Source organism: Callospermophilus lateralis, chromosome 9 (assembly GCF_048772815.1).
Source record: "Callospermophilus lateralis isolate mCalLat2 chromosome 9, mCalLat2.hap1, whole genome shotgun sequence".
NCBI classification, from domain to species: Eukaryota; Metazoa; Chordata; class Mammalia; order Rodentia; family Sciuridae; genus Callospermophilus; species Callospermophilus lateralis.
Genome location: NC_135313.1, coordinates 103124122 through 103196210, shown reverse-complemented (window position 1 = coordinate 103196210; position 72089 = coordinate 103124122). Strand labels below are relative to the sequence as shown.

General features: G+C 38.1%; 1 protein-coding gene across 7 annotated transcripts; it reads left to right on the top strand.

The window, feature by feature from the left end:
• Positions 1-18885: 18885 nt before the first annotated feature.
• Insig2 (insulin induced gene 2) lies at positions 18886-70768 on the top strand. 7 transcript variants are annotated; one of them, XR_013092303.1, is made up of 7 exons: positions 18886-18918; positions 25969-26339; positions 32567-32692; positions 35835-36000; positions 36171-36270; positions 38069-39720; positions 44274-44708. XR_013092303.1 is itself a non-coding variant. In XM_076865752.1 (7 exons), the coding sequence occupies exons 2-7, from the start codon at positions 26096-26098 to the stop codon at positions 70295-70297; spliced, it is 783 nt and encodes a 260-aa protein (XP_076721867.1). In that variant the 5' UTR covers positions 18886-18918; positions 25969-26095; the 3' UTR covers positions 70298-70768. The 7 variants fall into 7 exon arrangements, 6 of the variants coding, with proteins under 6 accessions (XP_076721867.1, XP_076721871.1, XP_076721872.1 ...); XM_076865752.1 differs by lacking the exons at positions 38069-39720; positions 44274-44708 and adding exons at positions 66230-66354; positions 70276-70768; XM_076865754.1 differs by lacking the exons at positions 18886-18918; positions 38069-39720; positions 44274-44708 and adding exons at positions 19013-19043; positions 66230-66354; positions 70276-70768.
• The last annotated feature ends 1321 nt before the right edge of the window (positions 70769-72089 follow it).

Below are 72089 nucleotides of genomic sequence, written 5' to 3'. Positions count from 1 at the left end.
AAGGTTGTTTGTTTTTTTTTTTTAAATTTGTTCTTTCTATATGTATATGATGGTAGAGTGTGTTTTTGACATATTTATACATACATGGAGTATAACTTCTTATTCTTGTGGTTGTACATGATGTGGAGTTACGCTGGTCATGTGTTTTTATATGAAAATACGAAAGTTATGTCCACATTCTATTGTATTTCCTGTTCCCATCCTCCCTCCATTCCCATCATTCATGAGGTTAAAGAAACTCCTTCTAGTGGGAAGGAGTTTATTTAACATCATAATCTAATAGGAAAATTATTAAAGATTATAGGTCAAGGACATATTGCCAGTTTCCTGTATATCTCACCCATCCCAGACACCAGCCAGGCAGAGCATATAGAACACCATTTCTGCCTCTGCACCTCTACCCTGCTCTACACATGGATAAGTGAACAGTGTATGTGGGCTCTGGGTTCAGAAAACCCACCACAGGCCCAGACAATGTCAGTGAACTCGCATGTACCTCTGAGAAGAGTGTTATGACTGACTGTCTTTGTACATCATCTGGTGAGTGTGTGATGAGGGAGTGGGTGGGGATAGTCAGGCCTTAATGAACTCCGAGTTTCAGAAAAGTGGGCTCAAATACTGGATCTCATTCTATAGAGATAGTGAGGAACCTAGAGGAACTTTCGTTCACAAGGTGGCGAGGAACTGCAGCCTCAATACTCTTGGTAGTTTCTTCAGCTGAAGTAGTAAGTGTAGGAGATGCTTTTTTCTTTTCCAGGGTTATATGAAAGATGGAAAGTGCCAAAGTTAACTGGATGTTATGGCATGATTATTGGCATGACTGAACTTGGTCTGGTTTTACCTCTCAAAGAGAAGAGGTTACATTGGTTAACAAGGAGCACAGATCACCGGGTGGCTTCATCCAGCAGAGTCTTCAGGACAACATCAGGAGTAGTACACACCTTCCCTCTATAGACAGTTACAAAAGAAAACCAGCTGAGTGAATTGGGATGCTGAATAACTGAACAACGCTCTGCATAATTATTTGAGCAGGAAAGAAGTGCCTATGTTGTTTGCATCATTTCTTGCTTCAAAAGAAGAGAAGCTAAAAAAAAAAAAACCATAAAGACACATGTAAAATCTCCATTTTAAGACTCCCAGTTGAGGCTGATAAATTCCTGCTTGAAAAAAAAAAAAGATGTTTCCAAAAAGTAAAATAAAATCTTACTGCAAAAATAGTAAAATTACAAAGGAGGGGAGAAAAGTAGCCTCAGATTTGTGAGAAATATCAATCTGCAAAGTCTATTATCCAAAGACCTTGTACATCAATACTAGATTTGAATTATGGAGCTGGGTTGCGCCTTCATTTACATGGTATTTCCCCAAGTAGCTAGATAATATCAATATCTTGCATTTATACGACGATCATCTTCCCAGATGGCTTCATTAAATTGTATGTTTTATGAGAACCACTTTCTGAAATGTGGTCATCTCTGAATGAGAATGACGCTCCTGGGTAACTCGGGGCAAGGGGAAAATCGTGTTTTGCATTTATGCTGTCTCTCTACCAGTGATCATAAAAATGTTCAGTTAGCAAGCATTTCCTGAGCATCTGCGTGGGCAGAGCCCGAGACAAGGCTCTCTACAGGAACATACGGAAGATTAAAAGGCGTGGTCCCAACCCTCCAATACCTCAGTCTCTATTAAGAACAATTTTTCTGTTTCACAAATGTGAAAACTTGTGCAACCAGACAAGTTTAGAGAATGGGCAAAGGTCATATAGTAAATTTGTTCCAGAGGTGGGAGTTCTCATTTCCAGGGTTGGGTTCAGAGTGGTTTTGAGATTAACATCTAAAAATGTTATGAATATTTCAAACATGTATTTAAGTGTTAAGGTTAAGACTTTGGTTTTTGTTAAGGAAGAAAAGACCAGCCTTCAAAAAAGGAAAATAAAGAAGGATCCATTACATTATCAGGATAGATTTGTAAATATTACTAAATATCTATAACTCTGTTAATTATGGCAGAGGAACAAAAGAAAGGAAAAGTTTGGCTGGTTTTATAAGAAAATTACTGCTCATATGTGGTGATTTCAGGGAAACAAGAAGCCTCCCTTATCCCTTAACTAGAGATTCAATTTGTTGTCTTCTTTCTTTATTTGGTAAAATTGCAAAGGCTTCTGGGAGAAATCACACACTAAGCAAATCTCAGCATACACAGTGTCTGGCACACAACAATCACTCCTTGAAGAATGTCGAGGAATCTACATTGTGTAGGTGAGTCTATCACAGCCTTTCCTGAATTTTACTGAGTTTGGGAGTGGGGTAGGGTGTGGTGGGAAGAGGAGAGTAGGGGTTGTGGGTGCAAAAGAAAGTGAAAGGAGTGAAAGGGAAGCAGAAAGAAGAGCCCAGATGAATGGGGAAAACATGTCTTTTAATCTCCCTAGGGTCTGTACTGACATGTAGGGAACTGCATATATGAAAATAGTGGATTAGAAGACTATTATGTTCAAAATATCTACAAACTCATATACCATGGTAGAATTCCCAACTCTAATTCTCATCTGCATGGGATTTGCCTTACTTACGGGGGCCATAGAATTCCATTGGCTAAAGGAGGGGATAGGTTGGATGATCTCCAAGACAAATTTCTATCATACTGGATTCTGTTGTTTTATCTAAATGAGAACATGGGACCGGTTACCATACCGGAGTCTATTCTGACGTTAGCTTAGCTTGGGGAAGAGAAGAGACAATATTGAAGTTCAAAGTTTGATGACCTCTGTTGATATAATTCTAGAACATTTTCAACACATTAGTTCACTCATCAGAATAGATTGGATTCTACACTGTCAACCTTAAAAGACTTCAGTCAACCTCAGACACATTTTGAATATTGAATAATTAATCTCTGTTCTAGATTTCTATGCTGTTTATTTTCTTTCCTACACCAGGATTTTCTTCAGACATATCTAACATTGTAACTCTTTCTGTAATGAAACTTAGGTTTTTACTTAAAAATGTAACCTTTATCTCTGAAACATTCTAAATTTCAAAACTATTTTCTGCAAAATAAATGTGCTAGATTATTTATGAAAATAACATGTGCTTAGGAAATCAAAGAAGAGAAAGACTGTCATGGTCATAGGTAATCAGGAAAATCTTCAAAGTAGAAATGGGGCTTTAAGTTGGGCCTCACCAAACTTTAAGATTGGAGAAAGAGCCTTTCTAGTTCTTAGGATATCTTAGAACAGAACTTCAAATGCAGGTCAAAAGACTATTCTAGCTCAGGATGACATTTTCACTGATTTCTGAGTACCAAGAAAAATAAAGAGCAAGTAATGTGTATATTCAAGGATCAAGTTAAACCAACATAAGGGCTGTCTTATCTTATGAGATAGTATCCTTCCTTGTTATTTTTTTTAATTAAAATATCCTATTATAAATTGATGGTGAGTGGTAGTGGATAATGTTCTTTATTTTGTGAAATAATGACATCAAACCAGCCTTCCATGATTCTTTCTCCACCTCCACCACCAAGTCCTTTGACATTTTCTGGCCAATGAAATGCAAAGATCTGGGTACCACCCATTAAGTGTACATTTTGATATGGTGCCTCTACTGTGGCCCTTGCCCATGTAGGCCAAGTAGGTCAAGTGGTTTTAGGACTTTATTTTCCTGTTCTAGTGATATTGTCATGGTCATAAATGCTGATAAGGCTTAGCTCATATTGACAGAGGTAAGCTTAATATGCTGAATGAGGAACATGCCCCAGATTTCAGCAATCCAGGTCTCAGTGTCCTAGAAAAACAACATCAGCTTTGTAGACTTTAACTTTGTAGACTTTTACTTTGAACTGCGTGCCACGTTGACAGCAGAACAGCTATTTACCAATGCCCTTGCTTTGTATTGATTAAATAAAGGAACTTCAGATTTTTACTTTGGTACAGGTATGTTGAGTTCTTTTCTCAGAAGCCAGACTTGGGTCTGTAATGTTCTGCTTGACTCCTGGACCAGGGGTGGTACCAATACTCTGAGCCACGATGTAAACCTTCACCTCCCTCAGGAGAAAACAGTGTGGGGACACAGTGTTTTAGCATAAAACTTCATAGCTTTCTTTTTCCAAACTCACTCTTGTAACTCCTGGCCCTTTACGAATAAGTGTAAGGAAAATTTGACCAGTGGTCAAATTTGCCAGTTAAAATATAGAAAGTTCATAATCTATAAAGATTATGAACTTTCTATATTTTAGCTGGCAAATTTTGTTTATGTTTGTGCATGACGATCTTTGAGTTGACAGGGAAAAATATTTTTGAATCACAAACTCTGATTTCATCTTTTTCAATCCCAAGATGAAGGAAACGAAGGCACAGACTGGTTAGTGACTGGCTCAAGGTCACCTGGCTGGTTAGCTCAAGTGCAAGCCCTTGAAGTTGATCTAGTGTTCTCTCTCCCACCTCCCTCCCACACCCCATTGGAATTGAAATCATTGCAATAGCCACTGCCAAGTACTTAACGATGGATATTTGATAGTGGTCCTTTAAGTCTGTACCAGGGTGGTTTTCAGTTTTTCACTTCATCAGCACAGGAAGGCAAGGACATCGCACGGACTAATATTTCATGCTTAGCTCTGGATTCCCTTGGTTTTATATTTCTGACTCTTCCCTCCGTTTCTTGTAGGGCTCTATGATTTAATTTAATTTCAGCTTATGGCTGGCTTTGGTACCCAGAAGAGTGGTAATTTGTCCTTTAAATTATTCACCCAGGGGAGTCGATGTTCTTAGAAAACGAGGAGGGAGAACCTGTAAGCTTCGTCCCAGCAGAGGGATACATGACACACGCTGATGCCTCACTCACTCCTTCTTTTTTTCACGATACCTTATCTCCCATGTTCAGCCCTGGTTCCTATAATACCTTGTATTTCTGCAGAGCTTTTCACATTAACAAATAAAGCAATTGACAGAGTATTTACACACTGACTAGCAACTAATTATACACCTGCAAGCACTGCAATCATTCTGGACAAGCAACATTCCTCTACATTAGCTTCTTTACAGGAAGGTGTTTTAGAGTTGTTTGCAAAGAGAAATCTGGGCAACAGTCATTCTTGGCTCTGACATTCAATTGTTTAATGTAAGTACACTGTATATTACCTAAGATGCATCTCTGGGCTTTCTTATCTGGCTAGGGAAAGAAAGTTTACAAAAGAAGAGAATGAATGAATGAATGTCTATGATGACTCTAGTAGTAGATCTTACTAAAATTGTTGATAAAACCAGGCAAAAGCATATGCAACAACTCCCAGGGAACACATGGTATTATAAAATCCACTTGTCAGGCTGTTGGTTATGTTTTATGCAGAACTGAAGTACAGAATGAGGAGGCTGTTGCAGTTTCCAGTTAAAAGGACAAGAGGTGAATAATTTTAAGGGCTACCATTTACTGTGTACTAAATTCTTTACATATATTCTTCACTTAATTCTGCTGTCATCCCCATTTATCACATAAAATTCAGTGACGTTCAAAGAAATAATATAATGTTCTCAAGATTACACAGATAGAGAGAGTAGGAACTAAAACTCTGGTTGATCTGACCTTTAAGCACACCACTATACCTTCCTCAAGAAAGGTGACAAGTAGGGCTGCGGGTGTTGCTCAGTGGAAGAGCACTTGCCTAGCAAGAGCAAGGCCTTGGTTCAATTCCCAGCACACACACACACACACACACACATGAATGAAAGAAGGAAAAAGAAAAAAGTGACATGCATTAAAATGTAAATATTATGTGTGTGTGTGTGTGTGTGTGTGTGTGTGTTATGCAGACAGAAGAAGAAAAGGATTGGTAGCATTCCACTTAGAGGGATATTAAGACAAGGAATTAACTATTTTCAAAGTTAATTTTTTTTTGACAAACAGCAGGATAGAAGCAATGGAGGACCCCCAATAAACCAAAATGGGTTCAAAGGATGTTACTTGATGAACTCCAACAGAAAATAGACAAGCAATTATGTTTAAAGATAAAAGAGAAACCAGGCCTGTTTGAATATTAGATACCAATGTTCAGAATAAAGTGAACTATAGGAAAAATGCAGAGTCAGCTAAAGGCAGTCTACACTGCTATGGAGCATGAAGAACAAGTAACTGACACCTTTACTGCATGGTGCCTGGGCTCTGCTAATCCTAGCATGGTGTTTTAAAAAACCTGTCTGCAAAATCTCTGACTCTCCTTTCATTGAGGGGTGGCATCAATATCCCCTCTCTGAAGCTGAGCCAATGTAGTAGGGTCAGGGAGGCTGTGTGACTTATGAGGTGATTCAGTGGCTATCTGGTTTGATACATGCATTAGATAACTGGAATACCTGGTGAGAATATCAGACTGAAGAATACGTACCCAAAGTGAAGAGCCTATTTGCTGAGTGGGGCAGTTACTCTGACACTCTTACAGTGTAAGAAGGATGAGGCCTAAGGGGTGAAAGAAGAGTGGTGGATGCAAGTCAGTCACAAATTATGACTGGAAACAGGTCAGTCTGTACAGTATCAGCATTCACAGCCACTCTTTGAATTGCAAATGCAAGTGACTCAGGACTGATGTGGTGAGTCACACAAGATACATTTTATTTGTGTGTGGTGCAGAAATGTTCTGAAGGTCAAGGGGCCTGAAAGTCCCAGGCACTTATAATGTTGAAAGATAAGAGGAGGTAAGTAGAACTACTTAACCATTTAGATTCCTATGTTCTCTCCAGATAAAGATGGTCAGGTAGAGAAAGGCACTGCCAACACTGATTTTTAAAAATAATGTAGGCGCCCTGCTTCCTGGTTATCAGGAAGGGAGAAGCTTTCCTCTGTCCTTCTGCCATGATGCTTCACCTCATCTCGGGCACAGAGCAATGGTGTCAGCTAACTATGGACTGAACCTCTCAATCCATGAGCCCCAAATAAACTTTTTCTCCTTTAAAAAGTAAGTAAAAATAAGATTGATAAAGAAGCTATAAGAAAGCACTGCTGTTCACAATGGAATACATGTTATAACCTAGATGAGGCATGTGTCTTAACTTCGAGATAAGATTTAAGAACTCCTGTCAATATTTTTTGAAGAATCCTGGGAACTTGCGAAGGCCAAAAACAAAAAAAATGGGCAAATATCTCATTCTCAAAACAGAGGTAAATGCTATGAGCTCTAGGTAGGCAGGCTTTCTATCTGGGGTGTCTTATAGAACAAAACACTAAAGAGATGATTTGCAAGACTTTGGAAAAGAAGCAGATGAAGATGAAGTGGTGAGACTGAATTTCTATATGAACTTTTCAATCTCTAATGACATCACTCTGAATGGGAACTGGACACATAGAATAGCTGTCAGTGAAAAGCTCCTTCTGGTGAATGGCTTTTTTGTCATCTGAAAGACAGGCCGCCAGAGTCCATCCAGTCCTCCCTGTAGTATCTGAAAAGTCTATTAGGGATTTGGAATAAGCACATGGGCATGTGGATGCAGACTGCAGGATTCACAAAGCTGACAGGGTTCATCAGCATGCTGAATGGTGGAATTCATACCACAAAGATCTTGAGAGGTAGTAACTGTGCACTTGTTTCAACAAGAAGAAATTCACCAGGGAAACTATCAACCCACTCTTGTTTGACACCCACCCTCCATCCCCGGTGGAGAAAAATTCCAAACACTCAAAAATGTTATCCCACCAATAAAATAAACAGGTGAAAGATGTGGTTTGTGCACATGGAAAGGATTTAAGGGCTGTCTAAATTTAACAGTTCAATACAACTTAACGGTGGGATATGGCTGCCCAAAAGGTTACTGCAAAGGGGCATTGGGTGAAAAGAGGTGTCCAGGAGAGGGTGTGATGAGGAAGCGCTGGCATTTGCTCTGGAAGTGATCCTGTTGGGGGGACATTGACAGACCAAAACATGGTAAGGGGATAGAGAAATCATCATATGGAAAATGATTTAAAAAAAGAAAACTTGGTATATTTAAATGGTACAAGAATCCATGGGGAGAGTGGAGCAGGAGGAATACTTAATGATTTAAGTTGTTGGATGGAATGGAGTGGGGACGAGTGGAAGCCATGAAGAAACTAAGGAAAATCTCTTATATCTGGAACTGCGTAAAGATGAAAACATGTTTCTCAAGAGGTGAGGAGTATCCATTCCTGAGAGCATTCAACAAAATAGGAAGGCCGTTTGTCAAGGGTAATATCAGACTGATTAAAAATAATACCCTGAAAACTATGACCTTTTATCATATTTATGGCTTAAAATAGGAAGCACTTCAATGATGAGGAAATGGAAGATCAGCGATGTCCAGTAACTTTCCCAAGATCACCCAGATGATAGTACAGAGCAGAGACCTGAACTTAGACCTGCCTGGTTCTAAATTACGCACATGCTCTTCCATGATCCCAGCCTTCTTCAGATAAAACTGGGCTCTTATTTCCAGGAAAGGACACTGTATCCTTCTTTAAAGTAATAGAGGGAGGAGCAAAGGGATATGTTATACCTAGAGTGTCTGATAAATCATCTGATATCAAGCATCACCATTAATCTCTAGGCCCTTGGTGAGCCACTGGTACCATTTCTCAGTCTGGAATGTTTTTTCTAATGATAGCTTTATCATAGTTCAATACTAAAACAAATTTTAGAAATCTAGGATATGCTTCTGGAAAGTTGAAATTCTTTTAATCTTTAATGATGCTAAAGCATCAGTTCCTAGACTTTAAAAAGGCAATGCTTTACTATAAGGCTGCAGCCACATCAGTATTTACAGCAGTACAGATCACAATAGATACAGAACCAGCCAAGGTGCCCGTCAACAGATGAGTGCACTAAGAAAATGTGGTAGATATGCACAATGTAGTTCTATTCATCCATAAAAAAGAATGAAATTATGTCATTGGCTGGTAAATGGATGGAACTGGAGAACACCATTCTAAAAAAAAAATAAGCCAGGCTCAGAAAATCAAGAGTTGAATATTTCTCTCATATGTGAAAGTTAGAACAAAAGAAAGGGAAAAAAGTGAGGGGTGAGTAGATATCGTAAAAATAGAAAATTAGTAGAACAGAAGAAAGAGATTGAGGGGCAGGGAGAAGAGAGAGGAGAGAGAAGAAAATGCAGGATGAATTTGACAAAATTATGCTATGTGCATATATAAATACACCACAGTGAATTCCACTTTCATGTGTATCTATAAATCTCCAGTTAAAAATAATAAATAAATAAATGAGTGGAAGGAATATCCATAAAGGAAGGAGAATAGGGGGAAGGAAGAGAGAAGGAAAAGGGGGCACTGGAGACTGAAATGGAGTAAATTATATTCCACACATGTATGATTATGTCAAAACAATTTGCGTGACTATAATGCACTAATAAAATTTTACAAAGCAATGCTCTTCAAATCCCAAGAGAATTAAATTCAAAATAATTTCATATAACTTTTCTGGTCAATTCTTTTGGTAGTTTCTGGTTTGGATAACTTTGAATCCAAGAATATATCTAAATTCAAGTCATTGAGTTTCTAGGATGTATTTTATGTCTATTACATTACCTGGCTTTATACATATTTGGGGGAAGTTTAACAATTGGATCATTTGTGCTGTCTGTCTGTTATTAAACAAAATCCTCTGCGCTTGTCAATCAATAGATATACAAATTCTTATAAAATTGGCAGGAAATTCTCTGTTACTTCCATCAGTCTCTTATTAAAACAAAGTATACTTTTAGACAACTATGCATTTGGCTTCTGTTCATTTACAGGTGAGAACACACACTCTGCCTTTTGGAGACTGAAAGCTATATAAACATCATGTGTGTGAATTTATTTGGAATGAAGGAGTGTCCCAGAGCCCAACAACAGCCTGGTAAAAGAGTAGCAGAGGAATCGCTCAGAGAACACCTTGCTATCCTTTTGACCTCTAGTTGTATGGACCCTTGTGATAATTAATAGCTTGTGTTGCTTCTCTTTTCTAGGTCTCTACCATTGCCTCTCTGACAAATAGTTTATAGTCTATAATCTTCCCTGTTGCCTTCTCACTCGGATGCTTTATACCCCGGTGACTATGTGAGAGTTGTGTTTTGCATTTGCTTGCTCATCCACGGTGACCTCGTTTGGGCTTTGTTTAGTTTATTTGTTGCCAGATAATACATACAAGCCTTACAGGGACCATTTGACTTTATTTATTGACTTCAGTTGTCATTTCTTCCTAACAGAACTGTCCAAAAATACCCCAAAGGGCTACATCACTAAAGACGAAATGCATTTCTCATTGCCCTTTTCTTTCTGAGCTTTGGAAGTTCAAAACCTCTCACCCCCGAACTCTTGCGCTTGGCTACATGATATTTTTTTTCCTGTAACCAGAATTCATCTTAATGCCAGTCTGAGGCAACACAACCATGAGAATTTTGTGTTTGCCTGATTGTGAACAGATCAATTTATAAGCAACTCTGTTCTGTAGTGGAGGACGGGGGCCCTTCCAACCCTGGTTTATTTGAATGTGATATACAGTTTGCCACCAATTAAAATAAGGCTAAGGTCAGTAATTGCAGAAAACATCTAATGTGTTTATAGGCTTATCCAAGAAGATAGGCATCCCTATGATGAAACCACCTCACATCTATAACTCCTGCAGAATAACAGATGACCTCTGTGTATTTTTACTATAGTTATGAAAGGAATAAATTTCACTTACATTGAATATAATGAGAAAATACATAGATGCTTTATCTACAAATTCACAAAAAACTATTTATTAGCTTCTCAGAATAGGTTAAAATAATGAAGTAGAAAAATTTTCTTTTATATAATTTAAAAGATTGTGGGTTGGGAGTATAGCTTAGTAGTAGAGTACTTGCCTAGCATGTGTGAGGTCTTAGGTTCAATTCCCAGCGCTACAAAAAACATAAGAAAATATTTAAAGCATGATCTTTAGATCAAGATGAAGTCTATTTTTTTAAAAGTTCTGAATTAGGAATCAGAATATCTGATATTTGTTTCAACCCAAGTAGCGATAAACCTTAAGTAAGTCCTTTCTCTCTCTGAGCCTTCCCCTGTCTACCTCACAGCACTGTTAGAGGATGTAATAAGCTTGTCTACTTAAAGTAAAAAGCCCAGGGGCTGGGGATATAGCTTAGTTGGTACAGTGCTTGCCTTGCAGGTACAAAGCCCTGGGTCCAATCCCTGGCATCACACACATACACACACAAAAAGCCTTCACCCTTCATTTCCTTACAGCATGAAGCACATACAATACCTGTGACTAGTTACTCCCTCCACTTCCACCCCTTGCAATTAAGTAGTGTGTTCATCAAGTCTGTCATGAATGTTGCCACGCATGTCACTGTAATTACAAAATTTGTAAATTGATGAAATGAAAATATGAAGAGAATAGTTTTTTGTTCCTATGACAAGTGAATTAAACACTGTAGGAATATGATGAAGGTGTTATTTTCAGATATATTAGATATGGGTTTAGATATTTGTAAAGGATTGGAAACAAACATTTAGAAAGGTCTAGTTTGCCAGCATTTTTGGACCCCATCAGTCTAATATCACTTGAAACAAGATTAAAGACATGAAGTTTTGGGATGTACTGAGGTAAAGTCAATTTGGGATGCAAATTTGCCTGTAGGCCAGCTTGTAGCTATATTTTTCCAGGTACTTATTTTCTATTTTTAAACTTCCTGGGTGGATAGGGCAAAGTTGTACTTCTGAGATTACCCTTATGCTGAAGGTGCTGTCCTTTGGGGTCCTACCTTTCAAGTCTGAGGCATCTGACTTCCAAATTAAGTAGGCTCTGAGGTTTCACATTTTTTCTCATCTGAAAAGTCTTTAGAAACAGAATCTCCATTTTCCCAAATCAGCACGTACTTTCAGTTCAATAGTAGCTTCCTTGCTGTGCTGACTTCTCTGGGGTAACACTTTCCTGTAGATTGGGACTCTTTATCTTTTCTGCTCTTTGATGCTGTTAAGACAATACTTAAAATACATTTCAACAAACACTTTTGTTTTCAGCGGGAGAGTTGGCACCACAGCCCGACCAATGTTATATGCTATAGCTTTTCTGGAGGCCACCTGCTCATGATTCTTGTTGAGAAACCAAATTGCCTTTTGAAATTGGTGTGTTCCTCTTGAAGGGGCTAGTACCAGTCTGAAAGCTTGAGATGGCATAACTCACTTTTTTCTAAATCTAAATCCATTGAGCCCTTTGACTGCATAATTCTATCTTCATCAGGCTAAAAAAAGCTTATCCATTTTAGGTTGACAAATAGCTGATAGGTAATGATTTTATATTGACTCTACTTTTGTATTGTTTTCTACCTTGTCAGTATTTTGAGAGGGCTAAATTTATGTAAATCACCTAATCCAGTGGAACTTTCTGTGATGACAAAAATGTTCTACAAACTGCCCACACGTGACTACTGCACTCCTAGTATATGGCTAGTGTAACTTAGAAATTGAATTTTTAACTTACTTTATGAGAAATCATTTAATAGTGGCTAGTCAGATGATGCACATTCTCAGATTAAGTTGCTTTATCATACTTTAGGATAACTATTCACTACATAAGAACCTATATTTCTTATATAACCAATAGTTACAACAATGCACTTGTTGGGTTGTAAAAGAAGACTACATACTCAGCAACTTAGTGAGGCCCTGATCAACTTAGTGAGATCCTGTCTTAAAATAAAAAGGGCTGTAAATGTGGCTCAGTGACTAAGCATCCCTGGGGTTCAATCCCTGGCACACACATGCACGAAAAAAAAAAAAAAAAAGAACGAATGAACGAACAAACTACATAAAAATAGTTTTGTGACTACAGTATTTTCTACAGAATCTGTATATAGATCATGAAACCAAAACAGAGAAACTACTATTAGCATAAAACAGATAAATAAATAAAACAAAATATTAATTCAACAAATATTTATTGAGGCCATATTCTGATCTGGGCACTATACAAGACTCTGAAAATAGTCTCATAATCCTGATGATTCTTTTACTCTCTATGCAGATGATGATTGGTGGATGAGAGATGATCCCATGAATGGCTTTCACTATAAAATGCAAATTCATTATTTCAACTTCTTCTAGATATATTTACTTGACAATATATAATCACAGTCAACTATTAGTCTTGTGGAATGTTTTGAAGTTGAGAAAAAGACAAATATTCCATGGGTGAAATGATGTACTGGCATCTTAAAGAATCTCAGAATTCCCATACGGAAAACATCTATTTAACATTTTTTAATCCATGCTCTCCAAAAATAGCACAGAATTCTATTTTTTATCCCACACAAAATACCTACTAACATTAATTCTATGGAAGATGTTTTGGAAATTAGAGATTTATCCTAAGGAATTTTAGTAGGCAAAGAAATCCAAAGACACTGGATTATCTAGAATACTGTTTCCCAAAGAGGCATTTGCAGATTGTTAGGCAGCATGAATATATTCTCAGTAGTCCACATTTCTTTAGAGAATTTTGAAGTGATGTGTTTCAAATTATATAACCTTAAGACATTAATAGAAGCACATTTTGAACCATGTTGAACACATTCTAACAGGATATTGCCACATGATTTCTCTTAAGATTGACCTGCAATTATCTTAGGTTGTTTTCTTTCTTTCTTTTTTTTAAAAACAAAACAGAAGTGAACTAAAATTATGTGCTCAAGATGAAGGCCAAGGGTTTAACAGAGAAAGGTTTAACAGAGAAATGTGGAAAGAGAATCCAGCCATTACATTACATAGAGTATTAAAATCATGTTTTATCTTGAAATAATTCTGTTCTGTAGCAATTGTTTCAATATTTATGTCATGCATCAATTTCAAGAAGATGTCTTTTACATTACCATAATTTTAAGCTAAACTATTTTATGCTTTTGTAAATGCATTGGTTTTATAGATGCATAGGAGTTTCAGCCTAAAAATTTTCTATATGGTTTTAAGTTTAGGACATTGTAACCATTGTAGGTAATATTGTGATCAAAATAATTAAGTCAAAACTAGAATAATAATAAAAATTACTTGTGTGGAAACACTGTTCTAAGATATTTCTATTACATTTCTGAATGCATCATATAACATTCTTCTTAAATATTTAGCCAATATTTAAAATTGGTTTGCATTCCATGGCTATGTATCATCTGTTACATTTGCTATGAGGCCAGGCAAAGTCTGGAAAGTATTAAAAATTCATCATGGATATGAATCATAAGTGGACTGTGTTCAATATCACTGCAGATAAATAATAGCTTTATTGACATATTCAAGTATGGCAATGTCAGAATTTTTTCCTTCCCCAATCTCTATTGTCTTTTCTAAAAAATGTCAGACATGGCATATTCAACTACCTCCTAAAACATTGTAATTCCAGTTGTTCATTTCTAGGTCCATTTGCTCACTTGACCTCCAGTTGCACACAGTCATTGCCTACTAGATATTTCTACCTGAATTTCAAAATATTTCAAACTCATTCAACCCCAAATTCAATTCTTGCATTCTTATTCTAGACCAATGGTGTCACGTGAACTTGATTTCTCAAACTCAAAACACTGAAGTCATCTCCATTTCTATCTTTTTATCACCCTCACATCAGTGGTCAGCAAGTCCTGCCAATTCTCTTTGTGACCTCTGCCATTGCCTCAGTTCAGGCTTGCAACATCTCGTAGCTGACAATTGCGATATCTGCCTACCTAGATTCCCTCCCATTAGGTACCTTCCAGACAAATCTAGCTTAAAACAGCGGAACATATATGATTTCATGAAACGTTTTCAGTGAACTTGTCTATTTACACGGGCTGGCTTGGTTTACTGAGACTTCTGCCTTATTAGTTTATGACTGTGAATACTGAAGGTAAGAGATCAATCTTGTTCATCTTTCTGTCTCAGTATTGAACAGTTTTTAGCATGAAAATGCTTTCTATATACTACTGAATGTGGACAGGGAACTAATGAGTGGCTAAGAACACAGGCTTCAGGATCAAACAGATCTAGGTTGAGTTTCTCTTTCTCTACCCTTAGTTGCTAAGTGACTGTGGACAAAGTAAAGTTAATCCAGCGATTCTCAACTCTCACTGCATTATGATTACTTTCAGATTACATTAGGATTGCACAATGAGTCTTAAAAGGCCCCCTCTTTAGCCCAATTTAATCAGAATGTAAGAGGGTGGTGTTCAGACACTAAAATTTTTAATAGATCTACAGATGATCCTAATATACAGCCAAGATTGTGAATAACAACTCTTAGCCTTAATTTCTCATCTACTATTTGGTATCTATTTCCAAAGAGTTTTGAGCATATGAGGTGAATTAGCACAGTGCCTGGCACATGATACACAATCGAGTTTTTAATCTTCTTCCTTCTCAATAGCTATACTCTTCCCCCCAGTGACTCTGCTTTCCTTTTGATTCCTGGAGTATACGCAGTTTTCACATTTGTGCCTTCACACTTGCTCTTCATCCTGCTCTTGGCATATCCCTCTTAATCTTCAAGTCACATTCCAGGCATTTCCTTAATGCACCACTGCAATATGGAGATGGTTCATCTTCATAGCACTTGTCTCATTTGTAAGTACATGTTAATTTAACATTGACTTACTAGACTATAAGCAAGATGCCTGACCTGTTTTGCTTTCCTCCTATGGTCCAGTGCCTGGTAACTGTGAGGCGCTCAGGTCACATGTGTTGACGGGATGAGTGGATTAATAAATGACCCATTTTATAATCTCAAAGAGGCAAAATTCCTTTTTGTGTGTGTGTCCCTCAGAAAAATGTATCTGTATTTGTCTGTTTTGTGTGTTATAATGAACTATTTGAGGCTGAATACTTTTTACAGAAAAGAGGTTTACTTAGCTTACAGTTTGGGGGCTGAAAGTTCAATATCAAGGAGTCTTATTGGTTCAGCCTCTAGTGGGGGCCTTCTGCTTACATGTGAACATGGTAGGAGCATCATGGTGGAGGCATTGTAAGAAGGAAAGATCACATGACAAGACAAGGACTTAGAGACCAGGGAGGGGCCAGGATCACTCTTTTTATAACAATCTGATTTCTGGAAAATTAATCCCTTTCTACTAGATCTCAACCACTCTGACCAGCAACAGCATCCCTTCATGAGGAGAAAGCTCCCAGGACCTAATTATTTTCCAACAGGCCTCATCTTGTATAAGTTTCTACCAACTCAACATCACCATACTGAGGCCAACCTTCCAGAACATGAACCTTTGTGGGATAAACCACATTTAAACCTCAGCAGTATTCCTTATCAAAACACCAGAAAGAAAGAAGAAATCAACCAACCAAACAACAACAACAAAAAACCAGAGTGGTCTCTAGTATTTTGAATTTCAGCTATTGAGCAGGAAAACTGCCTGCATTTTTTTTTCCTGAATTTTTGAATGTTTTTAATTTAGATAAGGTTTCCAAGTCCAAAGTTCTGAGAAGCTTACTGTAAAGCATAGTCAGTCATAAACCCTTAGGCAATAATTAATGTTAGTCTAACAATATCTCATTCCAATAAGGCAAATAAATTTTATGGGTGTTTGTTTTAGCTAACGAAGGAGTTTTTTGTTTTTTTTCCTAACTTATCTTTTGATCTTTTGGTTAGGAGACCAAACAACATGTAAGGCTAGTGGAAAAAAAAACTTTTCTCTGAAGCTGCAGCATTTTCAAATCATTGATAATTCTACCAGTAAAAAGGACCTTAGAAATCATCTAAACCAATCCTTCATTTTACAGTTAAGACCATGAAAGCCTCGAAAAATGAGATTTACCAGACATGACTACACACGTTTTTATAACACCAACACAATCTGGGTTTCAAGAATCCCTCACCTGCATTCCACTGATATTACATCAATTTCAAAGTAATCCAAGGTTCTTAATTAATATTCTGACATCAACTAATTTAGGATTTTAACATATCCATGATAACAAAAATTTAACCCAATTTCATGAGTTTTACATCAAGATCTCATGTTTCAGCACACATTCTTCCATGTGCTTGGCTCTCTAATCCACTTTATGTTTTTCCAACTCTGAGCTCCCACAGCTTTACATATCTGCATATTTATCTTCAGTGTCCACTTAAAGACCACATCTTTCATGAAAACCATGCTCAAATCTAATAAATGACAAAAACAGCCCTTTGTATTCCTCTTAAGGATTTTTTAAAAATTCAGCCTTGTACCGCAAAGAAATTACTGGAATGGATGTCAGACTCATAGAAATTGGTGCCACACCAGTTTCTTGAGTTTTAGATCCTGTCCCTCCTTGCAATTTATAAATATTTAAACTAAAATAAATGCCTTACTAGGCTAAAATTTTCCATTAGAATATTCTTGAAGGCAGTTTCTAAGTATTTAAAAGAGCTGGGTTGGGGTAGGAATGAATTGTACATATAGGATTCATGGTGTTTTAATGAGAACCATGGTGAGGCAGGACAATTTGAACTTATTGTCTCTTTTCTGGATGCTTTTTACCTTTTAAAATTCCTCTTCCATTTAGTATAATTAGCCCATATTTTCTTTTATTGGTAATGTAAAAACCCACAGGAACTATATTTAAGAGTTAGGGAAAACAGAAAGCAAGTAGTGTTGTATAAATTCTCAGATACTTCTGTTGCAAATTTAGTTGTCTCTTTAACTTTTCGGAAATAGATGTGTTATATTATAAAAGGATTGGAAACATTAAAAAGCCATCTTACTGAGCTGGGAATATAAGTCAGTGGTACAGCACATACCAAGCATGAGCAAGGCAGAGCATTTGATCCCTAGCACTGAAAAAAGCAAAGCAAAACAAAACAACGACAAACATCTTATTCTTTACCAGTACATCAACAAATACCTTATCCTTTACCAATTCAAAATAAAAGAAAACGAAGGAGTTAACCAACTGACATCCTTTGTCAAACTGTTATGCAATTATTCTAGGCCCACATTTCATCTGAAACTTTCCTTAAGGTCACTGTTATAAGATCATATCCATAGTGTAGTTTGTGTTAAGACACCCAAAAAAAGTGTTATACAGATTAGCCTAGTAGTAATACAGTCAAGAGAGATTTTGATTTTTTCCTTTTAAAAATTATTAAGGCCTTCTGGCATTTGTATATGGTTTGCTTATATACTGATGGCACCACTGGCATTCAAAACAAAAGTTCATGTTTACAATCTCCAAAGTTCTGTTTAGGCTGGTTAATGTTCTAAAAGTAAGGTTTTAGATTCATTGGGTATAATACTAATGACAATGAGGGGTTTTAAGGTCTGTGGTCTCTCTACTTTGGTGTAAATTTCTAAAGCCCTTCCTATGAAAACGACTGCCCTTAAACCACATTACCTGGTCGTCCTTGAGGAACGATTAGGAATGAAAAGTGCTACAGGATGGAGATGAGAGAGAAATATCAAATATTTTCTTTCAAAATAAATTATGGCTTGACAGGGACGAGCAAGGAGTAAAGTTTGGCAAAAGCACTATAGAGTGAGAGCTGGCGCCTTATACTGAAGAACTTGGCCGCGGATCCTCTACAGCCCGCGACTCTCCCAGCTCGCAGATGAGGAACATGCAGAGGACTGCGTCTCACTTGTCTGTGTGCGTGTGTCACTGCACGACTCTTTTACTCCGCCCACAGGATCGGGGAACCCGTCACAACCCACAACCGTCTACTTAGCAAACAGCTGATCCCGCAGCCTCCCACCACCTACAGGGTCCACGCCTCCCCCAGCCTCTAATTTCCTGCAGCCCGGAAGCCCTGCTGCCCCGACTTTCTAGCCCCTCCGCCAGCTCCAGCGGAAACCGGAAGCTCTTCTGCCCCGATCGCCAGCGCGCGGCGTGGCGGCTGCACAGGCGTAGTGGAGCTCCGGCGGAGTTGTGGGAGGGGAGGAGGAAGAGGCGGAGGGGGGACGGGGGCAGGTCCCAGAAGATGGCGGAGGCGGGGGTGAGTTGGGGTCTCCCACAAGAGCGCAGGTGACGTGTTGCTGAGGGAAGCGGCCTGAGGAAAGGCGTAGCCCTCAAGAAGAGGAACCACTTGTGTTTTTTTGCAGCCGGGAATCCTGGTGGCAGGTGTGGGGATCCCGGACCGCAGATGGGGCCTGCAGGGCGAGGGGCTCCGCTTACCTGGAGAGAGGTCGGAGAAGTCCAGGAGAGGACATCGGGCTTGAAAGAGGTCGTAGGGGGAGCCGAGGCTCAGGGACAATGGAAGAGTGTCGGAGTGGGAAGACTGCGGGAAGGGCGACCCTGGAGATCTGATGGAGGTGGAGGTCGGCCAGCTGTCAAGCATAGAGCTGTCAGGACCTTGGGTGGCTGGTAGCTGGGGAGAGAGACACAGACTTGGGGGTGGGAGATTGATTCAAATTAGGCAGGTATCCTGGTAAATTTAGAACCTACCCAAATGATACGACATTGGTTTGAGGAGTAGGACTTTGGCATTTTGGATTGGAATTGAATATCTTTGGAGTAGGTGTGTGGGTACAACCAAAGAGAACTTTTGGCTGCGTCTAGAGATCAGTTGGTAATAGTTATTGGGATTTTAGGATCACTCAGTAGAGTCTGGCATCCTGGAAGAGGAAAGCAATGCGGATGATGGGGATGGGGGCAGAGAAGGTGCTAAAACTAGTAATGATAATAACTGATGTCCAGGTAATGTTGGAAAACGTTGTTAAAGAATGGTATCAGCTAGACAGTTTTAGAAAATACACCATGAAAAGCTTGCTGTTTTGTAGGATCGGTGAGTTAAAAGAAAGGATAGGTTTGACAGCTGGGCGGCTGAAATTGGCAAGTGTCAGTATTGCAGTAGAGCCCAGGAGTGCTGGGGAAGACATGCTGCAGTCCTGGCTGCAGAAAAAACGAAGGCAGCCAAATAAGCTAGATTGTGTTTTCCGACTTTTGGGTTTGCCATTGATACTGAACAACTGAATGAAAGAATACCTCCACTAATCAGTGACCCACAGAAAACTAAGTAGCCACTGTACTCTTCTATTTTTGCCCTTTATTCTATCTCTGGACTTTGTGTTCAGTACCAGTGATTTATCATGGCGTGTTTTTTCCTAATAGTCAGTTCATATCTGGTGGAAATTGACCAAGCTGCGAATCATGTACACTTGGGAAACAGATTCTTCTAAAACTGACAACTGTTGCTTTTACAGATAGTTGCATTGAAAATGAAAGGGTAAAATGGAATTCAGTCAAAGACAGTTTGTTTTTACTGTTATCAGAAAATTACCCCTAATAATAGAGTAACTTTTTTAGGGAGGAAAATTGATAATTTAAAACCAGCAAGGAGTTGTAAATGCTGCTTGCTTAATGTTTTATATGTTTGATTTTTTAATGTTAAGAGGAAAGAGTTACATTATATTCTTTATTTATGGGAGTTAAACTATTTCAGTGATTTGTGTGTTTTTCTAATGTTAATGAGTATTCTATATTGGGAATGCCATTCTAAATGAGAGTATATGATGAAAAAGACATGATTTAACTTTATTATTTAGTAGTCTATCTGACCAAGCACCTGAAGAGACAGGGTAATCTGAGGGAAACAAATGTGCTTTTGTGGCTTCTAATCATCATGGGAAGATGAATGATCTTATTGTTTGGTTGTAGGAAGTGTTGCAATTGTTGAAAGGCAACCAGTTTTTTAAAGTTACTAGGAGAATTTGTGTGTGTTTGTTTTCAAATGTCCCGTTGCCTGTGAGTTGTTTCACTGGTCAGTATAAACTTTGATTTTCATTCAAAGAGCCTAGAATTGCTTAGAACTCTCTTTTATTTGTCTGAAGCAATAATATTAACAGGTAGACACCTGGAATGATGTTTTTCCAGTATTGATGATTTGTCATTGATTAGCCAAACTATGTGAACTATTTTTCTTTTTGATCACTCACATACTTTATAGAAATTGGAGCTCAGGACTCAAGGTAGAATTTTTTTATGTCCCTTGGAAAGTATGTCTTTTTAAATGATTGAAAACATTAGTTTGGAATTAATAGTAATTTATCAAAATAACTTTAAAAACTGTTTCCTGTGTGGTGCTTAAATTGTATTTATATGGTGTTCATAGAAAGAGACAATGTAGTAAAGTGGAAGTCATGGAGTCTGTGTGTTTGGGCCTCGACCTTTTACTACCTGGTAACAGTTTGTTATTTTTGAAATTCAACTAGCCTATTTGATTTTGTAAAATAGAGTTAAAAGCACTTGACTGTTTATTAACAAAATTATCATTGAGGATTCATTGAGATACTGCCCTTTAAACAGTATGTATACCAAAGACTTCTTCTTTGATCAGAAAATTATTTTTTAAATAATCTAAATTTTTTAAAGATATATTTTTTAAAAATGTGGAGAATCAGATTTCTTTTTGATGTTAAGAGTAATGTTTAAATTAAGCAATGATAATTCCCTTGAGCTTTCCTTTAAAATAACTACCCCTCCTAAGTGCATGACTGATATAAACATGCTTTTTTAAAAAAAATATTTATTTACTTTTTTAGTTGTAGTTGGACACAATACCTTTATTTTATTTATTTATTTTTTTATGTGGTGCAGAGAATCGAACCCAGGCTCTTACCCGTGTTAGGCAAGCCCTGTACCACTTAAAGGAATTTTGTTGTTGCAATGTAGGGAGGGTGAATAGACTTAAGGAATTTCCTATCCCTTTGACCTCACTTTGATGAGTGTGGTCATTTCCAGGTGTTCACTGTATATATTTATAGTCAAAAGATCCAGTAGTACAATCTTGATCTTGTCAATTCACTTGACCCCTTTGTGTCCCATTTGCCTTGCTAGGAGAGTGAGAGAACTTTTAAATCTAGCTTTGTTTAGTTAATGGAGTTTTTGAGTACTTGATATAAATTGTAGAACTTTTAGAAAAATGCACACATGTACAAGTTTTTTGTTTTTGATTAGTCTGAGGGTCAAACACCCTCACCTATGGAGTAGATGATCTCCGAGTTCCTTTCTGGTTCTTAAATTTTAGAATACAATGATTGTAAAGCATTGTAGCTTTTATTTTTGTCCTCAGTAATTATATACCATTGTATTATGATGCAGACACTAAGTTAGCTTTTTGGATCACATTCAAACATACATCAAACAAATGTTGTTATTTTTAAAGAAAACTTGTGGGGTGAAGTAGGAAATTATGAAGAGGCACTGCCAGGAAAAGGTGGATAAACAGCTGTGGTAGAAAACATAGATGGACAGTTTAGAAAGTCTTTAGCAGCCTTGAAATAGAATGAGGAAACAAGTATCTAGTAATCAGTGGCTCTCAGTTGGAAGACAGTGCCTCCCTTGGGGCATTTGGAAATGTGGGGACAATTTTGGTTATCTCAGATGGGGGAGGCTGGCATTTAGTGGGCAGGAGACAGGGATGTTAAATAATATGCAAGACTTAGAGCAGTTTCACATAACAAGGACTTGTTGGGACATAACTGTCCTCAATGCTGGTACTCTGACAAATTCTGGCAAATGATTGTGAGATAGGAGCTAGCACAACTAAAATGGCTTTTAAAACTGAAGTTATTTTGTTATTTTAAAATATTATTAAGAATAATTTTTTTTGCTATTAATTATTGTTTGGAAAAATTCACAGAGACAAGTGCTGCACTAGATTTGGGCTACTTGGAACATAAATTCATCCTCTTATATCTGTCCCTGCAGCAGAGTCAGTGGGGTTTCCTTGCTGCTGAAGTTTGGGCAGCAAAGTCAAGTGTTGATCTCATAAAGTGTGTACTTAGCCAAAAAGTGTTTACTTAGCCATTGAGATGCTTCTTTTTTTACTTTAAAATATCTCCATGGTAGGAATAGTCTGCAATACCTTTTTAGGAGAATTTCTGGGCATTTTCAATTGGCATGTAGAGTTTGTTTTTCCATAAATCAGCTGTAATATGTACTGTAATTTTCACCTTGATCTAGTATTTAAAAAATTTCAAGGTGTTTACATTTATTCTCATCATCTCTGTGCTATTATGTTGTCTCCTACTCATATTGGCATTTGTACCTGGAGACTATGTTGCAGTTGATATTGTTTCCCAGTGTTTACACATCTCTTTCAGTAATCAAGTAATTTTATATAGACCCATGTGCCAAAAACCAGGTCTAGTAGGTGGAGTGGGATTCAGCGTATGGAGGAAAGAGAATAAATTTGGGAATAAGACCTGAGGTAAAATTCCAGTTCTAACTCTGCATGTCCTATGACCAATAAATAAATGCAAAATCTCTTTGACTTAGGATCCTCATGAGTAAAATGAGGATAATTCCTACCTTTAGGATTATTTGGAGATCAGAATTACTCTATTTATGGCACAGAGAATGAATGGTCTCTGAATTACTAAATGCCTATTAATAGTGAAAAAGAAGAAGATGATGATGTGATGATGATCATGATGAATTCTGTGGTTACTGATCCTTGCTATAAATGTCTAGAACATATAATGTGCTAATATACCTGTTTACCATACCATAGCAGGAATAGTCTACAATACCTATTCAGAAGGATTTCTGGGCATTTTCAAATGATATATAGAGTTTGTTTTCCCATAAATCAGCTATAATATGTACTATTTTCTGCAGTCCAAAAAACTGTAGAGCTCAGTTATACTATTAAGTACCTAAGATTGTAAGGATCAGCTTAGGGACAGTATTCCCCTTTGAGTGTTGGGCATAAATCTTTCGGTGTATCAAAGCCTGTTGTTTGTTTATCACATGGAGTTGATAAGCTGTGAAAGTTACTAGTACTTACAAATATTCTCATTTTCATAATGGTTATTTCTCATGTCAGCCCCATTCCTGCAGTTTATAGTTGAGTTTTGTTCCAAAATTCATTTATTAGATAGTTTAAAAATTGGAAACTCAGAGGCAATGAATTTTAAATGATGATGAAAGGCCTTCCAGAAGGCCTGCTTAACCCAATATAATTTGATTTAAGAAGAATAAGCCCAATTTAACTACACAAGCAGGAATATGTGGAGCTCCCACTGTGGGCTAAGCAGGAACCTTGCTGGGTGAATAAGACCTACATGTAAAGTTTATAACCCATAAAGCAACTATACATATAATTATAAGGTAGCTATTATAAGTGCTATCTAAAGTTTTAAACTGCTTTGGGATCCAAAGGAAATATCACTTAAGTACTGACTTATAAAGATGCCCAAGATATATTGTAGTTGGGAAGGATGAGAGTAAATTATAAAAAACAGCCTGTGTAGTATTTTCCTATTTAAAAATTGTTAGTATTCATAAAAAACAAAAGCATATGTGACAGTTTGGGAGTCTGAACATCATGGTAAGAGCAAGGGCTTTGGGCTTAGACTACATGGATTTGAATCCCAGTTCTGCCTCCTCCTACATATGTAAACTTGGTCAAGTGGCTTAAACTTCCTTGTGTGGCCTGTGAAGTGGACACAAGAATTGTGTTTACCTCTCAAGGTTATTGGGGTTCAAGAATTATCACATCAGGTGCTTAGAAAGGTACATAAAAGCCTCACATGTTATTTGTCTTAAACACACACAAAGGAAAGACAACTGCAATAGTCCATTTTGTGTTACTCAGATGAAATACCTGAATTAGGCACACTTTTTAAAGAAAATAGTTGTTTTTTCTTTTCTTTTCTTTTTTCTTTCTTTCTTTTTTTTTTTTTTTTTTTTTGAGAGGGGGAACCTGGGGTTGAACTCCAGGGCACTCAACCACTAAACCACATCCCCAGCCCTATTTTGTATCTTATTTAGAGACAGGGCCTCACAGAGTTGCTTAGCGCCCGGCTTTTACTGAGACTGGCTTTGAACTCAAGATCCTCCTGCCTCATTCTCAGAGATGCTAGGATACTGGGATTACAGGCTTGGGCCACCCCACTGGCTAGAAAATAGGGTTTTTTGTTGTTGTTGTTGTTGTTGTTTTGTTTTAGCTCACAGTTGTTGCAACTTAAGGGCATGATGTCAGCATCGACAATGGTCTGGTTGACGACTTTGAGGCAGATGACTGGAGCACAGGTGTGAAACCTAGGTCATGTCACCAAACAGGAAGCCTGAGAGACTGAGGTCCTATAGCCCCTTCTGAAAGCGGCATTCCCACTAGGCTCTACTTCTTAAAGATTCCACTTCCCCCACATTTCTACACTGAGGACCAAGCTCCCAACACATGAATATTTAGGTGGGAAATGACATCCAAACCATAACGGTCACTTTGGTTAGGGAAGTGAACAAATACCTAGACTGATTGTAATAGCAAAATGTTGAGATTTTTGGAGTTAGGAGCCTGGTGGATAAAACTCCTCCAAATCTAGTCATGAGATTGTTCTTCATTGTCTTAGCTTCCTCTATTCTGCTTCCTCTTCAAACTTTCTCACAGTCACTCTGTCAACTAAGGCGGACTGGGTTGAAGCAAGGGTGAGAGACAGATGTGGCCTCAGGGAGAATGGTCCCCTTTGACTTCAGTGGCTGGTATGTGTGTCGAGAGTGCATGGTGGTCCAGTTTTTGTACTTTTGTGTAAAAATTTAAATGTATCAAATTAAACATTAAAATGAATCATTTTGTTTTTTCATGGAGGTTGTCTTCATAAACAAGCCACATTTTATTGTGAAAAATTAAATCTTTTATCACAATATGTTGACTTTCTGTAAAAAGTAATTGATGAACTTGGAGATTTAGGTAGAAGATGCAGAAAGTTGTGTTTTGATTCTCTTGGAAGTGACGCTGATTATCTGTTCTACTTTTCTCTGAGTGGGGCAAGCTGTTTTTACAATTATTCTAATCTTTAGGTCTCTTGGGCCACTTATTCTTTTCTAGTAAAATACTAGTGTGCACTTTATTTTTTATTATATCATGCATATAAAATACTTTAAAACCTTTTCTTATTTAGTAAATAACTAATTTAAATAAATGAGTTTGTAAACTTGTCATTTCATTATTTATCTTTTTAAATGAACAAGTATTGAAATAAGAAAAATTATACAATTATGTATCAGACACACTGATTTCTTTCTTTCTTATCTTTTGCAGGATTTCTGGTAGGTTCATGCTTTAGGACAAGATGTACTGTTGAAGCATCATCTGCTTTGATTCACAAACAGTGGAGCTTTTCAACTGGGACTCTCCCACCCCTACAGCTTATTGAACTTATGAAACCATGGCGGAAGGAGAGACGGAGTTACCTGGGTCCAAAAAGTGTGGCCCATATATCTCATCTGTCACTAGCCAGAGTGTGAACTTGATGATTCGAGGAGTAGTCCTTTTTTTTATTGGAGTATTTCTTGCGTTAGTGTTAAATTTGCTTCAGATTCAGAGAAATGTGACGCTCTTTCCACCCGATGTGATTGCAAGCATCTTTTCTTCTGCATGGTGGGTACCACCATGCTGTGGCACAGCTTCAGGTATGTGTAGGATATTTCTGCAATGCTTAGAAAGGAAATAGGATAAATAAATATAGAAGTTTTCCGAGCAATAAACTTTTCTTTTAACAAAAACCAGATCAGTTTTATGAAGTATAATTTTAATATAATACAGTGAATCTGTCTTAATGAATAATTTGATGCACCAACTGAATGTAGTCATGTAACCATGAGCATGATCCAGCTATAGAATGCGTCTGTCACCCCTAAAATTCTTTTATATTCTCTTCTAGTCCATTCTCCCCTACATCCTTAGGCTCCCTCTGATCTCCTTTCTGTCACCAAAGTTTTATTTCTGCCTATTATAGGGTGTGATATCAGTGGAACCATGGAGTAGGTACTCTTCTATATCTTGTTTCTTTGTGTCCTTTGAACTTTTAAAATTTAATCCTAAAAACTATCCTGATTCCCTTTAGGATGAGGCATTTAACCTCTTAATCTGGTCTTCCTTCAGCTCAGCTCATCTTGTGTCTTATTTTAAGTTATTTTGATGATGGTTATTGCTCTTTGATTCTAAGGGTTTGATGTATATAATGTGGTCTTGTTTTGAAGTTGACAAAAACTCAAAAATGGAATAATTTAATTCAAGTTTAAGTCTTTGTATTGTTTTTTAGATTTTTGGTATACGTTTTTTCCTTTGTATGTTTTTATTAAATATACCTTAAGAGTAATAAATATTTGGAGATCAATAAAGTAGATTCTCCTTGCTTAAAATCATTATTATTCTATTAGTTGCTTTTGGCTTGTTTTTTGGTGCTGGATGGCATAATGGATAAAGTCTGGATGGCATGTAATGGATAAAGTAGAGCATTTCAGAATGTCTTATTAATACTGAGCTTCCATAATGGATTAACTTTTTCTAATGACTAGGACCAATAGATTAATACTATTTTATATAACTGATAGCAGGGAGGAATAGTTATGGTAAAAGCACATTCTGATTGAGACAAAAAATTGATTTTTTGCATGTTCCTGCTGAATATACATGAACATAATATAGGTCTTTCTGGGTGTACATAGTAGAACTGGAGGTAGAAGGGTGAATTCAAAAGATGGGGTCAAATTGTAAGACATTTAAAATGACCTCATGAAACCTACAGGACAATTATGTAATCCAAATGCATGGATAGAAGGACACTGTGTGATAAGGTTTTCACGTGGCTTATACATTGATGTCTGAGTGTTGCAGCATTCACACTGAAAGAGTAGTTTGTAAAGTTGATGCTTTTTGGTTTCTTGAGGATTACCATTCTCTAAGAGAATTAGCAAAATGATTCAAAGAGAAGAAACTGTAAGTTGTATTTTATCACTGTCTGCTCTATCTGCTATTTCTCATGTATTTTTGTTTTATTTCACTTATATTCAGAAGAGAAAAATAAAATTTTACCAATACCTTTTTCTAGTTTTTGTTTATTTTCTCCTAATGTATAATTCTGTCTTGCTGTCATACAAGACTTGGAACAACGTGTGTTTTTAGGATAGAGACAAGGAAGGCTAGAGGCAGGAAAGTTTCCTTATTGCATGTTTCCTAATTTAACAAGTGTTTCCCCTAACCTCAGGGCTCTGTAGGACAACCTCAGATAGAGATGGTGGCATTGTGCCTGTTAGGAGATGAAGAGATGAAAAGAGGAAATCAATGAGCCCAGAGTTCTAAGCCAGTGAATGGTGGGGCTGGGCTCAAGTGTGAAAGCAATTCATACTTGCCCCTAGTTGGGATGCCTCTTTTCAAGCCTCAGCTTTCAAGAGGTACTAGGTTTGGATAGAATATACTGGCATGGGTTGAATACTCAGGGTCAGGGCAGGGGAACTTGGCTGAGGTTACATTATACCTCCATTATGGAGAGAATCCAGCCACATCTATTGCCTGATCCTTCTGTACCTGTAATGAGGGACCTTTTTTTCACAAAAGGCACTGGGAAATCTAGATACTTGTCAGCTCTTGCTACCAGTTTTCTTGGGTAGCTCATGGTGTTTAGTGGATGAGAGTGGTCAGGTTTGTGGAAGCTACCGAAGATGGAAAATGGATTGCTGCATAATCTCTCAATCTCCCATTGTCATTTTAGGGAAAATATCAGGGGGAAAAAAAGAAGTAAATGATATAAGAAAATAGTGTGGGTGAATTTTGGTGTGTATGTGATGTGTATTTTTTTTTTTTTTTGTGTGTGTGTGTGTTGGTATGCATTTTTCAAACTTTTAAGATTCTTAGCATCATTAAGTCAGAAAAAACTCATAGTCATCATTTGATTTTCCTGTCCAACTAACATTCTTAGACTCAGCAGTTACCTTTTGGAGGGTCACCAGAATCACTGCTTTCTATCTATAAACAGAAAGGCCTCTGGTTTTCATTTGCTCTCATTCCCTATAGCGCAGATTGGGTAAAAGTGGTGCTTCTTGAGGAACCTCAAGAGAAGTCGGGTAAATTTCTTTTGATCTTATTTTCCTTTTCTCAGTTCTCTATTTTTCGTTTAACAATGCCGATGTTATAAGTTGATTACCTTTCTTATGTGTGCAGTATACTAGAACTGGAATTAAAAACCTCTTGAACATTATTGAGGACCACAAAGTCATCTTTGTTAAGATTTAAATAGGAGAAGAAAATACGACAGTCCTGGAGTGGGTAAACTAAATAGGGAAGTTGCCTCAAAGAATCACAAGCATCGAAGTTGAGCCCAAACCTAATGCATTTTTTTAAAATGCATTAAGCATTTAAAAAGGAAAGAAATTTTTCTATTTAGTTATGCAGTCTATCACCCCATTCCTGGAGAGTCCTATAAGATTTCTCCCTTTCACCTTCCATATTCAGCTTCCAAGTTTTGCATCTTTCTTCAGTCTCTTTCTTAGTCCTTGCTTGCATTTATCAGTCTTTCTCTTTCTGCTTCTAATTTTGTACTCCCTGATCACCTTGACTTGTGTTCTATACTCACTACTGTAAGAATGATTGCCTTTCTCTACAACAAAAGTGTTGGCATCATTTTCCTCATCCCAGATTCTTCTCTTTATGATATGTCCCTTGTCTGCTTTGATCTTTCTCAGAGCCATTCTGGACCCTGAAGGTCCCTTTATGCCTCATGTGTATGGTTTCCTGGTAATACTGGCTGTTTTCAGTTGTATCTGCTTTTCCTTGATGCCTATCTGTGATGAGAAAACCTTTTCCATGCTGGTTACCTGCCGAGTTCTCCTAATCTAGGATCACCTGTTCTGTGAAACTTTCCTGACAGTCCAGTACTCCATATCCCCTTAATACATGCAAGGACAGAACCCCTCTGTGCTCTGTCAATGCTTCTCCTAACACCGCATTTTATTTTATAATGTCTGTGCTCACTTCGCAACTGGAATCATGTCAATTCTTTTTTTCTTTTGAAATCCCCAGCAAATACCAAGAATCAGATGTACTGTAGACTTAAATATTTATTGAATGAAACTATTACCTTCTTCTGTCATAGTTTTCCAGGGAAGTATATAGCTCATTGAGTGGCTTTGTGTTTTCAATCCCTTTCCTTGAAAAATGTCTAATTTATCTGTGTTCCTTTTGGTGACACTCACTGTATTAAGCACATTACTGTGAAAAGTCATGACTTATACTGGTGTTTTACAAACTTTTGTCTTTAGTCTTGGCAGACTATAACTAGTCCTGGGAAATCACTTAAAGATCTAACAAGAAATGCACTTTTGCATCAGAGCACTGTCTGATTAATCAGGACCATGTTTGCATATGATTTTACACAGACATGATTTTATCAGTCTCTTGTGTTAAAAAAATAAAAGTGCAGGAAGAGGAAAAGAATCCCAGACATATTGTGCTGAGATCTCAGACAGCGGAGCCTCACAGTGCTGTATATATTGCTATCAGACTCTGCTATGCCTTTATTTAAAAGAAAGAAAAAAGACATTTAATGGGAAGTGACAAGCTTCCTCGAATTCTCCTTCTCAGTGAGCAACTGAGAACCATGCATACTCAGTGGATTTGATTTTTATTGGCAAATCCCAAGGTTGGCAGCATGGCAGTTTAAATTCCTTTTTGTGTTTTTGCTTTTTCTCCTCAGTTGTCTCTCACTTGCAAGTCTGACATCACATGCATAAAAATATAGTCAATTTTACTTATTTATATCTTCACATACACATGTCAGTATTCTCTATGTGATAATTCTTTACCTATGGCGTCAACTGCTGAGGAAAATTGACTTGGAATGCCTGCTCTTATATGATTTTACTCAGCAACAGGCAAACTGGATCTATATTTATCTATCTATCTATAGAGATAGATACAGATATATTGACCTATCTCCATAGCTATCTATATGTTGTATAAAGAGAGGGAGGGGAATAGAAACGAGAAATGCTAGATGAGATGTTAGTTTTATGACCCCGTAGGAAAAAATAAATAAATAACATTCATTTAGATAATTCAACTCTTAGGCATTTTAGTTGTTTTTTTTTTTTTTTTTTTTTTTTTTTATTTAAATATTGGGAATTCAGCCCAGGAGTAGAGTACTCTACATCCCCAGCCCTTTTAAAAAAAAATATTTAAAAATCTTTTTGAAACAGGATTTCATTAAGTTGCTAAGACTGGCCTCGAATTTGCGATCCTTCTACCTCAGCTTTCTGAGTAGATGGGATTACAGGTGTGCACCACCATATCTGACTAGTTGCCATTTTAAATGTGTACAAATTTAGCAATGCAGTGAGCTAAAGTAGGAAAGTAATATGAAACTTAAATTTTCTAGTAGTTGTTGGAGCTCTGCACTGCTGAGATTTGTTGTTAATCTCTTGATGGTCTGTGAGCCATCTATACTCAGCAATTCTTTAAGTCAGAAGAGTTGTGGACTAGACAATGAATACATAATCGTAGCATCTTATCTCCAGATGGAAGGGGTGGTCAGGCAGCCTCTTTCAAATGTTGCTCCATCGGTCTGTGAGCCTGTGATTTTTTTATATTAATTGGCTTCCATTTTTCTTTGAAGGTTGAATGCAGAGCTTGTGAGATGTAGCTAACCAATGCCAGGCGGCAGGAAGTTGGGTGGGGTGGGTGCGAGGTGAGGGCATGAGATCCTCATCCGTGGGCACTTAGATTTTGGTATAACAGTTTTATTATACGTCATAGGTGGTATTGGACATTTTAGATATGCTTTCCCACTGATGAGACAGTTGTGTCTTTGTTTCTAGAATGGCAGCGTAATCAGTCTCTTTTGAGGAAAGCAAATCAAAGCTGCTTTGCCATTTCCTGTTAAATTTAATCTGTGGAAATGCATTTTCTTTATGATTTGTTGAACAATGTTTTGGTTTGTTAAATAGCCTTATTTTATTAACAGCACTTACATTTTCTTCTATGAATGAATAAAATGCTGAGGTTTAACAGTATTTAAAAATTGGCTGAGAATATTTTGAGTCTCAATCATAGACATTTTGTATACAGTAATTGCATTTAGGTAACAGTCGAGATATTCTTTTAAAACTAAGCCAGGTACTAAGATCATTTCTCCTTATCTTTTAACAGTGAACTTAAATTTTAAGTGAAAATTTGTAATTCCCACAGGTCCTGTGTCTTCCATTCTTTTCTACTTGTAGAATCAATCTTCTGTATAAATTTCTATTGGGAGTTTTCCTTGCTTTTGCAGTATGACCTACATTCTTATTAGAGGACCAGCTTAGACAGGAGTGTCAGGAAAAGGTGCTAGGTATAGAAAACTGGGATGAGAAGCTGGTGGGGGCAAGACTAATTCATGGAACAGGACAGCCAGGACCATCAGAATATTGTGTGTATGATGACTTGGGTTTATGCTTCTGGCTTCCCTTTAGGTTTATGTCATTTTAATAGATTATTTCAAGGTTATGGAGGTTTGAGAGAATATTGCTTAACTGGTCTGATTCTTCTTAAGTCTCATAGATAATTGTAACATAAAAGAAGCATAGATAATCTAGGTTAATCTGCTAAATTGTGAGTCATACACTTAAGAGTGTTTTACTATTAGAATTTAGAATACTATCACAATCATTTACAATGCTTTCTTCAGTAGTGTTATTTTCATTCTTTTCTTTGGGAAGGTAAGTTTAAAAATATCAGTGATTGATGTTTAAATACTTGAGTTCTTTTTTTTCTTATAAACAAAATTTTTTTAATGCTTTTAGAGGTTATAGTGGTTCTTGGTAGCTTAATTGTTACCAGGATAACATTGGAGATGACTTAATTTTTTTTTCTTTTTTTCCTACAGCTGTGATTGGGTTATTATACCCCTGCATTGACAGGCATCTAGGAGAACCACATAAATTTAAAAGAGAGTGGTCCAGTGTAATGCGGTGTGTAGCTGTCTTTGTTGGTATAAATCATGCCAGTGCTATATCCTTTATGCTGTAATGAAATGCGCAATAATAAAGCAGCTTCCAACAAACCAAAGGTTAAACCGTCCCTTGTAGCTTCACCATCATCAGAGTGTGATTATGCCCATTTAGTCATAAAAAGAAGGTGAACCGTATTGTTGAAATATCAAGGTAGCAGCTATGCAGTTATGGTGTGGGAGTAATTCTTTATTTAAATCCCTGTTATTCAATACTACTTAGAAACTTAATACATTTAAAAAACTTACATGTTTGTCCTAAACTGGATTATTTAATTACTTCCATATAGTTTCGGTAATTCCAAGACTGGGGCAGGTACATTTTAAAAGGCTTTCTTCCCTTTTCTTTCTTAATTTAAGATTTGTCAGTAAGGACCTGTAGTGGCTTTGGATATTATTATTATTTTTGTTGTTGTTGTTTCTTTGTTTTTTGTTTTTCTTAATTTAAAGATATTTTAATTTTTTAAAAGGCAGATTATCATTTACTGGTCTTAACCAATACCAAAAAAAATATAAATATTCTTAAAGGTGGCATTGTAGAAATATCTACCTCAGACCTTGGCCAAAAATAACTTTTTCCCCCAATATACATACATTTAAAGTTTTATCATTTGAAGATTCTGACATTTTTACACAGGAATTAATTTTTTTATAGTTCTAGTGAGAAATGAGGTAGCCATCATTTACCTTGCTTCCTTCTGTATCACACAAAAAAAAATGTTCTCCTCTAGGACACATGGTTTTGCCCTCAAGAATTTCATTCAGTCATTTTCCCTACTTTCTTTCCTCTACCTCCTCCCCACCCTCTGCCTTTTCTTTGTAGAAGAGAATTTTAGAAATGCTAATTCTGTCTTCTTTCTTCTAGAAGATATGGTTTAGGCAGTAGAAGTGGCAGGAACCTTGGGAACCAGAAAGAGGAAAAAGTGAGACTCAGGCTACCAAGAGCGCCTTTGTCACTGTACTGTGCTCAGGGCAGGCAGGTAACCTGAGAGAGGGTGGGTCATGAGGCAAGTTAATTTCTGGGCCTTTCACCAAAAGATTGAGATTTTTTTTTATAAACTTGGGAACAAAAACCACAGAAGTAGGCAGGGACCTGGATTCTAAAAAAATTACATGCCCAGTTTCACTGGTCTTACAGGTCTGTGAATCTGAAAGTCTCTCAGGGGCAGTTTTTATTTTGGTTTTCTGTTTCTTTTTGTAGTAAATAGTTTTCAACATGTTTATTTTGGTGAACTTTTTGACATTTAGGATTTTATAAAAAAATCAAATGTAGTGGTTAGGAGTGCTTAAAGAGATAAAACCATGGACTATAATATCTAGAAAGGAACTGAGAAGTTACCTAGCTTCATGTTTTCTTTGTGAAGATATAAGACACATGGATACCAGAAAGGCTGGGTCATTTGCTAAGACATTGCCGGACTGTGACAGAACTGAGAGCAGACCCCGGAGCTCCTAACTCAAGTCTGGGGACCTCTCATTTTCCTCTCTAGGAGCTTCGTAGGTGTGCACACCCCTCTCTTTCTGCTGGGTTAAATAGACCTTCCTGTCCCACACATTTTGGCTACAATCTCTGTTTTTAAGTAGAGAAAATTACATAGCATTTTCTAGCATTTTATAAACTTTCCATATAACATTCTTTGCTTTTTTTCACTTTTTTCTTTCTCAATGAAATCCTTAAATATAACCATCTTAACTGTCCTATCTGTTCTTTATGCAAAACTCAAAATACTTACAGAATCTAGAGCACAGACTCCTCATATTAGGTTCCCTAGACTTTAGAAAATCACATGGTACTACTTTTAAGATTGATGTACTTGAATTGCTTACTCTGGAATCCCCATTATTTTGCTTACCTCTTATTGAAGTTAATTTATTTAGCAAAGATGAACCTCATTAATAGCAAATTCCTCTCTTTATGTGAACATTTATTTATTGTTCAAAGGTATCAGCATTCAAAATATTTTCTTTAGAGTGTAAGTATAGTGACAGCTAAAGAATAAGAAAATGCTTTTCCAGGGAGAATACCCATTTGAGCTATAGGTTTCTTGATAAATCAAACTTAAGCAAGGAATGACCTTAAGGAAGTGACACTCAACAGCCCTGAGATGCTGAGAAGTCAGCAAGCTGGGTGTTCAGGATGTTGGTCTGGCAGGGGTGAAGGATGATGATAAACAGTGGGTGTTGAAAGAAGCAGGAAATGACTTTATGTGCATTTTGGGGGAACTTCACTTTAATTGCAGCATGGACAGTTAGTTTGGTGAGATATGTAGCCCCCCAACCCCCCTCCCAAGGAGCTGGTTATAGAGCCAAGATATGGCCTTTGGGACATAGATAATGTCCTTTTAATGACACTTGAAATTAATTCCTTTAGTATAATCCTCTAGCAAAGAAATGAGAAAATTGAATTTGTAAAGCATCGTTTTGCCCAGAGATTTTGGAATAGAAAAGGGCTGTACATTTGTGAATAGATGCTTAAGTAGGTGACGGAAATAAAATATTTGCGCAAACTGTCCTATACTAGAAAGTCTCAGGCACCAAAATAGCTTGGCAGGTTGCAAGATAATGTTCACTTCAAGGCTTTATCCTCAACAAATTAAAACTAGAACAGTTGACATAATAGAAAGGGATACTGTGTCCTTGGTACTCTTGTTTCTGAACTGCATTATTATAAAATGTGTCTGTCAGTAAATCATGTAGAAAATGTGGTACCCTGTTAAATAGCTGTCAACTCTTCTATTTTCAAGTCCTGTATGATTTTCAAGTAATTCTAAACCTGTTTGAAAAGTAATATTGGTTTCCTTTTTCACAAGTGTGTCCCTTTAGCAACACTACTGTTCCGAAGCTTGCAGTTACATGTTCAGCAAAGACAGGATTTCTTAAATAGTGGGTCTGATCTTATAATTGGGGATGTCTATAGGCTATTATTTTTTGGTGAGGTTACAGGTCGGTAGGATGCCTTCTCTATATCTGGTATTTGGAAAATTCCAGAGGCAGCTTTAATCCCACCTAGCCCCAGGTATGATATTAAAAGAATGAATATACTCAAGAATGAGTATATTTAACAGTGGTATCTCTTATTTTAGAAAAATGAATAGGTAATTCTCTTTTACAAGTTTTAAGATGATTCTTTAACACTGATCTCAGAAAGTGGATTTTGATAACAACATACAATTGTCTCTCACACTGGCTGCACTATCCATTGGACTGTGGTGGACTTTTGATAGATCTAGAAGTGGTTTTGGCCTTGGAGTAGGAATCGCTTTCTTGGCAACTGTGGTCACTCAACTGCTAGTCTATAATGGTGTTTATCAGTAAGTATTCATTTTAGTTCTTGATTGCTAGGTAAATAAATTATAACTGTATTTAGATTGAGATCTTTGAAATTGCATTATCCAGCATGATCTATAGAATAACTTATTTTCATTGTAATATTTTAGATGTACTTCCTCTGTGGGTTGTTAAAATGTTTTTGTTATCCTAGATATACATCTCCAGACTTTCTGTATGTTCGTTCTTGGTTACCTTGTATTTTTTTTGCTGGAGGCATAACAATGGGAAATATTGGTCGACAACTTGCAATGGTAAGCTGATGCTTATTATTCCCTTTTCTGTATGTGATGCATGAGTTTTCTTTAAATGGAAGTCCTTTAAGGGAAAGCAATTTTTGAAGACAACAAATGTGCTTTCGTTGAAATAAATCATTTGGAAGAATTTAATCACATTAAAAGGAGGATCACAAGTTCAAAGCCAGCCTCGGCAACTTAGCAAGACCCTGTCTCAAAAAATAAAAAGGACTGGGGGTGTAGCTCAGTGGAAGAGCATCCATAGGTACAATCCTTGTACAAAAAAACCCAAAACACCAAAATTAAAAAAAAAAAAAAACAACAGTTGAGGACTTAGTAGAGAGAAAATGTGTCATGGATAGGGTAATATAATTTATATAGACCATTAGGGATTTTCAAATCTTTCTTTCCCCCCTTTTTAATTTCCACTTCATCAAAAATTGACAGTTTTAAAAGTAAAGAGCTACTAATAATTACATTGCTAGAGTATTTGTAAATTAAGAATGTCTCCAGTGAATCAAGGTATTTGGTTATTTTAGTTATGAAGGAAAAGGGCAATGCTGATAATGCCAGTCATGGTGGCACCAGTTAGGGAGTAACATTCAGAGGCCATGGCAGTTCATGAATAAGTGCTGTCACTTTTACCATTTCATCCAGCTTAGACAATGGAGTAATATATACTTTGCTATCTTTTTGATAATCTGGCCACCCAATTATTTTAATTCCATTGGTTTTCTTTATTTGAATTGTGGTTATGTTTTTATACTTGTATATTTAAAATACTGTTTTGATGGGAAGCTTTTGTAATGTGATAAATTTTTTCCTTTGAGCCATAAACTGATTTGAAAAAAACAATCATCCAAAGTCACTTCATCAGTCGTGTCCTTAGTTCATGACTTGCTTCACTGCAGACTTGCTTTACTGAGCAAAGAAACCTACTTTGTTTCCTCTCCTCTCATCTGATAGGATTGATCTGAATTATAGACTCTTGTTCATAATGCAGAGACCTCATCTTTCTCCTGCTTTTGGCTGTAGCAATTTCTCTTGTAGAACTTGAATTTGCTTTTACCCTATTCATTTATCATTTAATCTTTTATTCCTCAGATTCTTTGAGGAATAAAGTGGGCATATGTTAAAAGTATTCATTTTTGGAGCAGTTTGTTTTATTTGGAAGTTGCAATTCAAAAGAGATTTTAATCTGTTAACCTTTTAATTTTTGCAGTATGAATGTAAAGTTATTGCAGAAAAGTCTCATCAAGAATGAAGATGGCAAAAATATATCTTTTGTACAGAAAAACAAGAAGAAAAGGGCATGTAAATGATAGATATATCAACAATACTAAGGACTGTAAAATTGCCAGGATGCAATTTTTTCCCTTGATCAGTGTGTATAGATAATGCACACACATGCTACTGCTGCAATCTGTGATTGCTTCATCTGTAAATCAGTTGCAAACCTTAATACATAATTTGACCTAAATAACTGTAAGATATATGTACACTACATTTAAAAATATATTGATTAGTAGATGGAATTTTTAAATTCATTTTTAAACATACCATACATTGTATCACAATGTAGATGTGCCAAAACACTCTCTTATTGTCACAAAGAGTATAAGAATGCTTTGAACAATTTATAAATTTACTGAAATAAAACATAAGAGAAAAGCCAAAAAACAAACAAACAAAAAGCAAATGGGAAGCTGATGTTTTCTCTTTCACCTACTGTTGTGTCTTTTTATTTTTCTAATCACAGCAGTATGAGTTATGCATGCCCTGATGTGTGTTAGTTTCTATTTTAATGTTGTTTCAGAGAATTTTGAGTATTTTAATATCTGATGGCAAAGAACTTCCATAGAATGATTTCAAACCTGCATCACTGGAGAGAACCCGAAGAGTAATTTTCTGTTTTGACAGATTTTGCTGGAGGTATATGTAATGAGCAGGTGAGGTTATCAGCTCACTCTGAGTCTAAATTTGAAAGAATGTATGTAATTAAAAGTTAGAAAGTTTAAATAGAATAAGTAAATGTTTAGGGACTTCAAAGTCACCTTCTGCAGTGCCACGAAGTGTAGAGTAATCTACACTTCTGTCATTTTCATTACAGAAGCTCACTGCTTTTGCACAAGCAACATATAAGAAACTCCAAACAGATCAAAATGAGGTTTCTCATTCTATTGGGTTCTGCAACATATTGGGTTCTGTAAAGCAAACCTCTTTAGTTAGGCTTAGTCATATGACTGTCAGAGGAATGCCTGGATTTGCAATCTTATATGCAATCTGGGAAATAAATGGGTATATGCTTTCTTATGTATTCATGTCTGCTAGTGAGCCAATAGTTCAAATTTGCTGAAGAATGTATTCAGTTGGCATTCTGTGCATATTAAAGATCTTGGTAACAGTTTTTGGCATATCTTTTTAAAATCTAGAGCCATTTAAGTATGGCTTAAACATATTCTTAGCTAATGTTTTCCCCCTAATTTTTCTTTTTGAAATTGTCGACAATTGTCTGATACACAAGGGCAAAATCTTCTGAGTATTCTGGTGAGTGTGTGTGAATGAGTGAGAGTGTCAATGTAAATATGTATGTGCATGTGCTCTTGCTTTCCTAGAATGTCAAGTGAATATTTTAAAATTTTTGGTTTTAAAACAATTGCTATCAGACTGCAATCTTGTATGCCAAACTTTATTCTGCTTTTATGTTTTCAGGCTGAAAGTTTGAAAATCCTAGGAGGATTTCATGTTGAGTATGTGTACACAAGCTTAACTAGAGTGGTGGTAAACATACTACTATAATTTATTATTCTATCTTCCAGATAATGTTATTCATTTAGAACAAATAAAGTATATTTTTAGAATCAACTTTGTAAGCATTATAAAATCTTTAATAAGTTATAAGGTCTATGATGTGTTTACTTTGAAAATTGCTGTTAAAAGCAAGATGTATTAAATATGTAATTATAATCTTGGCTAAGAGTCATTTTTTTTCTCCCTGCAGTAAGGGTTTAGAACATAGTGTTAAGGATTAATCTTATAAAATTAACGTGATTGAATGTAATGAAAAATGATGAAAGGAAACAGTATTGGGGAGATTGTCAGTAGAGTGCTTCTATTATTTTCAGATCATCTAGACCCAAAGAAAGATGATTATGGCAAAAAATAAAAAGGTTTCAATATTTTGATAAATATGCAAATATATAACACCTGTTTTTTTGTAATGAAAGTGGTAAACATTTTTAATATTGATATTGTTTCTATAACTTTAGAGTTATAGGAATTCAGACAGCTGAAAACTGGACTAAGATCTGCAAAAACACAAGAAAACAATTAAAATTAACAAGTCAGAGCTCTACTAATACTTTGTTGTAAAATTTGTTTATTTGCACTGAACCAGTTTACCTTCATTAAGGCCATGGGACCTCTCAATGGTGCACGTATTTCACGTATCTTCTACTTCCAGGTTTGGTCAGTATTACCAAATCCTCCTTTGTCTCACTTATTTTATGTATAAGGCAATGCTTCAGTGATGATTGGAATAGTAGAGTCTGAGCTCTGTGTGTCTGAGAAAATCTGTTTTATTCTTGAAGAACAGTTTAGCAGGCTAGAGAATTCTAGGTTCACCATTTTCTTTTTTCCTCCTCTAACATTTGAAGATTTTTAACTTCATGTCTTCTCTCTTATCACATCTCTGCTGTTTGTGTGATTTTCCTTCCTTTGTAGGCAATCTGTCTTTTACTCCAAATATTTTACACTATTTTCTCTTTTTCCTCAAGATTTTTCAGTTTCTCTTTAATTTGTTGAGTTGTAGATTTGTTTTTACACTTTCAGTCATGAGCTCCTGGCTTTATTTCTTGAAAATTCTTCCTTTTTTTCTTTTTATAATTTTAGCACACATATTTTTCCCATATTTTTTATGGGTGCATCATAGTTAATACATCATGGTGGAATTTATTGTTACATATTCATGCTTGTATACAATATAATGATATAATTTAGTCAGTATCATTCCCCAGTATTTCTGGAAATTTCTTAAATGTAGCTCCACATTGGATCACATGTAGACCTATAAAACAATGCTGATGCTTGGGTCCTTTCCCTGAAGAGACTGGTATCTTTGGTCTGGGATGGGCTCCGAGCATTAGGAGTTTTATAAGTCCCCAGGTACAGCCTAGGTTGCCACCCACTGGTACAGTTTTATGTAAGATTAAGAGGAAGGGCCCAGGTGAAAGAGATGAGATGTGTAGTAACACTGGAAGTACAGAACAAGGGATGCTTTGAGATATACTTCAGAGTAAAATCATTGCAACTTAGTGTATTGGGTATGAAGGTTAAGGAAAAGGAAGAGTCAAAAGTTGACTTTAATTTTCTATCTTAGGAAAATAAGTAGATGATATTTCTATAAACCAAAAGAGGAATGGAGAGCAGTATGTGATCGGGTAAAGTTAATGAGTTGGTTTGACATTTTCAGGTTGAGTTATGTAGGGGACTTCTAGAAAAGATGCTAAAATCATTTGGATATTTGAGTCTAAGTGATTGTATGTAAATGAGAGAGTCATCAGCATATAGTTGTAATTAATGAAGCTGTGGGAGTGGATGAGCTCACCTAGGGAGCATGTTATGATGAAAAGAAGTCTGAGGTATACCAGTAAGTTGCCAGAGAAGTTTAAAGGAGATAAAGGGCAATTGTCCAGGAGTGGGAAGAAAACCAGAAAAGAGTGTTGTGGGTCAACCAAGGTCAGAGAAAGTTCTAGGCAGAGGGCAACTGTTATTACAAAGTATAGTTGGATGGGTGAATTATTCTAGAGATAAAGGAGATAATATTTAGTTATTTTATATTGAAAATGCTTTTTCCAACATGTTAAATCTTAAATTTTAGAATAATTAATTGTATACTAATAGGATAACTCACAAAATGTTTTTTAATATCTATTTTATTGGTGTATAGTAACTATATAAAATGCTGAGTTCCATTATGGCATATTGGTACACGCATGTAACATTATTTGATCAATTTCACTTCCCCAAGAGCACACCTTACCTTCCCATCCTCCCTCTCCCTAGCTCCCCGCTTCTAGCTTCCCCGTTATTTACTCTATTGTTTTCCCTCTACTTTCATGATGTGCCCCTCCCCCACTAGCTTCTACATATGAGAGAAGACATATAATACTTGTCTTTCTGAGTCTGGCTAATTTTGCTTAACATGATGTTCTCCAGTTATATTCATTTTCCTGCAAATAACATAATATCATTCTTCTTTATGGTTGAATAAAATTTTTATTTTTGTGTTTATATATACACACACATATTCACATTATATATGTATACACATTATATACGTGTGTATGTTTATGTTTACATCTCACAATTCTTTATCATAATGTATTTTAAGAAAAACCTGATCACTGGTAGGGAGCTGGGGGAAGCTAGAAGACTTTGAGGGAATGATGTTTTGGGACAGCATCTTTCAAGAATGGACACAGGAGCTAAGGAGAGATAGGGAAAGAATTGCCATCCAGTTTTGAGGCCACCATGGACCCAGGTTAGGGTCCATGATTATTCCATGTCTGAGTGGATTCAGCAACCTGTTAATTTCAACCAACCATGATGGATTAGGTTGATTCCAGTTGGGGATTGACTGGTTAGCTTGGCACAAATTTGAGTGAAAAATTAATGGCTCCTAATGAAAGATCAAGGATAAATCATAGGATTCAGACTAATTGGGAAGGAAGCTGAGTCAGCATGCTAATCTGTCCATACAAGGGCATAGGATCAAATCAAAGGACTACAAATCTGAAGGAGATGATAAACCCTGTTTAATAAGTCGGTGGAGGTAGGTTTGGGGTTTGTAGGTTGAGAGGGATATAGAGGAACACTTCCAGAACTTGATCAGGCACAGGCTTAATAACTGTGTTTAACCCCGTTCAGTGGAATAGGTAAAGATGAACAGCAGTGGAGTAGAGGTGCCTGTCCTGGGTGATCAGATGTCAATACTGATGGGGATGTTACCTGGAATGATCTCAGAGGGCAGATGGAAAGGAAGGGAGTTATCTGTACTCTGCCATCCAGTGGAATAATTATCTGGGTGCCTTCTTTGTATTTGAATTATAAATTAAATGGGACCCCCTCTTTAAGGTATGTGTGTTCATATACACACGTGCATATGTATATTTTAGGTATTTATCATCATATTAGGGATTCTGAATTTTCATAATATATGAATCATTTTAATCCTGTTCAGAGATATATTTTTATTCTAGGAAAATCTGTCTCTTATGTGTCATTTCTAGTCTTTTCATCTGAAAAGTCCTATTCATCATTGACCTATTGTTTCTATTTTACGTACATTTCTTAGCTTTTCTCTTCCATGCTACATTCTAGAAGAATTATTTAACTGGATCTTCCAGCTCACTGAGTTGCTCTTTAGTTGTGTCTATTCAGCACTCAGCCTATCAGTTTAGTTTTTAATTTCAGTGATCACTATTTTAATTTCCAAGATCTTCATTTTTTTTTTAATGAGGCATATTGCTATGATGTCTTCTGAGGATGTTTAATTACTCTTCTCCTAAAGTTTTAAACTCTGCCAGCCAGTCTATAGTGAGCCCTTGGCATGCCTTGGGCTCATGGCTATGCTTCTGAGGACAGAGTGCCCACACTGAACACTCATATCATGCTGACTTGTCTGCCCTATGCCAAGGTTGGAGAGGCGAAGTGTGGAAGGATTAGCCAGTATGGCTCCTTCCACAGAACCATCACGTCAGTTGCCTGGGCATTTCTAGCACCAGCCATCAGGTACCTCTGAGCTTAGACTCTAGCTTTCGTTTTTGGCCAATTCTCCCCTTCAGTGTTTTGAGCTGTTGTTTTCCTTCATCCAACTGCTCTCAATTATTTTCTTCTTTCTGGGACTCCATGTAGTTCTGGTGCATGGAAGACAACTTCTTATTTTACAACTTCTTTGTAAAGTCTTTTGTTATTGCTATTTCTATGGATTTGTGGTAGGAGGAAAAAGTTATAGTTTGCCTTCTCTGCTGGGGACTGGAAGCTAGGGCCTTCTGCTTGCTAGCATATCTACCGCTGAGCTATACCCCTCACCTCTGTCACCACTTTCTTTTATACAACAAAATCATGCCATCTTCCTACTCATTTGCCTTTACATTTCAGAAACTCAAGTCAGTCTGTAATGAGATAAACAGGTTAAGTCAGGGGTTTCTTGCTGGGTCTCAAGAAAAAGTGTGCTGTAGAGGTTTTTGCTCTTGAAATACACATAGCACACTTGGTTCATGGTGCCAGCAAGTATCCTCATGTCTGCTCCTGTATGCCTCCCTTCTTTTCATCGCTGATGAGATCTGTGGAACCTGTCATCTTTCTTTGTGATTTACAAGATAGACTTTTCCAGGGTATGTCAACTGTCCTGAAGACAATGTTGTTAAGTATCGGATTTGGCAGATCAGATAGATAATGATGTGCCTCGGAAAGACTGGGCTATTGATGAGCCTCATGTCAAAACTGACTGCCATATATGGACGATTTTTCCTTTTCACTGTCTCCCTAGTTTCAGTTTCCACAAGAATTTTCATGAGCAAGGGGCAGTTTTGATTCCGTATCAAAATCGTGCTCTAGTAGCTGTGTCCTATTCTGCTTTCTCATGGCAGGATTTGTAACAGCTTATCCTTGCATGGTTTTTAAAGTTCATCTTGGGCTTTAAAAGTAATGAGCACTTGGGAGACATGTTGCCATTTAAAAATATATTTTATTACTGTTCTAAAAACAGTAAACTCAGGACCACTGTGCTTCCATGAGATTGTTTCATTTGCAAGATTTGTCTCTCTTTGGGAAACACTTTCTGGGGAAACTGGTACAGACTGTGATCATGGACCAATTCATTGTAAGGAGCAATTGAGCAGACAAAGGAAAGAAAGAACTCAAGTGCTGAATCTGTTTGTTTTAGAACAGAAATTTCTAAAATGCATTCCTTGGGAGTTTCTGCCATTGAATGAAACTCATTTCTATTCCCTTTATAGTCATCACATGTCACTCCTAGATCTTCTGGGAATGTCTGCTCAACCAAAGTATGACAGTGGCAGTTCTGCTGTGAAACAATCTTTCTGCATGTACAAAAGCTGGAGATTTTCAGCAGGACATTACAGAAAGACAAAGTGCTACCCCATCACCTTAGGGTCAGTTGGATGCACCTGGTATGCAAAGTCTCTGCGCACTTGGCTTGGGAAATCTGCAGACTGACAAATTTAAGATGAAGCTTAAAACTGTTTACAAAGACAAATCTTTGTGGAATTTTCAATGCCTTAGACCTGGTGCACATCAAGATCATGCCTGTCCAAGTGAAAACAAGCCAGTACATGTTGCAGATCTTTCCAGAATGTATGTAAAATTTGTTTTAAAATTGAGTCAGGTTGAGATTTTTTTTCCTAAAGAAAAATAAATTGGTGAAAAATAAATGTTTGACATTTTTATCTTTGAAATAGCAACTCATTTTCATTTATGTGTATCTTGGTTGGTGTATTATGACACTGTCCTCTGTAAAAAATTAACACTTGAAATCTCAGGTTTATTTCTCACATGTGACATAAGTAGGTTTATTTCTCACATATGTTATATGAACAGCTTGGATGGTGGGAGGCTGGGTTTGCTCCACCATGGTATGTATCCTCATTTGTCACCAAGGCAGAGAAAGTGGAGGCATGGGCCCTAGTGTCCACTCTTCTCTCCTTGAACCCAGAAGCAATATGCTGTACTTCTGGGCTTATCAAACAGGACTTACCTCCTGGGTAAGTCCCCCGGGGGGAGAGAATAGCCAAATATTGGTGATCATTGATAATGTCCACCACTGCAGCAGCATTCTCTTCTCATTAGAATATTCTCCCTTAATGATTCATCATGAATACAACTATAAGAAAATATTTTTGTGGTATAAATTTAAAACAAGAAAATTATAGTATTTGAAATGCACAATACAAACTTTGTATTTTTAAGTCCTGGACTGGTGAGAAAGTAGGAAGGGGTTCACTTTTACTTTTCTATCATCTAAAGCAGCATGAGGGGAGAGAATGAAATCAGACGTTTCCTTTATGCCACATGTGAGCATCCCCAACATACCATGTGAGTACCAACCTTCTGTGGCTGCCCAGGTCCATAATTTTTGAGTGGTAGAAGAGGGTTTCAGACCCTGACTTCACTCTGATGACCAAGGTGTCTCCTTGTCACCATGACCATCACAGAATAAACAAATGACTTGTCACAGTGGGCATTGTTGACATGAATGCAACCTTAGGCTTTAGTAGAAAAGTATAGACTTTGTAGATACACTTGGGTAAATGCATTCATCCACTACATAACCCAGGTTCTTTAGAGAGTTAGTACAATCATTCCTAGAAAGCCTAACAAGTTTCCCCTTCTGTGAATGTCTTGGACTTGGACCTTGGACCTCAAGTCTTATTCCATAGCAGAGGTTCCACTGCAGCCTCCACAGAACCAGTTTTATACGGAAATCTGTCAGAATGGAGAAGAGAGAATTTTAACAAGTGTTGACTTTTGATATTTGGAAAGGTTCAGCCTGTGTGAATTATTGTCCTGGGTGGTATGGTGTTGATGTGAACCATACAACAAAAGTATTAGCTTTATGAGAGCCATACAGATGAGTTGTGCAGATGGTACATTCTGTAAGAGGACGAACAGTGTGCATGTGGTGATCAGAAAAGGCCTTTGAAAGGGGAGGACTTAGGTACCAACAAGATTTGAAGGCACTAACTCAGCTTAAGGAGGTGAGGGTATTTCTCATTGGGTGGTGCATCAACTGGGTTTTCATTACCATAAGGAAATACCTGAGGTAGGCCACTTTACCGAAAAGGGGGGTTTACTTTGGCTCACACTTTTGGGGGCTGGAAGTCCAAACAACATGGCATTGGCTCTAGTGAAGACACCCCTTTCCTTATAAAGTCACCGGAGTTCAATCATGGGGGCTCCATCTTAATGATGCAATCTAATGTAATCACTTTCCAAAGACCTCCAAACACCATGGTCAGATTGTTTCCATCTTCAACATCATTAGCATAAGGCTTTGGGGATTAAACTCTTGTTTGAGTTTGGGAGACAAATCATACTCAAACCATAGCAGATAGAATAGACGTGAAAGCCATGTGGAAAGACAGGCGAAGGCTTGGTCTGGTTGTGTGAGGACTGCAGAAAGAGGAAGTGGTGGGAGGTAGAATTTAAATCACAGGGTTGGCTTCTCTTTGGCAGTTGAATGGTTTTCCTGAAATCTACCAGCAGGGCATCTTATGCTCAGCAGGATTCACAGTTGCTCCTGGAGGTTCTTTTAGGAGGTCTGCAAGTTGAGATTGCCTCCATCTACCCCAGTTCATGGCACTCCCATTATTAAGCAGCATTAGATTTTTATTGAAAAAGAATGTTTTGAGAATGACCAAGGTGTGGTCCTGAGGTATAATGGAGGGACCCAGGGAGGGGTTGGCCTTGGGAGTCAGACAAATCCAGACTTGAATTCTGGGTAAGTTACTTGCAGACTGGGCCCCTAGACAAGTGCCTCAAGCTTTCAAAGCTTCAGGGTTCTTACCTATAAAATGAAGATGCAATATCACCTTTTGAGAGCAGTTAACATTAAATGTGATAATTTTAAGTGCTTAGCTTATAAGCCCTGTGCAATTAAATATTAGTTCCTTTTATTTTCCCCTCTCTTGTATTCACTTCTAAGAATGTGGATTTAGCCAGCACATTGGCAAGTCTCTAGGATTAGGGTCCCTCCTGAATGTTTCTGAAAAGGAAAAGTAATCCATGAATCCACTGTGCCTGCTGACCACTAGGCTATGGCTTCTCTTAACAGGGAGCGGGTTTCTAAGGAGGGAGGGCAAAACACTGGCCAATAGTTATATTGATAAATTCATTGTTTAACTCAGAGCTGGAGACTTGGCCAGGTCAGGTTGGAGCTGCTGCTGTCCAGGGAGAAAAGTTCAGGTGAGGTATCACAGGGTGCCACCAAGTCACCAGAGGGAAGGAAGGAGATCCGTTCTGTTTGTGTCTTTTTTTACCTAGAGATGATGGCTGTCCTTATACTTTAATAGTGTCACCTCTGTGAGAGTACAGTTTCCCCAACGTGGAGTTACATTTTAATTAGCTGCAAGGTGCCTGATTTCTGACGTATCAGTCCTTTTCTCCGGGCCTCATCGTTTCAGATTATTTTTGCCTGTGTCCGCCACTCGCCTGCTCCTTTCATGTGTATCAGAAGGAAACCACCAAGCTGCCTGGAAATCCTATTACCAGACCTCAGGATATTAATTGTCGAGTTCTCCCCCACGGTTACACAAGTGCTGAAAAAGTGGTTCTCTTTCAACAGTGTCTTGTCAAAACGCCAGGCACAGTTTGTTTTTGACATTTTCTGCTACTGTTAAATAATAGTCTTGCTTCTGTCATAGCTAATGTTGACTTGAAGGCATTTGGAGGGCATTTCTCAACTCCAGCCTTAACAGCGAGACCTGGGTCTTGACAGATATTTTTCTTGCTTGCCCAAGGCAAGTGAATGTAAGGGTCGTGACATTTGCTTTTCTAAGCCCTAAGAAAATTTCAAGTGGGCAGACACCATCTAAAACTTTAGATTCAATTGTGCGCACACACAAGATGTAAACACAGACACACATGCATACAAGTCCAAAATCTTGAAGTTTTGCCTTTCTAGGATTGACCACTTAAATAAATTAAGCAGTATCCCATTTTAGAACCCCTCAAATCTGGCTGTTCTGCCTTGGTAAACCTCTATCAGTTAGAATGTCATACTTAATTACAGATCTCTTTAAAAATCAATAAGCATTTTTATTGTTTCTGTATCTGCACTGGTGCAAGCCCCTGAACATTCCCGGGCTAGCTGCTCGCACTGCATACCATCTGTCAGAGAGAACCTGGTTCTTCATGCCCAGCGCTTTCCCCCTTGCTTTGTCCATTAGGAATTTAATTTATGCTCCCTTTTCCCATCTTTGTATGAAAGCACCTTTTGAGTTTTTCCTCTAATGCCTTATAGATAAACATGTAGAGACCTCCTGCTAAAGGGACTGTGATTTCTGAAATGTTCCACATTTATGAGGTAATGGAAGGGAGGGCAAGGGGAAAAAAGGGACATAGCAAGTGGGAACTGTAGAGAATTCTGTGGAACTGTGTAGGAGTTGGCATTATTTGTATGTGAAGAGGCCAAGAAATGCATAGTTGGTTTCAAAATAAATACCACAAGAATGGTTAATTGTACAAGTCTGTTTTGCATTTCCCAGAAGAATTGGAAGTATATTAGGCATTAATAAGGATTTCCAATAACTAAGGCAACTTAGATTTGGAGTTTTACATGTAGAGGTGCAATTATAAGCTTAGTAGCTATGTCTTCTGAAAAACACTTTCTTTGACCAGATCTATGCCTCAAAATTCAATCTCATCTTCAAATTTGGAGGAATAATTTTCAGAGAATGCTCAAATTACAAAATCTGAGCATATGAATTGTTCTATCTTCTCTTTTCTTTCTTTTTATCCTGAGGCTGACATTTATTTGGGAGACTAGTTTTAGATGGCAGCAGTTTTTCTTCTTCTGAGAAGGAATACGGATTCCTTTGAAATCAAGATGTAATTATCCCAAGATGATTCATACGGATCACACAGCCACTTGGTGGACCTACAGGAGTCAAAGAGAAGAATTGTGAAGGTGGCAGGGGCCCTAAAATTCACCTAGGATGGACCATTTGGTTATTTTACAAATGCAGAAGCAAAAACCCATCAGTGAGTGCTTGTTCAAGTCACACAAGCAGCTTGTGGCAGAGTCAGACTCAGTCGTTTTTAATAGGGTGTTAACATTTCAATCAGTAAACAGTGGACATTGGATTTTAAAATCATGCAAGATTGATAGCATATATATTAACAACTGGTCAGAAATGAGCATTCCTGAACTATGAATATTTCTATTACAAAGGATAATTATTTGTTCCCATCAATAGTAGTTGTAACTACAACATTGTCTATCATATGTTTTACAATAACAACTCATTTAATTATTCCTAAATATATGTGGTAAATATTATTATCTGTAAAGTAAAAAGTCAACAAATTATATGTAAAGTCTCACCTCATATGAAAAAACATAGAGGCTCTGAGTAACCTACCAAGGTCATGTAATTAGAATGTACAGGGGATGGAGCCGAAGCCCCCATTCTTTCTAGATATCTGTATTGCCTGAAGGTGTCAGTAGTTTGGTAAAATCTGGTTTATTCCTATAAAATGTTAGTGTGGAACATAAACATTTATGAAAGTTATACCCTTGTTCTTTCTAAGTAAATTTGACTTTTAATTGGAGCAATGAACAACTTTACTAGTATAATTCTTAGCAAAGATGAAATCTGAGCCTGGGATTTACTATTTTGTGATATGGTAAGTTGAATGTCTTGAAGATATGTGGGGAACGATTATTTACATCATGGCTTTAAATTAAAGTGGAAATATCTATAAATCAATGGTTGAGTTAAATAGTCTCATAATTAATAAGTAGGATATAAGGCACACCTTACCAGGTATATTTTTGTTTCTGATTTAAATTATCTGAATTATCCTCATTCTTCAGATTAAAGTTGGTGTACTGAAAAGAAATATTAGCATGTCTACAGAAGAACAGCTATGAAATGGAACTACCATTTTCTAAATTTCTATTAAGCTTGCATATGAAAAAAGTCACAAGTATCATTTATGAATTTTGAAGGGATTTTTGCATATTTTGATCTCTTGTATTTTGACATTTGTGACCTTAATGAAGACAGGACAGAAAAAAATATGATTAGGCTAATTGTCAGATCAAGAACTCTAATTAATGAGAAGAAATGGAAGAGGTCAACTACTTGCCCACCCTCTGCTCTATCATTAGCCCTGGATAAGTCCTATATACGAGGAAAAACCTCACCCTCCCCTGAGTACACCCTTGCCAACTAGGCCATTCCAGAAACTAGAGATAAAAGTTCACGTGGGGGAGTGGGGTTGGCTCACAACCCAGGGCTGACAATTATATTAGTTGGGACTTTCAGGGTTATGCATGATATAATATCTGATTCAAATGATTTAACCAAAAAAAATATAGTTATTAGCTTATGAAACTAAAAGCAAGGATTTGTCTCACATTATTACTAGGACTCATATTTCAAAAACGTCCAACAGGACTTACCTTCTTTCCATCCCTTTATCCTTTCTGTTGAATCAGTGCTGGACTCAGACTTCACAGAGGCAGAGTGGCAACTCTGGTCTCTCCCCCCACCCCGCCCCCCATCTCTTTCTCTCATCTCCTTTATTTTTTTTTTAATTTTTATTGTTGGTTGTTCAAAACATTACATAGTTCTTGACATATCATATTTCACACTTTGATTCAAGTGGGTTATGAACTCCCATTTTTACCCCGTATACAGATTGCAGAATCACATCGGTTACACATCCATTTCATCCTCCACTTCTCAGAAGGCTCAGCAAAAGTTTCATCATATCTTAACTGGCTCTGGTCAGGGCAGATGTCCATTGCTGAGAGCAAATCCCCACATATGATTCCATGCAGAGAAAATAGGATCTGATGATAAAGCTAAATGTAAAGGTAAAAAAAAAAAAATACCAGATGTTCTCTATCAGAGCCAGAAAATCATAATGAAGGAGAATCTACAAAAGCAGAGAAAAGGGCAACATACAAAGAGAGGCAGAGGCAGCAGACAATGAAGAAATGGGGTGAGGGAATAGAGATCAGTTGGTGTTTTTTTTTTTTTTTTTTTTTTACTTCCCATGAAACCTGGGCCTTCTTTCTGATAAATCCTTTTAAAATGATTCAAACGGAGTGGTTTACTGTAAGCAAATGACCATGACTATAAGGGAGCTAGCACTCCCTTCACCCATTAAAGGCTTGATTCCAGGTAATTTGTACATTGTAGATGTCTTAAAGATAACTTGTGTCCTTCATTGAAAAGAGATGCCTGCTTGCCAAACAGATCGTACAAAGATTAGATGTGTGGTTTGAACTAAGTGAGCTTGGAGGCCCAGGAGACTTGAGGTTTTCTGGTTTTCAGATAATACCTGCACTCAAATTCATGCAAAACTTACCCTTTGCAACCTTTTCTCCCACAGTTCAACAACTTCCCTAGCGTCACGGAGGAGGCTCCTAATTACCAATGTGGTTATGTGCGAACTGGCTACACTTCCTTTTAAATAGGATCTTCTTTTTGCAAATAAGGATATTTAGGAAAATGAGGTGGAGACACTATTGAAGACAATCTGAGAGGGACTACAACAAAGCTATTTCAGTCTGTTATTTGAAATGAAATCTAGGAAAACTGAGAAAGGAGATTCTGGAACCACTCCAAAAATCCATCTCAAATTTTCAGTGGTTCTAATCTTCATTTGGCATTCAGTAAATATAAATTAGGAGACTGGGGAGATTGATTTGCTCTTTAAGACGGAGGGAACACATTTTATTCAGTTTATTTGGACAATTTTTGTGTGTGTGTGTGTGTGTGGGAAAGACCCTTGCTTCTGTATCCATACTTCATAGAGATTCTATAGTAGGAGCAGAGGGCTAGGTTTCCAGGCCGCTTGTTCATCCTATCTTGTTGGCTCGTGATGAACAAATCCCAGGGGAATACCATCAGCCCCAGTATCAGCATGCCTTTTTGAAAGTCTCTTGTATGGAGCTGTACAGAAGTACCAGCTCTAATCACCTGGCTTAGGTCCCTGCTCCAGCCAGCTAGACAACTTTGATTTTTTTGGCATGCGAAATACTTCTAGTGAAATTCTCTTATCTTGCCCAAATCATTATGTTCATTTTTTTCTTTCTTTCTTAAGGAACTAGGGCTTCATGAAGGCTGGGCAAATGCTCTACCACTGAGCTACATCCCCAGCCCCCATCATGTCCCTTTTTAGTAAAGTCAATACCCTGGATCAGTCCCCACCCACAATTCCATAAACCCCCTCCTCTTTTTATAATTGCTGAGATGGATGTGGAATGGAGAAAGGAAATTCACCATCTGAAGTCAAGCTGCTCAGGGATGCATCAGGTCACTTTGGGCAACAGGGAAAGGCTCTGAGAATTGGACTTGGAGATGAAAACAAGAAGCTCACCCCTTTATGTCTGTGTATTAATGGTTATTCTCTGCCCTGAGGACTGACTAGCATTCTTTTCTACTGGCTTACTTTAGTTCTTACTTGTCCAGGGAAAGTACCTATTTCCAAGGCTGACACCCACAATCCATAAACAAAGAATGAAGGTCACGTACATGGTAGTTGGAGAATATAAGAGGTACCTGTTAAAATACATCCTCCCACCTACAAGAATCTATTCTTTTTATTTTTAATATTTATTTTTTAGTTTTTCGGCAGACACAACATCTTTGTTTGTATGTGGTGCTGAGGATCGAACCTCGATCGAACCCGGGCCTGAGGATCGAACCCGGGCCGCACGCATGCCAGGCGAGTGCGCTACCACTTGAGCCACATCCCCAGCCCCAAGAATTTATTCTTGAAGAATTTTAGTTTCTTGCTTATATTCCGTTGATCCTAATTCATTCTATATATCCTAATTATATTAAAAGTTAATTTATTCCATAGTTAAGTGATTTCTTCAGGAATCCAAAAGTATACATTATTTTGGTAGTATTTGGTTAAATTTGCTTATCTATCAAGGTGTTGGCCCTGTGGCTCCATGTGTGGATGTAGGCAGGGTTGCTATTCAATGGTTGGCTCATATCGTCCACCAAATTATAACTTCTTTCTACCATACACCCATACACACACACACACACACAATCTTCTCCCATGCACAGTGAGGGGCAGTGCTGTATAGTGGGAAAGCTCTGGATGAAGGTCCAGATATTGGGGATCTAGTTTAAATTCTCTTAGAATTTTAGGTAGCCTGCTGGCTGACCTAACATCTCTGAGTCTGTTTTCTCACCCACAAGGTTAAGCCACTGGTCCAGGTGGTCTATAGAAGAGGCAGCAGAGTCCCAGTGACTAAGGTTGGTGTCCTGGATTCACTGCTCTCTGGTAGTCTGAACTGGGGCACGTGATTTTATATCTGCTTGCCTTGCTTTCTTAAAAAAAAAAAAAAATCCGTGCAATGAAGAAATTTTGAGTTGATGTTAGGATTAAACAATTTAGGACATGCCACGTACCTAGAAGAGAATTTGGCTCATAATAAATGCTCAAATGTTTTACTGGCAACATCACCACCAAAAATACCTTGAAGCTGATGAAAGGACCTCATCCTTCCTGCCTTGGAGATGTTAAAAGGCAGACTGAATTTTCCAACTTGATTTGGGAAACAAAATCTATGTATGAGAAAATGAAACACAATCTGAAATTACCTACTCCAACTTGATATTCCATTTCTGTAGGGGAGGGAGAGAATGAGGAATGCAGGCAATTGTTAGGGAAATAGGATATAATTTTTGAGAGGAACTCAGTGGGCATGGAGAACATACAATAGCCCTGGACAAAATCTGTTGGGCCTACAGAACTGACAGTGGTTTGTAAGTGATTCCTTATGGGACTGAAATGGAGGAGTATGGTGAGTGCCTAAGGTCCATCCAGGTGGGCTGACAGGCTTCAGTCTTTCTTTCTGAAATATGTTCTGCTAATGGAAGCTCAGGGAAGGGACCAGGTATAACCATTTCTTCTTTGGTGAGTTAAGACATTGGGTAGATGAAAGAACTTGGCAGAAAACCTTTATCTCTGCTGGGAAGGGGAGAAACAGGGAAGGTCAGAAGGGCCCTGATTCCAGCCTGCTTATTTAAGGCCTTTTAATTTCCTTTAAATTGCTCAGCACGCAAAACAAAACAACAAAACCCCAAAAGTCATATTTTGGGGGTGTCATTCATTAACAAATGAAAAGTTGATTCTTCTCCTTTCAAATAATACCAATAAAAATTAGAAAATATAGACTGGGGCAAGTTTGGGATGGGTGTCTTTTTTTTATGTTTTTTATGTTCAGAGTGATTTTAAGATTATCCTCAGACATCAAAAGACCTTGTGGTTTCTCTGCATTCCATTGCCCCACCCCAGAAACTCCTCCTCAGATTGGACTGGAAAGAATAAAGGTATAAAAGACCTACTCAACCCTATCACAAATAAAGATATGATGGATGTATATCCAACTCTGTACCCAGAAAGTAAGGGATATATTTTTATTTCAAGTGGCCATGAAGCAGCCACAGTAATTAACCATTCGTAGCCACCACAAAGAAAGTCACAGTTTTTAAAAGTGGCAGTAATGTAAATATCATTTTCTGCTCATATTATAATAGAATAAAAAGTCAATTCAAAATGGTAGAATTTAAGCAAGTTATCATTCAAATAAATTTTGGGTCAAAAGAAAAGTACAAATCATCCAAGTTGCAGATTCCTAATAAATAAATAAATAGATAAATAAAAATGTTACCTTTTAGTTTCTGATTCTAGAGGACAAAGCTAAAGCAAGACTCATGGGAAATGCCATAGCCCCAACTAGTTAAAAGGAATGAGGCTGAAGGAATAAAGAGTCAACTCAGAAAATTAGGGAAAAACAAACGAATAAATAAAAGGAAAGAAGGAATAAGAGAAAAATACAAGGAATTGATGACTTAAATAACAGTGAAAAAAGTAAATAATAAATATGAATAACTGAAACAGAAAGAGAGAAACAATAAAATAGGTAAGCTTCATCAAAAACCAAAAGAATAAACACAAAGTACAAACAAGAATAAAACAATGCAGAAACCTAAGAAAAATTTTAAACTAATTTTAAAACTTTACATATATCAATTTATGAACTTGAAAGAAATGGCATTTTTCTTGGATATAATCTATTGAAACCAATGTCAGAACATATGCCTAGGTGAATTCCTAGAGAATAAATTAAATCACTAGGGTTAGAAGTTTCTCAGGCAAACCCAATATTTAAAGGTGGATGATTTCAATAATATTTAAAGTGACCCAGAGCATAGAGGAAGAAAAAAAAAAGTTCTAAATTCTTTTTAATTCAGTCAGAACATCATTGATAACAAAGGCAATTCCAAAAAATAGAAAGAAAGAAATGATAAATCAATCTCATACATAAATATTGATACATAAATCCTACATAAAATATTAGCAATCAGAATGCAGAAACATACCTAATGCTTATTATAGGCCTCCTTCAATACCCATGAGAGATTGGATTCAGGACTCCCTGGTGCTGTGTTTGCATATAAGCTACAAACATCTTACCGCATACTACATTATCTATAGATTACTTTTAATGCCTGATACAATGTAAATGCTGCATAAATAGTGGTTTAGAAAATAATGACAAGAAAGAAGTCTGTATATATTTAATATTTGATTCCCAAACTTGCGATCCTCCAACATCAGCCTGCCCTAAGCAATTTAGTGAGAGTCTGTCTCAAAATAAAAAATAAAAAGGGCTAGGGATATAGCTTAATGGTAAAGCACACTTAGGTTCATTTCCCAATACAAAAAAAAATTGATTCACATTTGATTGAATCGGTAGGTATGGAACCTGCAGAAATGGATGGCTGACTGAGTTACAGTTTATTCTAAGAATGCAAAGACAGTTCCTCAAAACAGACCTAAGGAGGGTTGGGATGTGGCTCAGTGATACAGCACTTGCCTAGCATGCATGGAGGCCCTCCTAAGGAGAAAAATCATGGGAGTGTCTCCATAGGTCCCAAAGATGCATTTGATAAATTCCATACATGTTTTCATTTGCATAAAATACTCTGAAAGAGCAGATGAGAAGTTAATGATAAGGGTGCCTCATGGGGACAGAAAACAGGGATAGACACAAGCACAAATGGGGGCAAGGTTTCTCAAGATGGAGCAAAGCAAGATCTTCTAGAAGGGAAATAAGAAGCATGTTGGATCTTGAGTTAACTCTGACCCAATATTCTGTGACATCATGTTGTTTTCTGGAATGTACTGAAAACATTAGTTTTTGATAGGGACACAGCTCAGAGTGCCTGGTATGAGATGGAATGGGAGTTAGAATAATAGTATTTAACATTTATAGAGAACTTAAATTTTTTGAATAGGTAAAATTATCACATGGCTGGAAATTAAAAAGATGTAAAATAATGTACATTGAGAAACTGGCCCAATTCTTGGAATCAAGTAGATGCTTATTAAAGGAATGAGTGATTTGTAAATTGCATTCCTGAAGGGAAGCTGGCCAGGCAGTTTTGCAGCAGTGAGTTCAGTGAATCCTTTGGAAGTATGAAAACTCATCCGGTGCTTAATTCTTTTCTGAAGGATCCTGTGAAGGGCTAAGTGTGCCAGGGCACAGCTCATATTGGCTTGGGAATACAGTTCCCTAACTTCGGACCTTTCACTCCACCTTCCATTGCTCTGTCCCCTCTCTCTTTTCCATGTCCCACACATAAATCCCCCTCTCTCTGTAAATCATAGTAAGGATTGATATCTGGGAATTCTTCAGGTGAAAATTTTAAAGGGCTGCCTGAAGATGCCAACCGTGGCTGCCAAGACTCTGCACAGACATCCCACTGTAATTTATTATTCATTGTTTGGTTTTCAGTGCTCATTTAATTCCTCCGAGGCTTAGTTTCTCCCCCTACAAAAGAAAAATATCATATTTACCTTGTTTACTCGTCCTGCTTTTAAAACTCAAAACACCTGATACATAATAGGTGCTCAATAAACAGGCTGGGCCTGCGCTATTATTATTGGTGATGGCGATGGTGTGTTTAGCAGTTCATTCATCAGTCTCAGCATATTGCAAATACCAATCAGAAGAACCTCCTCCATCATCCCATTATGTCTATGTGTGCAGAGAGCAGTAATGAGTAGACAAAGATATTGAGAAATTAATTAAGCAGTACTAAATGAACGAGGCAATGAAATGTGAAAAAGAAGGCAGAAAAAAAAAATAAGACTGAAAACAAGAACTTCTTGGGTCACAAGGAAAACCAGTCTCCTTTAGTTATCCAGGCGTGGGCTTAAGGACTCAGGACTTTGCTGGCGAGTAAACTGTGGCCATGTAACCTAGACCCGGGCCTTTCAGCTTCTGGTGGGTTCTTGGAAATGTGCTTGCTTGTATTTCTCCTTCCCTTTGCTCGTTCCTTGTCAGGCTTCTCTGCTTCTTCTGCCCTCCCTTAACTGTTGGTGCTCAGACCCTGGTGCAGGCCACCCTGGGCACCCATCACCAGGTCAGAGGATGCCTCTTGCCAGCCTCAATGCCAGGCTATTTTAGACACTAGTAATCACAGCTGGATTGCTGCAGGAGGTGCAGGAGCTGAACTGTCTCTCCACCTTGGGTTGTCACCCGTACTCCCCTCCCCTCATCAGAGTGAGGCTCCTGACATAATCTCTGCTATCCTCAGACAGTCTGGGGCTCCCTAGCATGGTGCCCCAAACCCTCCAGGATCTGGCTCCTGCCCACCTCTTCTGCCACATTCTGTCCCATTTGTCTCTCTGTTCCTTCTTTCTGGGAAACCTTTCCCCATCTACTAGTCAGAACTCAGCTCAGGAAATGTCCCTTTCCAAGGGACGACTCCTTCCACCTTAGGCGACTTCACATCTTTCCGCTCTCCCGGGACACCGAGCTCACCGCGTCACGCCACTCTCGCAGCATCCTTGGCATACCATCACAGTTGTCCCTTACGCCCACTTCCCTGTGTGGAGTAGTGGCGAGGGGAGGGCATCTGGAGCCCGCCCACCTGCGTTCACATCTGAGCATTGCACGTCGGCCCAGGGCCTTGTACAGTGATACCCCCTATGAGCTTCAGTTCCACCACGGTAACCATGGCACCTGCTCCTTGGGGGTGGGGATTGTGAGGATGAGATGAACCCGGGGCTGAGGAGTGCTGGGAATAGGGTGGGGCGCCTAGTGATCCCTGCGCCAGTGTGACTTGGTCGTTAGCCTGTGATCACCTTGAGGGCCAGATGATCTGTTCTGTTCTCTGAATCATCTGTTTCCAACTGAGCCCCTACCACCAAATTGCTGATTACAAAATAAGAGCTCTGACAAGGATGGAAAGAGCCACCAACACCCGCAGAGGTGGCACCTGATAGCCTACACAACGTTTTCACACAGTAGACCTCATTTAGTCCTCATCACACTCCTGTCAGAGACTCATGGGTATTCCCATTTCACAGACACTAAGCCTCAGAGAGTATCACATTCGTCCAACTTATCGGAGGGCTGAAACAGAGATAGGATTCTAGCCAGGCGGTGCTCAGATGTGACCTGCTCATGGGGTCGGGCATGCTGTGGACTGCAGGGGACAGTGTACCATGTGGAGGGGTGGTCTGGATATCTGCCTTCTACTTGGTCCCACCAGGAAGTTCCTGGGCATTATTCCTCAACCTTTTCTCAGAAAGCCATACAGCATCTCTGCGGGACAGCTAGGCACAGCTCCCACCTGGCAGCACCCACTCTGACCTCCACCTCTACAGAAGGCCCACAAGGATCACATCAAATTAAAGGTTTCTGCCCAGCAATTAGCAGGGTGAAGAGCCAGCATACAGAATGGGAGAAAAATCTTTGCTGGCCTTACCTCTGACACAGAATTAGTATTCAAAAGATATAAAGATCTCAAAAAGCCATCAAAGGAATAAGTTTTCCGATTAATAAGTGGGTCAATGAGATGAACAGCTATTCCTCAGAAGAATAAGTACAAATGGCCGATAAATATATGGAGACATGCTCAACATCTTTAGCCACCAGGGAGATGCAAAGCAAAGCTACATTGGGATTCCATCTCATCCCGGTCAGAATGGGAGACTCTGGTGCGGAAGCCAGGAGAAGGAACCCCATACACTCTTGGTGAGAATGTAAATTAGCACAGCCACTGTGGAAAACAGTATAGAGATTCCTTAAAAAATTAAAATTAGAACTACCATGGGAGGGCTGAGATTGTGGCTCAGCAGTAGAGTGCTCGCCTAGCATGTGAGAGACCCTGGGTTTGATCCTCAGCACCACATAAAAGTAAATAAATAAATAAAATAAAGGTATTGTGTCCAACTACAACTAAAAATAAATAAGTATTAAAAAGAAATAACTACCATGTGATCCAGATGCTAATGGAGATAAGATGATACTGAGATAATATCTTACTGGAGGTTTTGATAACCCAATCAATAAATGGTCCAAGGACCTGAAGAGACACTTCTCAGAAGATGATGTACAATCAATCAACAAATACATATAAAAATGTTCATCATCACTAGCAATTAGAGAAATGCAAATCAAAATCACTCTAAGATTTCACCTCACTCCAGTCAGAATGGCAGCTATTATGCATACAAACAACAATAAGTGTTGGTGAGCATGTGGGGGAAAAGGCACACTCATACATTATTGGTGGGACTGCAAATTGGTGCAGCCAATATGGAAAGTACTATGGAGATTTCTTGGAAAATTTGGAATGGAGCCACCATTTGACTCAGCTGTCCCTCTCCTCAGTCTATACCCAAAGGACTTACAAACAGCATACTACAGGGACACAGACACATCAATATTTACAGCAGCACAATTCACAATAGCTAAACTATGGAACCAACCTAGATGCCCTTAAATAGATGATTGTATGAGAGATTTCAAGCAAGACATGAGACTTAGTAAAAAATGTAGCACAAGTTTATTAGAAGAGAAGGAAGAGGGTCTGGGGTTGTGGCTCAGCGGTGGAGCACTCACCTAGCATGTGTGAGGCCCTGGGTTCAATCCTCAGCACCACTTGGAAGTAAATGAATGGAGTGAAGGTATTGCTTCCAACTACAATTGAAAAATAAATATTAAAAAAAGAAAGAGAAGAGGGGAAGAAGGAGAAAGAAGGGAGAGAGTGGGTCCTCTCAGAGAGGACAACTCACTTCTTTGTGTCCCTACTCTTATTGGGGTGGGAGGGGGATTATTAGAAGGTCCTGCCCAGCGTCATCTCTTGGCTGTGCATTGACCAACTACATGCCCTACATAAGGGCAACTCTTGGTCATCTTGGCCTGGATGACAGGTCCTAATTGGATCTGGTTTTACTGCATTTATGGTTGATGGACTCTAGTCTTAATTATTCTGCTTTCCTAGGTCTGGGAACTCTGGTCTGGGTCGTTTGTAGAGAGTCTTGCTTCAGATGCTTTAGCAATTAGGCCTTTCTGAGCAAACATTTCTTTGTCTTTCCATGAATTTTTTTTTTATTTTGCTCTTGTTGTAAAAGGAATAGTTTATACGACTGAGATTAGGCAAGGGTCCTGAAATAGCCATTTTGTCGACCTGTGGCACCACTGAGGCACAGCTGCTAATTCCATTTGTTTTGTACTAAGTATTTTCTTGAACTTCTGACCTACTGCTCATGTCTAACTACTGCATAACACAGGCATAAAACTTCTGCATATACCCAAAGGAATCACACACAGGAGAGAACTGCAGACCCATGTCTACTGAGACACTATTCACAATAGCCAAGTTATGGAACCAGCCTAGATTCCACCAATGGATGAATGGATAAAGAAAATGTGAAAATGTGTACATATGTATATATACATATATGAAATCGTTCACACATACATAAATATACACACATATCATGGAGTACTATTCAGCCATAAAGAAAAACAGAATCAAGTCATTTGAAGGAAAATGGATGGAACTGGAGATCATCATGTTAAGCAAAATAAACTCAGCTCAGAAAGGTAAGCATCACATGTTTTCTGATATATATGGACTTTTAAAAAAAGACAACACAAAAGCAGAAGGGAAAATTTAAGGGAAGGGGATGGGAGCTAGCTAGGTGGAAGGGGAGGGGGTGTAAGAGGGTAGCAGGGAGGGTGGATACAATTAAAGCACATTATATGCATACGTGAGAATGTAACAATGAAGCCACTGATTTGTATAATTAATGTGCACTAATAATTAAATAAAATTAAAAATATTTGGGTAATTACAAAATATAAAATGAAAAACAATTGCATCTTCCAGCTGATGAACAATAAAAAGGCAGAGGCACTTCACTGAAGGGAGTCTAGAGAGGCTATCAATCCACTGTTTCAGAGAACCTCGAATCCTCCAAAGGGAGAGGGAAAAGGCGGATGTCTTGTTTTGCTAACTTCTTTGAGCCTTTATGGAAGGTGTATATCTGAAAACCATTGTACCCATTGTTAACTGAAGAGGGGGTGGAGGAAGGGTGGCGGGGGAGAAAGAGAGAGAGAGAGAGAGAGAGAGAGAGAGAGAGAGAGAGATTGATTTTGACACAGAAGTCAAAGCATTTATGTGGTAAGCCATGAGTTGCAATTTAGGTATATTGAATCAGGGCATCCCTGAATAATGTCCCTTAAAAAAAACACAGGAGAAGTATTTTTTATAGGGTTTTTCCATGAGTGTTGCTTTTGGAAGCCATTCATTGGCAGGGCTAGAATCTGGGACTGTAAACCATCTCTGATTGGTCTGGCAATTAGGATCTCCCAGCTGAGACACTGAAGGCCAGAGGGTACTGACTTCAGTTGTTTACCCAAGTCTATTGAAACATTCTATGCCTTAACCTTTAGCAGGTGTGTGTGCAATCGTCCTGCAATCTCCCTGTTTCACTTTAGAAAGTTCTAGCCTTAGTTACTTCATTTCTTTCATACTCTCGATGGATAAGAAGTGCCTTATATTCAAAATATTGTTTTTTCCCTCTTTAAAGTTTGGTTCTCTGTCAAATCCAGGTCTCAGTGACCTTGGCTCATGACCTTTCACCATAAGGATAATGCTTGGTTAGGATTTGGACCATTAATGTGACACCATTTCTTTTCTTTTCTTTTCTTTTTTTTTTTAAGTTGTAGGTGGATACAATCTTTATTTATTTCTTTTTATGTGGTGCTGAGGATGGAACCCAGTGCCTCATGTGTGCGAGGCAGGCATTCTACCACTGAGCTACAACCCCAGCCCACCATTTCTTTTCTGAAATGGCTGGGTGACTTAAGCAATTGATGTTGGTGCTAAGAATTCAGTTTCAAGGTCTATACTATGTGAAAAGACAGATGATGTTAAGCAGTTTAGGAGATGTCTTCATTAACCTTTTTTTTTTTTAGCTTCTTCTATAAGGAGCCCTGCATTGTTATGCTGAGTGATTATGAAGATCAAATGAGATAAACGGTTTTGTGTGGCCATGGCCCTCAAGGAGCCTCTTTCCAGCCAAACAGCGAGCCACATGTTTGGCAGATCAGGTGTGACTGTGGCCAGTGGCAGCTGGCATTAAGGGTCGCCATTCTTTGCCCTTACCATACCCATGCCCAATGCCTTGCATCTCTGCAGAGCCTTTCCCCTCTGACTCTGGGCTCTGCTTCGTGACTTACTTTGGCTGATGGGCCAAGTCAGAAGTGGTGGTGTGCCAGTTCTGGCTCCAGGCATGCTCCAGTTACCCTCTTGTGCTGCTTCCATCTGTGTGAGGCTGACATGCCTGAGCTAGCCTGCTGATGCAGGGGAGGATGAGAGAGAAGGGAGAAGAGCTGGCTCACGTCAGCCAGGGCCAGCCTAGATCAGCCACCCCCACCCTGCCAGCAGCCCAAGATGCCCCAGTGTCCCCAGCCGAGACCAGCAGAGCTGTCCAGCCAGAACCAAGGGACATGAGCATTGGGCTGCGCAGATCTGTGGGGAATAGGTGCTTATTATTTGAGCTTCTGAGTTTTGTGGTTATTTGTTATGCCACAAAAGCTGCCTGATTCCTGATGCCCTGTGCCTTTTCATTATAGGGATCATGGGAGGGGGAACACACAAGCTATTTGGGGCATGCATGGTCTTGAAAGCTCACCTTAACTGTTTGTGTTTAGGGGTTGGGTTCTCTTGATAATATTGTATCCCTGCATAGTCAAGTTTTTAGATAAACTTTATAGTAGAAGAGGAATTCCTGGGGATAGATGGTGGAGGGGAGGAAGTGTATGCCAGAGTCCTTCCTTTCATATCCAAAACACTGCCTCTCTGTGTAACTCATCAGGACGGTCTTATCTCTGTCCTCACGTGGCCCACACATAATTGATGCTAAAGATTAGTGTTGACTAAGAAGATAAGAGATCAAATATTTCTCTCATCCAACATGCATACGTCGTATACATCTTTCTTTTCACTCAGGAGACATTATGGAAATTCTTTGACTTAGTTTCCAGCAAATGCTTACGTTCACCTAGCTACTGTCTTCCTTGAAGTTTGTGGAAATTTGTGCTGAGTGGAATTGTGTCTAGTCCCAGTCTTTCTTTGCACATTTCATCCTTTGCTCCCGTGTTATTCTAGAATGTTCCCCATATCCCTTTCATGTTTGTAAACCACATTTCTCATTCTCCTTTACCTCTAATCTCAATTCTGGCAGCCTCCCTTAATGAGCCTGGCCATGGATCTGCCTGGGTTTATGTCTGGTCTGGCTAGTGGTGGAGTGACCTTAATCAAGTTACTTAAGCTTTCTGAACCTCTGTTGCCTTATTTCTAATGGGGATTTAAAAAAAAAATACTTAGACCATCGGGCTGTCGAGAGTGATAGCTATGTTGGCACATGGTCACAATGAAGAAATATTAACTTCCTGCTTTCTTCCTTTCTCTTATCCCAACCTTGACTTATTAGTTCAGACCCATCTTTAAGGTCTGTCTCATTTGTTGGGCAACTGATCCTGCATTAGCATATGGCCATTCTTGTACTGGGTTTTTGTATTTGCATGTATTTCTGTGACAAATATTAACCAAGCACTTAGGATGGCATCATGGAGCCTCCTGAATTGCAGTTACAGCAGCAAATAACTCCACTCTCTGCTCCAGGCTTCCCAACTTGATCGCTCACTCTTGAGAGCAGAGACACCCTAACTGGTTGAAGCTCTATCAGTCAGGACTCTTTCTATTCTAAGGAACAGAAAACCCTACTCAAACTTGCCTCATCTATAAAGGACATGTAGTGGCACCCAGACAGAAGGCCCAGAGGCCCAGAACCCCAGAACTGGGCATGTGCAGGTTATTAGGGCAATATTGCTTCCGCTTCAGCTATTTTATCTGTCCCATTCAGGATCCTTGTCATCGTTTAATAGTTCAAGACCAAAGTGCACTAACTAATATTTTCTTAAAGTGATTCACAGTTCTCCTTAAATAAGCTTAATTTCAAAAAAAACCTTTAAATCACAATCATAAATGGAAACCAATATCCCTTGCCATAGAAAGCAATGACAAAAATAGGTACAGTAAGAATGACCAAATTCTAACCAATTAGAACCAAGCCTCTTGTTCTAAGACCAGTTCACTCTTATTAGAAAAAAAAAAAAATTGGAAATGACTGGAATAACCACGAAAGAAACACAAACTAAATCGTTCTCTTTGATATAACCAGAACTGGAAAAAAAAATTATTTTGTTCCTATAAGATTCAGTGTTGTTTGATATAATGCCCAAGTTACATCCCACTTTTAGTACAAGGGAATCCCATTGAACTCTGTAAAAGGCCACGATATCAGAGCATGGGCAGATTGCTAGGACACACACTATAGTCTGTGGTAATAGGAGATGGCTAGGGTGAGCTGAGATTGAGAGGGAGGTGCAGGCATGTGTCAGGCAGCACGGAAGGGGTTTGATGGAAGATGACGGGGAAGATGTTCAGGGGTGATGGATACAGATCTTGTAGACCAGAAAGTCATGTCTATGGAATTAGTTCTAAGGAGCAGAGGGAACTTAGAGGCATCTCAAAAGACAATCTCTAACAATGTTATAAAAGAGCCATAAGTTAGACCCAAGGAAGAGAACAAAAGAAAACTGGTCTATTAAGTCACTTGTATCATAATGCCCTCTAAATCATAGTAGAACAGTGGGGCAAAGGATAGGAGCCATGGGTCATTGGGCTCGGGTTCAGAAAAGCTGTGAGCAATCTGGAATGGTTTCTCACTGCTGAGGCAAATCTGTGTGTTAAGTTAGAGAATCCAAGTTCAAGTACCTGCATGTGCCAGCTGGGTCATGTAAACTGACTTAGTTGGTGTGGATGAAAAAAAAAAAATAAGGAATGGTGGGGATTGGGGTAGGAAACTCACAGACACACACGCACATACACGTCTACTTAAAGGCACCCCAATTCCGATAAAACAAAATAAAACAGAACACTAGACTTGCCAAAAAAAAATGCATCCAGGCATCCTTCATGGGGTTGGGCTCTGCCTTGAATTTCCCAGGTGTTCCCGCATGGTTAAGACAACACATAGGATACTAAGTCATGTTGGTACAAGTTCCCCCAAAAGCACACCCCAAATGTGATTAGATATATGACAGAGTTATTAGGAGAAACAACCGTGAAGGAAAAAGAGGAGAAAGCCAAAATGCACGGGGAGACCTTCAGACAGGGACCTAGGTCTGACACCATCCTAAGAAAGTCTCAGCCAAGTCAATCAAGAGTCCTCAAGCCAAAGCCTTCTTCAAAGGGGTGCCTTGTCTTCAGGAATGGCCTGTGTTAATTTGCCTGCCATGGTCAGGCTTTGACTGGGAACAGCAGGGATGTGGGAGATCAGAAGGGCAACAGCTGAAGTTGACTGTCAATGGTGCTCTCCAAGGCAGGAAGTCTGAATGTTACCTTTTCATGGCCACAGCATGGATGCCGCATTTGATAGGCTTTTTGGAGTCACTTAGTAGAAGGACTCTCAGCTGTTATTCTGTGCTGGGTAGAAGGGCTGAGCCTTCTTGTATCTCTGGATCCCCCAACCCAAATAAGAAAAATGATTAGATGTTGAAAATCTAAAAATGATAGATGTTAACCATCAAAAGAACATTGTGAATAATAGTTGTAACCCCTCCCACTAAAACACACTTCTTAGCCAAAAAGAGTTGGGAATATTGGAATACCTCTGTTTTTAAGCAAAGTCAAGCAATTTCTATGATTTCTTAGAGCCGTTTCTAGGCTGAGGTTTACCTTCAGTCTGAATGGCAGGTAGAATTGTCACATTTATTTGACCACTCACCCCACCACCTAAACTTTTACTATATTCTTTACAGAATATCCTACAAGACATATTTGGAAGTGCTGACCGTGTTGTACATCTTCTGCATATTCCTCCATATCCACTTGCCATCATTTTCCACCTTGCTCTGTGCCCAGGAGAAGGACCTTCATGGACAAGGTTATGGCCCTCCCTCACCCTTTATCAACCTTGCCCAATAGAACTTTTGGTGATGATGGAGATGTTCTGTTTCCATGTTCTGCCCAGGATGGGAGCCACTAGCCACATGTAGCTACAGAGCACTTGAAATGTGGCTCGTAACTGAGGAATGGAATTTTTAATCTTTTCTAATTTAATTTAATTTAAATAGCTCCATGTGGCAAGTAGCTCCATTACTGAATAGTCAAATTCTAGGTTCTGGTTCGGTTTGGCCAATAAGAGGCACTAACAGGAACCTGGGGAGTAGAAGGAGACTGAAGAGGATTATTTATTTCCCTGGCCGCCCTCCCTCTGTGATCATCCCAGATCATCATGTCTTCCACCTAAGGTCCCAGCTTTGGGCAGTTGGTTTTCTCCATATAGTCATCATCTAGAGGTCAGCAGACTGTTTCCCTTCCCTTTGTGGCTGAGAGGTGATAAAAGCAACCTACTGTTTGTTGGTGGCTTACTGAACTGACCTGGTAGGTTTCCCTATCCTACCCTGCCCACACTATTGCAAATAATCCTTTTAAAACTCTTCTGAGTTACTATGCATTGTGTCATCTGCTTACTGCCATCTCCCAGAAACACTGAAATAGAACTTGCTTTCTTTGTTTCTTTATTGACATGTAATATTTGTACATATTTATGAGTTACAATGCTGTTTTGAATCATGTATACACCGAGTAGTGATTAGAAAAAAAAAATCTTGAAATTCTTACAGAACCACAAAAGGCCCCAATAGTTGAAGCAATCTTGGACCAAAAGAACAAAGTTGGAGGTATCACACTACCAGTCCTTAAAATATACTAAGAAGCTGTCCTATTTAAAACATCATGGTATGGGCGTAAAAAAGACATACAGGTTAAGGCAACAGAACCAGGAACCCAGAAGTAACCCCACACACTTACAGCTAACTGAATTTTGACAAAGAAGCCAAGAACATACAATGGAGAAATGATAGCCTCTTCAATAAATGGAACTGGGAAAAGTGGATGTCCACATTGCAAAAGAGGGAAGCTAGACCCATCTCTCACCAATTATAAATACCATATCAAAATGCAAGCTTCATACTACCAGAACTTGTTTGTGTTTTGACATCCCATTTTGTAAAATGAAGGTATTATCTTCCTTCCTGTTCCTTATCTTTTCCTCTAAGTTTTTGGCCTCCCTAATTCCAGTCCAGCTGCTATGATTTAGATCTTGGATGCTCCCCAAAGGCCATGATCTAAAGGCTTGGTTCCAAGCCTGTGGTGCTATTGGAAGATGATGGAACCTTTAAGAGGAGGAGCCTAGTTGGAGGAAGTTAAGTCATTAGGGGTGTGTCTTCTAGGGGATATTGGGATCCTGGCCCTTCCTCTCTTTGTTTCCTGGCCATAATGAGTTGAGTAGCTTTTCTTTACCATGTGCTCCTCACCATTTTGTTCTGCCTCACCACAGGCCCAAAATGATGGGGCCAAATGACAATGGACTGAAATCTCTAAAGCTGTGATACAAAATGAATCTTTCCTCTTTTAGGTTAATCTATCTCAGGTATTTTGTCACAGCAATGGAAAACTGACCAAAACACCAGATAAACCCATGTTTTTAACTTCATGAGTGTGATTAACACTTATATTTTACTTTGTAAACATTTGATTGTCTATGCTTTGTCTATAAATGTTTCCAAATACTGATAGTCAGTGATTAGGATTTATAAAATGTTGATTGCTCATTAAGAACTAAGTAGCACGCACTTTCTTTTCTCCAGGGCATATATCAATCTCTTTGCCATTCAAAAGAGAGCATTCCTAGCCTCAGGGTTCAATGCATTTCCCTACACTCCTACTTCTCTAATTGCTAAAATGATGTACATTTTGGGTTGATTCTATTTAATCAATGACCATTTTGTAGACATTTCATTTCTGGGAATTTTTATTTTTTTTTTCTTTTTGTTTCATAGGCAAAATTTATATCCAACTGTATTCCAAGTATCATCCAGTTCTGTAGCCATTTTATTAAAATTTTAAAATCTTTTTCATTTTCCTTCTTAACACAATCTTCTTAAAAGTCAAAGACTCTATAATTGCTTTCCAGACCTGAGATCTACTTTCTACCCAGGGACTTCTGTTCATTGGCATCTTGGTGAGCTCTCCTATTTTCTACATTCCAAAGCTCTCCCTTTCTAGGTTCTTGCCTTCTCTCCTCCCCCACCCCTTCCTTTATTGGCAGTAAAACTTCAGGTGAATTCTTTAGAAAATGTGTGAATGAGGTAAATACTCTGAAAGTCTGGGAAATGATGTCTTTTCCTTATTCTTAATTTGGATATAGAATTCAGGCCGATAATTTTACGTCCATATTTTGAAGACTTTGTTCTGGTATCATATGGCATCCTTCATTGCTAATTAAAAGTCTGATCCAGTTGGATTCAAAATTCCTTACAGTTCTTTTTTAGATTCCCGCCCCTGGAATCTCAGTAATATGATATAGGGTAATTTGGTATTTTCCATGGTATGCCAAGGTTTGGTCTTTACATAACTAATTCTGATCAGTATTTGTCCCTATGAACAGTTCTTAGAATCACCTGTATTTTCTCTTTGATAACTTCCTTCCCTGATGTCTGTCTTACTGCTTTCTTAACATCTCTTAATTGGCTGTTGAAACTCACAAGGATATTTGCTCCATGCATCGTTTTTACTTTTTAATTTTGTCTTTTTTGCTCAAGGCTATAGGAAATTTCCCTATTTGTATCTACTAATTTTCTATTAGCTCTTTTTAGATAATTGTTTTAATCTGGAGACTTAATGTTCAGGAAATATGTATTGTTCTTTGGTTGTCATTAAAAAAAAATTCCATGTTTTCAGGTTTCAGTGGATAAGCTGCCATTGAAAGTCTATTTCTTAAGGAGTGTTTTCCTGTTTTTCTTCCCTCAAATATCCATTCATCCTTGGTTTTCTATTAATTTCTAAGGATGAATAAATAGAAACACTGCTTTATCATATGTTTGTCTGTCTTTTACCCTCAAATGTTTGTTCATGTTTAGCTACCAACTCGTTTTTCTGAAGGAGTATAAATGCTATTGGTTTCTGACCTGGTAGGTTTCCCTATCTTATCCTGCCCACACTATTGCAAATAATCCTTTCAAAAGGATGAGAGTAGGTCTTATCAACTGGCAAGCCTCTCTCTAGGATTGCCTAGACATGCAGGCATTAATATGGGATATCAACACTCACACCAATGCCCTGTCTTCTCCAAACAAAATACAGTCATGTGTCATAGTCTCCTGATGCAATCCAGGGATGGGGTAAACAGTTTTGTTTATATAGCACATTGCTTTGCGGTAAACATTTTTATTAGTAGAAGGAGCATACTCTAAAATAATGATGAAGGGTATAGTGTAGTAAATGTATAAGCCAGCAACATGGCTGTTTATTATCATTATCAAGCACTATATGCTGTGCATAATTGTACACTGTCCTTTAATGCAACAAGCTTCTTTATACCAGCATCACCACAAATAGTCGTGCCTGTGCCATGCTGTTGTGGTGTCACAACATCACTGGGCTCTGGGAGCTGTTTATCCACTGTCACATATGCAGTCTGGTGTCAACTGAAACCTCCTTACATGACACGTGACCACCATGAAACTTCTTTAGAAGGAAAACTTTTCTGGGGTTGGAGGCAGGAGTCAAGCCTGTCACAAGATCGATGACTTCCTCCTTTGGCCCTACTGCCACCCACTGATAGTGGTCTTTTTGTTTTTGTTTCTGTAATTATAGTTGGACAGAATGCCTTTATTTTATCTGTTTATTTTTATATTGTGCTAAGGATCAACCCAGTGCCTCACACGTGCTAGGCAAGCTCTCTGCCCCTGAGCTACAGCCCCAGCCCCTGATATGTGTGTTTTTTTTTTTTTTTTTTCAGGCTGTGGGCACCTCTGCTGTGACCCACCTATTGACATACTGACATTCTTCCAGATGTGCTTTCTCTCCTGAGATGTGTCAAGATGTCTTCCTTAAGAGTGGTGGCTCTCCTCCTCTTCTCCTTCCTATTATGGGTTATATCATTAAAAACAAACAAAGAAAAAACTCTTTCTTGGCAGAGAGGAGACCAAGTTCATGGCCTCAATTCACCATCTCAAGATGGAAACTTCTGGAATATCAATGTGGCCATCCCAGGTCTGTGCACTGAGAGCGTCCCGTCGAGGTGACCGTGAAGCCCCTAAAACTACCCCCAGAGACATTTTAATGGAAAAAATCAAGTAGAAAGAATCTACTCAAGTAGATTTCTTCTTTGATGAAGAATTCTTTCTAGCTACAAGTTTTATATTTGTAGACAAAATAACCAGTTGTTTATTGGAGCCTATATTCTGCTGTGCTGTGTTGGAAATGACATATGAGGTCCTCAAAAAACATCTGTTAAGTGGAAAAATGAACAAACTAATAAAAAATGAATGATAAATCAGTAATCTGAGAAAAACATTGTCAGAGTGGATGATATGTAAAACTTCAGTCCAAAAAGAAGTGGGATGATTTATACATGTGTATAAATTCTATTTTTGATGCATTCTTTCTAGAGGAATGGATTTTAATGCAAATATCTTGATTTTTAAAATGTATCTGTTTAAATAATGTTGATTTTTAAAAATATTTATCTTGAAAGTCACATCCTCATTCTGAGGTTACTGCCACTGATGGACATTTTTGAGGGTTCTGTTTTGAACTGTTCTTTGGATCCTATACATTTTTTCATGTATGTATTTTTCTTGGTGGGGACAAATCTTTAGTCTTTGAAGATATATTTGATTTTTTTTTTTTTTTGGTACTGGGGATTAAACTCGGGGGAACTTGACCACTGAGCCACAACCCCAGCCCTATTTTGTATTTTATTTAGAGACAGGGTATCACTGAGTTGCTTAGCAGTGATTTTTTAAAAAAAAATAGCCAAATAGTCTGAATACATTCCTTAAATTCAAAATGAGTGATGCATTATTCTTGTGGTTAAAACCATGTGATGAGGCAGATATCAAACGGTTATAAACTGTTCATGAATGAAAACTGTGAAAGAGGAGGGCGTGTGTTTGTGTGGTGTGGTGTGTGTGTGTGTGTGTGTGTGTGTGTGTGTAAGAGAGCATTGTTTGATGTCTATACTTTTCCAAGGTGTCCATCTGAAGGGGCTGACACTTGTGTCAGGGTGCAAAATGAGCCTCCCTGCCTTAGAATCACCTCCATACATTATTTTCTTTGTTGTTTGTGATAATCATCACTGAGGTACAGAATAAGGACAGCTGTCATTAATAAGGGCCTACTATGTAAAGCTAGAAACTTTATACATTTATTGTGTTTGGTCATGATCTTTATTTTTGTAGATTGAGAAACTACATCATAGAAATGAAAATGTGTGAGATACAAACCTAGGACATGATGGAGCTGAAGTGGATTATCAGGTCCATCAAACCTGAGTGCTGAACTCTTTCCACCTCACAATCCCTCCTGGACAGGTATCACTCCTCTTTTATGCTGAGGAAACTGATACCCTACAAGGCTGAGCCATGGGGTCAGGGTGACAGGCTAGGTGATTTGGTCCTTCTTACCAGCCCAGCTATTTCTCCAGAACTTTCTGCTTCCTCCCCTTGTTTCTCAAAATATTTCTTCACCACGGGTGGTCTCCACCGCCAGTGTCTGTTTGTCTGTCTGTCTGTGTGGCAGATGCAGCTCTCACACCTGTATAGGGTGAGA

Bases quoted from the DNA above. Each gene is read 5' to 3' on its own strand.
- Insig2 (XM_076865752.1), top strand. From the start codon at position 26,096: ATGGCGGAAGGAGAGACGGAGTTACCTGGGTCCAAAAAGTGTGGCCCA. The intron at 26,340-32,566 runs GTATGTGTAGGA...TTTTTCCTACAG, and splicing joins ATGCTGTGGCACAGCTTCAG to CTGTGATTGGGTTATTATAC. The intron at 36,001-36,170 runs GTAAGTATTCAT...TTGTTATCCTAG, and splicing joins GTCTATAATGGTGTTTATCA to ATATACATCTCCAGACTTTC.